Here is a 72,089-nt window from a genome sequence, read left to right on the forward strand (position 1 = left end):
GCAGGGATAAAACAGCCCCTGATTCAAAACAGATATCTCATCATCAGTCAATTTCCTATTGGAAATATTCCATAATATGAACTGGTGGCTGGTTGCCACATTCTCTTCAATGTACGATGGACAAATTTTATTGGTTGTTTCCTCTTGTTCCTCCCTTGACTGGGGAGTGGCTGGAGGATTGCTCCCTTTCCTGACATGTTGGCAGTAGTAGAACAGGAAAAACCTGACTGAATTTATGTTTTCCAGTAGTCTTCTTCCTAACAGCTGGTTGATAATCAGGGTCTATATCAAAATTCTGAACACAGAAAACACCGAATGTCAAAACGTCGAACCCAAACCATCGAATGTTGAAAATAGTGAAGCCCTGGAACATCGAAATCTTACCTAGGGCAAGATTTCGGTGGGCCATTCCGTGGCTTTGCTATTTCCTCCACTGTGGTGCGAGAGTTACGGACCTTAGGGTTAGGGTGCAGATTAAGGTAAGTGGATAGCTAGTAATGTATGTATGGTGTAGTGTAGGGTTGTGTTTTGTTAACTGTATTTGTATGTATTTATTGCTTTGTTTGTGTATAGTTTCGTAGGGTATGTGTGCGATAGTTACAGACCTTAGGGTTAGGGTGCAGGTTAAGGCAAGTGGATAGTTAGTAATGTATGTGTGGTTTAGTGTGGGGTTTGGTTTTGTTAACTGTATGTGTGTGGTTTATTTATTTTGGTGTGCTTATGTTGTGTGCATGTTTCTTGGAACTGCAAATTTTTTCCCTGGGAAAAAATTTGCTATTCTGAGCATTCTATGTTGTCAATATTCGAAATTCCAAGTTCGAACATATGGTGTTCCACATCTTGGATTTTCAAATATATGATATAGACCCAATAATCAGCTTTAGTCTTCCCTTCACACTCAGAGGAGGCATATGCTACAGATGTATTATTCAGTGGTGTAATGTAAACAGAGCCGTCACTCTGCACAATATTCAGTTGTACAGAATTGCCAGTTCTTTCATCAGTCTGACCCAACCTAATACTTAGTGCATTGCTAAAGTCTGAAAGTTATTACTGAGTCTTTCAAATACACCTGCTGTTTAACTGATTTTGTGACAGCATGTGTTAATACAGTGATACATTCCATTTTGGGGACAGATGGTACTGGGTTTGAATACAGCTTTAGCTAATACTTTTAAATACTTTCACATTACAATTGCTGCAAGTTCATGCGAGATGCACACCTTCAAACAATAATGCATTAAAGAGATAAATTGGGTAGATAGGACAGTGGTGAAATAGGGAGCAGTCAGGGGAAGAACAAAGTGAAAACAATACAGGAATATGCAGGAGGGAGGTAGGAAAGAACCATAGCTATCCATTTCTTTAACAATGTAAAGTGAACATATTTGCAAAATATTAACTGAATTTGGACTGCCACCTCCAGAGAGAGAGAGTGACAACAACACAATCATGTTCAATAGCCAATTGGACCGAATTAAGCATTTCAAGAAGACACGTGTGAAATCGAGAGCTATGTATGGGACATTTTTTTTGTGGGACAGGTGCCCATTTTTTTTTTTTTTTGAGAGAAAGAGGAGTGTTGTGGAAGGGATGTAGGTATGCCTGGGTCAGGTAAGTTGGGAAGGTGAGGAAGCAATTACAGACAGGCAAGACAAACAAGACAAGAGACATGGATGGTGATGGACACAAAAGGTTGGGGATACCATGATTGGGTTGAGGATGGGGATATCCCGAATCCATAGTCGTCAAGCTGGGTGACAGAGAGGATCGAGTCCTTACCTACTGGACTGTCATTGCTGTCACTTCACTTTGTCACTGGCAGGAGTTGCTGATGTTTCCTTCTCCTCCTCCTCCTACTGAACAAAATGAGGGAGATTAGCATCTCCAGCTAGCATGCACCAATGGTGCTGCGCACAACACATTCCACCATCACTGGCATCTCAGAGCTGGTGATAACATCACCACTCCATAACTGCTCCCGGAGGGTATCACAGGACCTGCTTCTGGGGCAGGACTACCTGGGAGGGCAGGGAGTGCAGGGGCAGCAGAAGTATTTTGCCACGTTGGCTCCCAGACATGCTGGGCAATGGTGCTGGAGCTGGTGGAGGGGGGCAGGCAAATCCTGTGGGACAGGCCTAACCCCCTACGATTAAAGCATTTTGTAAGCTATGCAAGGATGACTTATATAAAATATTTTTTTAAAAGAATAAGAATAAATATTTTAATCTCATTGAAGTCAGTTTAAACAGTAGAGAGGATATTATTATAAAACAAGCTGACAAATTGGGTAAAACTGTAATAATGAATGTGACTGATTATAAAAAGTAGATGCATATTTTGCTATCAAACAAACATACTTTTAATAAGATTAGTAAAACTGCTGTTCATAATATTGTCTATAGAGTAAAATGCTTTTTATATGATTTACTGATGGTATCTTCTATTGCTCTTGATCTTTATAGTTATTTGTATGAAACTAACCCTATTATTCCAATAATATATTGCTTACCTAAAATACATAAGCATGCAACTATTCCCTCCTATGAGACCTGTAATCTCAGGGAGTAGATGGATTACTACAGCTTTGTCTAAATATCTGGAAACTGAGCTGCATAACTTACTTGTATATAGCAAAAGCTATATTAAAGATACTAACACTTTTCTGACTTCATTACATCAGTGGCTAAATGAACATGAATTAGACAATTTGTTTTCAGTTACTCTTGATATAAAATCTCTTTTTACAGCCATACAGAATGATATTGGCATGCGATATATTAGAGAATATGTATTCGCTCATAGCACCTTCCCTAACACTACAGTTAAGATCATTTGTTCCATGTTGGAAGTCATACTTTGCAATAATGTTTTCAAGTTTAATTATGAATTATACCACCAACTACTGGGAGTAACTATAGAGACCCCAGTTGTGAATAGTTATGCTAATCTAGTGTTATCAAGATGGGAGGAATTACATATTTATGATAGTAATGAAACATTTTTAAATGACAAATTAACTTTTTCCAAACATTTTGTGGCTGATATTTTCCTTATTTGGAAGGGAAATATTGATACATTACATCTACTTGTTGATTTCTTACATAAAACTACTGATTTTCTTTGCTTTGAACTGAAATTCTCAAATGAAAGAATACATTTTCTAGATGTTAAGGTTCATAGGTTCATACAAGGCTATCTGCCCTGGGGCATTTATAAGCCTAGCCCAATTGTGTTTGGCTTACGCCACCCCTTGATTTGAGTATACTGTGCCCTTTTTAAAGTTTAATTTACTGAGCCTCTGTCTAATAGTGACATGGAAGTAACCCCCGGGACAAACCTACGATCCCCCATCCACTCATCAAGATTCTTCTTGAAGAGAGTCAGTGAGGTGCTCTGCCTAACATGAATTGGAATTCTATTCCAGAGCGAAGGGAGCCTCTGGGTTATGAATCTGTCCCTCCAGCATGTTCTATTTATTTCTGTGCTGAGGTTCAAGTCCCTCGAGCACGTGGCTCTGAGGGATTTAGATTTACTGAGGTGGAGCATGTCCATTAATTCTGGGTTGGACATAGCTTTATATGTCAGGCATAGATCGCCTCGAAGTAGGCGGTATGCAACTGAGTAGAGCTGGAGTTTTTTTAACCGAGCAGCATATGGCATCCATTTGAGTCCCTTGATCCTCCTGGTGAGGTACTTTTGGGGTCTTTCTAATTGCTGCAGGTGTCGGGTAAGGTACATCTCAAAGGGGGCATTGTATTCTATGATGGGCCTGATGAGGGATGCATAAAGGGGCACGATTACCTCTCTTGATCTAGATGTGAATCCTTTCATGATGAGGTGAGCTATGTAGAAGGTCTTTCTAACCACTTTGGCAATGTGGTTGTCAAAGGAGAGATTGCTATCAACTTGGGTCCCCAGATCCCTAATTACTTTCTCTGTACTTAATGGGTTACCACCTATGTGGTAATTTGTGGGTACAATGTTATTGCCAAAGGGTATGACTATACACTTTTTGGCATTTAGCTTTAGACCATGGCTCTGGCACCAGTTATCCATCTCTGCGTGACCTTTTTGAAGGATGTTTGTGTCAGCTGGAGAGTCGATTATGGCTCCCAGTTTGCAGTCATCTGCGAACTTGATGAGCCATAGTCCTCCCACGTTGGCCTGTACCTCAGAAAAGTAAATACCGAACAAGAGAGGTACCAGGACAGAACCTTGTGGGACACCACTTGTGACCTGTTTCGAGTCTGACATGGCTCCAGCAACTCTGACTCTGTGGGTTCTGTCTTTGAGTCAGTTTGCAACCCATCTTGTGACATAGGGGTTTATATTTAGGCTGGATAGCTTATCTATGATGCTTGAGTGGGGTATTGTGTCAAATGCCTTTGCGAGGTCCAGATAGGCTGTGTGGACTACCTTCCCTTCATCTATGGCCTTGGTGACTGTTTTGAAGAAGTCAACCAGGTTCAAAAGGCAGGATCTGCCCTTGACGAAGCCAAATTGAGTAGGATCTAGTGTCTGTAGGTCCCCAATGTCTTTGTTTATGAGTTCCATGATGATCCTCTCCATAGCCTTGCAGGCTAGGCTAGTCAGGCTTATGGGGCGATAGTTTCCAGGGTCCGCAGAGGCGCCACCTTTGTGGAGTGGGACCACTGTTGCTGTACGCCATTCTTTGGGCACATATCCTGTAGTGAGGCTGAGACTGTACAGCAGTTTTACTTGAGAGATTAGTTCTTCCTGGAGTTCATGTAGGACGCAACCCGGGACGCCATCTGGTCCCATGGAAGCAGTGTTTTTTGCTTTGGAGAGGACGGCCTTCACCTGAGCATCAGAGATGTTTGGGAGGCTGCACTCTGCCGGGATAGATACTTGCTCTTTTGGGGGGGGTGGAGAAGTTTGCACTGAACCTGTCTGCCAGGATATTGGCGATGTCTATGGGTTCAGTGTATTTTTTGTCATTTAGAATCAACTCAGAACAAGTCTGGGAGTTGCATCCCAGGTTCCTAACATAACTGAAAAAAGCCTTATGATTGTCTTTAGTGTCCTGTGCAATTTTTCTCTCGAAGCTGGCCTTGGAGGATTTTATGAGGGATCGTAATTTTTTGCTAGTACTGATCAGAGATGCCTTCCCTTTTAGGGATTTTGCTCTATCATGTAGTAGCTTCCTCCTTCTATTGTAGAGTTTATTTATGGCTGGGGTCCACCAGACTGGATGCCTGCCTTTGGATGATTGGGTCTTGATTTTGTTTGGGATAGCATGATCCATGCATTCCTGGAGATGTCCGTAGAATGCGTTTATATAGGATTCTGCAATTTGGGCCATAGTTTCCACTGACCCTGGGGCCTTGAAGGATTCCACTTTGGTTTTGAGAAGTGTGAAGTTCACTTTTGAGAAGTTTTTCACTGTGGTTTTCTGGGCTGGGGGTGGGGTCGGGATGTGGATATCCAGTGAAATTAATTTATGATCTGATCTTACCAATGAGGGATATACTTCTGGTATGGAGCATAGAGTCCCCATGTTGGTAATGATCAGGTCTAGTATGTTTTCCCCTCTTGTGGGAGTGGTGACTAGTTGTTCCATAGCATTTGAGTTTATAAATTCCAGGAACCTTTGGGCTAAGGTGCTGGGGCTTGAGTAATGCTCCCAGTCTATGTTTGGGTAGTTGAAGTCACCCAATATGATGGTGTTCGGAGAGATCTTCATGTTCTCCAATGTTTTCCGGAAAGCCGAGGGGGATTCCTGACTTTGAGAGGGTGTTCTGTAGGATGCTATAAACTGAAAAGCAGTCTTGCCCACTGTCAGTTGCACATGGATGGTCTCCGATACCGTTGCAATGCCACTAACCTGGAGGTGTGGATATCCTTGATAAATATGGAAACTCCCCCTCCTTTTGTGGTTCGGTCCGGGTTTTGGGGCCAAAAAGCATGATATGAGGTATAACCTGGTAGTGCTGGGGTGCTCTCTGGAGCCTTGAACCAGGTTTCTGTCACTGCACAGATATCGATGTTCTCCATACTGAGGAGAGCTTCGAGTGCATGCATCTTGAGGTTAAGACTTCTGGTGTTTAGCAGCATTACCATTAGTTTCTTGTTCCTTGTGCTGTCTATGGAGGTGGGTTTGACTTTTGAGCATTGCCTAAAAAAGGCACTATGGGGGTGGCAAGAGCCTTTGCCAATATCCGAAAGCCCAGGGGTGACAGGTGCAAGCCGTCCCTAGCGAAGCAACGTGGCTTGTCGAGCATGTCATCCCAGGCTGACAGACACTGGATCCCCTTTGAATGACACCAACATTTTAGCCAATTGTTAAAATCGATCATTTTGTCTTTATACTGTGGCATCATTCTAGGTGAGGGTAAGATGCTGTACAAGGTCAGGGTCATACCATCCTGGGCTACATGATCAGAGAGCTCCTCTATGTCTCTTTTCATGTAGTCGAGGGAGGTATGTCTCAGGTCATTCACGCCAGCATGTACAATGACTGAGTCATATTCGTATTTGCTTTGGAGTGACCTGAGTGCTTGCGTTATGTGGCGGATTTTAGCACCCGACAGGCAGCTTACTGTGACCTTCTCTTTATTCAGCCTGGTGAGCAGGACGTCAGTGTGTCTGACAATAGAGTCACCTATTACAAGAGTATCAGGTATGTTATTCAGCCTTAAGGGCTGTGACTGCTTGGCACACTGACTTTGTGTGCTATGTGTTGTACGTGTTTTGTTTTGGGGTAGCGTTTGCTTGGATGTCTGCTTTGGAGGTCTCTGTTGCTTAGGTAGATTTTTATTTAGAGCCTCCAAGTATGTTTTTGTGTTTTTATGTGTTTGGTTCGCTGTTGTGGTGGGACTATGTGATACTGGAATTGTGTTGTGTGAGGTTACCTTCTCCTCCTGACTGGTTACACCAGTTTTGAGATGAGAGAGCTCAGCCTCCAGTTTGGCTATATAGTTGCATCTCTCACATATAGTTGAACCTGTTTGGAGGAGGAGAGGGTTGTCCGTTTACATGAGACAGTTGTAACATTGCCTCAAAATTCCCAGATTCACCAGCTGGACTGGAGAGGAAACCATTTTGACTGACCTTTGGACATGCTAGAGTAATATAGGGAACTGAATTAAAATGGACAAATAGGGGACAAGGTAATCGTAGAGAGTATAAGAGTAAGTAGTGCTTATGGTTTATTAGTGCTAACTTGTAAAATTAGTTATTTGGACCAGTGAGTGGCCTTAGAATGAGAATATGGTGTTTAATTTGAGAGATAGAGCAGTTCTAAGGGAAAAAGTGAAGAGCAGACTTTGTGAAGCCAGGAATAGTTTAAACCCAATTAGGCGGTGCTGCCCGATGTTGCGCTATGTGCAAACACGCGCAAAACCGCGCAAAAGAGGGTTGTACGAGAGGGAGATCAAGGAGTTAGGAATTGACCCAAAATGGCCAATAAAACTACAGTTTCAAGGCAGTAACCACTCCCACAGGGGCAGGCAGGCTGCTCAATGTTTATCACTGCCACTGATGAACACAGAGACTTCCCTTTAGCCCAAGCAAACAATGGCCTCCAAGAAACTTACAAACAGTTCAGAACAGCAAATCTGTAACTGTACTTTTTTAAATCTCAGAAATGTAGGAAAAAAGCAAGATTTTTTTGTTTTTTTGTTTTTTTTAAGGAAAGCAGAGGTTCACAAGTATCAACAAGTTAGAACAGTGCAATAAATGACCCCACACTTGAGTGCTAGGCCAGAGACAGATAAAATGCAAGTTTTAGGGAAAAAAAACGATTTTAAAAATAAGTGCAGGCAGGAAATTCAGTAATCAGCTCTAGGTTGTGTTCTAAATACAGTTACCAACACAGAAATCAAGTTTAACAAGCCAGAAAATGCTCAAAAGTAGGTGGCAATGCAGAAAAACTTAAATAATCTGAAGCAAAATACTTAAAATGTCAAAAATGGCTCCTTTCTTCTCTCAGCATTTTCTCCTCTTGGTGGGTGCTTCACCAACAGCCAACAAGTCCGAAAAGATGCCAAAACCACGAAGCAATCGGGTTTTAAGAGCGGGAGATCAAGGAGTTAGGAATTGACCCAAAATGGCCAACAAAACTACAGTTTCAAGGCAGTAACCACTCCCACAGGGGCAGGCAGGCTGCTCAATGTTTATCACTTCCACTGATGAACACAGAGACTTCCCTTTAGCCCAAGCAAACAATGGCCTCCAAGAAACTTGCAAACAGTTCAGAACAGCAAATCTGTAAGTGAACTTTTTTAAATCTCAGAAAAGTAGGAAAAAAGCAAGATTTTTTTTTTTGTTTTTTTTTTTAAGGAAAGCAGAGGTTCACAAGTATCAACAAGTTAGAACAGTGCAGTAAATGACCCCACACTTGAGTGCTAGGCCAGAGACAGATAAAATGCAAGTTTTAGGAATAAAAATGATTTAAAAAATAAGTGCAGGCAGGAAATTCAGTAATCAGCTCTAGGTTGTGTTCTAAATACAGTTACCAACAGAAATCAAGTTTAACAAGCCAGAAAATGCTCAAAAGTAGGCTTCAATGCAGAAAAACTTAACAAATAATCTGAAGCAAAATACTTAAAATGTCAAAAGTGGCTCCTTTCTTCTCTCAGCATTTTCTCCTCTTGGTGGGTGCTTCACCAACAGCCAACAAGTCTGAAAAGATGCCAAAATCACGAGGCGATCGGGTTTTAAGAGAGGGAGATCAAGGAGTTAGGAATTGACCAAAAATGGCCAATAAAACTACAGTTTCAAGGCAGTAACCTCTCCCACAGGGGCAGGCAGGCTGCTCAATGTTTATCACTGCCACTGATGAACACAGAGACTTCCCTTTAGCCCAAGCAAACAATGGCCTCCAAGAAACTTACAAACAGTTCAGAACAGAAATCTGTAACTGACCTTTCTTAAATCTCAGAAAAGTAGGAAAAAAGCAAGATTTTTTGTTTTTTTTGTTTTTTTTTTAAAGGAAAACAGAGGTTCACAAGTATCAACAAGTTAGAACAGTGCAGTAAATGACCCCACACTTTAGTGCTACGCCAGAGACAGATAAAATGCAAGTTTTAGGAAAAAAAACGATTTTAAAAATAAGTGCAGGCAGGAAATTCAGTAATCAGCTCTAGGTTGTGTTATAAATACAGTTACCAACACAGAAATCAAGTTTAACAAGCCAGAAAATGCTCAAAAGTAGGCAGCAATGCAGAAAAACTTAACAAATAATCTGAAGCAAAATACTTAAAATCTCAAAAGTGGCTCCTTTCGTCTCTCAGTGTTTTCTCCCCTTGGTGGGTGCTTCACCAACAGCCAACAAGTCCAAAAAAAAATGATAGAATAACAGTGTTTACATTGACTGGTAAATTAGTGGCAGGTCATTAAGGACTGTGAGGTTAGATAATAATGACAGACATTAGTAGTTTATAACTAATAACCCTCAAAACATTCATACTAATGAATTATCCATTATTCTATCAACGTTCTTACTTTGTCAGAAGGATATTTAACATAGTCCCTATTTGTACTTATTTAAATATGCCTTTGTCCAGATTCTTATTCTGAAAGGTTGAGAGGTATGGTTACCATCTTATTCGTATGCATGTACGTCCATGATAATCGCTTACATGACACTGATATTAGTCCCTACGTCTTCCCCCAATGGTTTACACAATATCCAGTAGATGGGTTTTTCATTTTTGGAAGCTATAGGCGTGTGCTAAACCCACATAGAAAAATTAATCACTCCCATGGGGCGGACCTAATAAATCTGTGGCAACAAACACCTGTGAACCTAGGCCCATTCTTGCATACCCATGATTCCCATACCTGACACCCCTCCACAGTAGTCATAAGACATGTTTAATGTGAGTGATAATAAAGTATGAAGATACTTCTAAGCACTATCCACTCTCCGCGTATTGGGACATATGTCATACATTCTGTCAACCCATGTGTTATTACCCTTGCACAAGCTACTGTTGCATATACAGCTATATTGTAGCTGCGGATGTGACTTCCTTAGCATTGATAATTACTGGCCGTTGCCTGTAGACAACCACTTTTTGGAGTCCTGCAAAGGACACCTATATCCATGTTTAAATAGTAGAACTTGCAGATTTGGCACACTGGCACTTTCTGGGCAATGGTTTGGAAAGCAGCAGTGTATTTACCTTTCTTGCGTGTCTGTATGTCTATCCCTAATAGCTATGACGTAGCCTATTTATGTACATGTGTTATATCTACAAGGACAAATGTTTCTGTGTCTGTTATGTATATATCGATTAATGTAATTGTGTGTGTGTGTGTGTGTGTGTGTGTATATATATATATATATATATATATATATATATGTGTGTGTGTGTGTGTGTGTGTGTGTGTCTGTGTGTGTGTGTGTGTATATATATATATATATATATATATATATATATATATATATATATACACACACATATGTCTGTAGATTCTTTATTTCATATATTTATTTAAAGTCTGTGGATATATATCTATACACAAATATATATATCCATATATAGATATATAAATAAATGTGTAGAAATCAGCATTCATTTGCTATGCTGTGAGCGGATTACACACGCACAGGCACACTTGCATATCCTTATTGTGGGTTACATATGTTTACTAAGTCTTTGTGCTTATGTTGGCTTTCTTAATTGTGATGGTACCAGTACAATATTTATATTGATGGTAGGCTTGAGACAGTAGTTTACAGAAAAAATGTACAAACTACACGATATGTACATGCAAACAGCATGTACCCTAAACATATATATATAAAAGAGTATAGTGAGAAGTTAGTTTATAAGAGCAATTGAATTAAATACAACTATTGATGGTTTCATTACTGAAATGACCACGATGGCTGATGATTTCATGATAAGACTGTACAACTTAAAGCTAATTGAAGATAATATCTCTTATATAATGCAAGAAAGAGATATGATTGGTTAGCCTTATTTGTTTAGGACACAGTCGGAGTTGTTTGATAGATCGAGAAACACACAAGACAGATATGTGAGATATATTACTAAATTTGATAGATGTACCCCACAAATTAAGTCAATTGTTGAAAAGAATTGGCCCATCCTTAAAACAGATAATGGCGTTAAGGAACTGATTGAGAATAGATCACATTTTATATATAAAAAGAAAGAAATTTAAAACAATATCTATGCTATAAAGACTTTAATTATAATTAAAGAGCAGGAAGATCCATTAATAAGAATACACTTCCATGCTATAATTGCAAATTCTGCAAATATATAAACCCTTCTAATGAATTTCTACATCCAAGCTTACAGCATACTTTTGTTTTTAATGGGTTTGCTATGTATACGACATAAAATGTTATTTATTTAGCTAACTGTAAGAAGTGTCAGTGTTTTTATATTGGTAAAACCAACCAAACATTTAAGGACAGAATTTCCTCTCACCTCTCTGAAATACAGAGAACATTTTAATGTAATGCATTATATAAGCATGTTTTAACTAGTGGAGATGTTCATGTATTTAAATTTACCCTGGGATTCATGAAGCTCAGCGCAAGGCTTGCGCCAACCGTGCGGCGTGAGGATGACACAGTAGCGCCAAATGCATAGTAATGAAGGCGCTCTGCCGACACAGCCACGTGCACAGGAAAGGAGCGCGAGTGCATAGGGCATGTCGAAGTGCCACACGGAGGTGTGGAAATGGCAGCTGTCGATGTGCAACCTAAAATGCTTGCATATAGCAGGTTGCAAGATAGTAACCACGTCAGTGTCCCTGGATACTGAAACATATGCAAAGCATGCAAGAAAGTACCTGTGAACACAAAGTGACAAAGCAAACAGAAATGCATGGTAGGGAATAATGGGTCCCTATCCCGCGAACAAATGACATGGAAGACCGTGTGGCCTTAGTCCAACGCAGTGTAGATAGCCATACCAAGTGGAAGTGAAACGCATCATATGTTAGCGATCCAGCAGTAGGTACATCCAGCCCAGTGGTGAGGGTCACCAGCTGACCCATAATATGAGGGAGGGTACACAGCTGGGCAGATGTGTCCATAACAAAATACACGAGAAATGTAGATATCTAGCGACCGTATGTCCGAATTATATCCCACAAGGCATGTAATAGTCACATACAAAAGGTATGTCCGTATTTCACATACCAAATGTGATAGGAAATAGAATAAGCATGTAAACGAAACAGAAGGAGCATGAAAACAGACACAACAACAAGGACATATGTAGGCTGAAAGGAACTGTATTATTCGTACCATCGACTAGGATTACCACCTGTCCTACTTTGCGAGCGTCAGTCCCTCTTTGGGCAGTTGTGTTCTGACAAAAACCTGTAACAATGGCAAATGTCCTGAGATTATAGGACAAAATTATTCCCTATATGTCATGTAATAGTTGCATAAAACAGGTTTTCTGTATCTAAATTACATAAATGTTATGAGAAACAGAATAAGCAACTGAACTGCTACAAGAATAAGCCTTTATATAGGCAAGAAGTCTAAGTTCTATCCTGTGTACTGACTGTGGGTATGTGTCGGTCTGTAAAATGTGATGTGTGTACCAAAATTGTCCCACTTTGGCCAATTGAAAAGGTGGCAACCCTACCGTCGACTGTGGGGAGGTGTTGTCCACTACAGTCGGATATGTGTACGGAATATATCCCATCCTGGACATAGGAAAAGGTGGCATCCTACCAATGAGTACAACAGGCCACCAACATCCGGAAGTCAGCGGTACAAGCCGAACTTGTCAGGGTGTGTCACAGTCGAACAGGTAGTACCCGGGTATACCAAACATGTAATGAAAGAGAAGAATGGGCGTGTACCTATGTGCGTGAGGTATAGCATATGGAAAGCAAACATGGCAGGGTAGTCCACACAACCATACAGGTACGAGACACATGTAGGGTATTCAATGTGTTACTCTGGCCATGTCATGGGCCAACAACCAAAGCACAGATGTATGGGGTGTGAGGAATCTGTGTGTGTGGGGTGGATGGGTAATGGTACAATCCTTCAAGTTGATACTGTGTCGTATGCAGAATAGGTGAACCGGAGGTGTATGAGGGAGCAGCGGGTGAAGCTGAAAGAAACACAAACACATGTATAAACAGCTGCAATACAACCAGACAGGCCATACTGTAGAACACAATCCCACAAATGGATGAATATTGAAATGTGCGATACAAATGTATAGATATGTCACCGGCACATACCCACAGATTGGTCCTGGTGGAACTGGCCAGAACAAATGCAACACACCTGGATGGAACTGGCCATAACAAATGCAACACACCTGGATGCATAATGGACTGCCCAGCATCCCCTCCACATCACAAAACCCGCTCCCGTACCTGAACGTCCACCAAATTGTGCCGTATTTGGCCTACTGGTGTGATGCAGCCACTATGCATATGTAGTAGGTAGTGTCACCCTAGGTGGTTGCAGGATTGCACACGACCTCAGCACATTTTTGTAACTCCAAAACAATGTTCGGTATACCTCTTGTTGTGGCTCGGTACAATTTTTGGATATCCCTCATGAGATACGTAACCTGTGTAAACATTAGAACGGAAAACATGAAGTCCAGTCCTGTAGATGTCTGGATAGAAGTTGGAATGTGCATTAGAGGTGTACGACACTGTCCAGCCCTAAGTGGTCATGCATAACCTACTACCCAGGATCAAACACTTGCCCGTGACGCACGTGTCCCGACACAAATAAGAGGAAATATATTGCACACATTTGCATAGTGGCAAATGGTATAAGGGTGATGAAGGCACTGACGTAAACAGGATAACCCTGATCTACTGTGTGAGGGACACTTAATGTGTGTGTAGGTGTGACTGACCATACCTGTCAACCTCTGAGAGCAAGATATCTGGACAAAGCCGTGAATAAAAGTATATCTGTCATTCTCTGAGAGCAAGATATCTAGACAAAGCCATGAATAAACGTATACCTGTCAACTTCTGAGAGCAAGATATATGGACAAAGCCATGAATAAAAGTGGGACAAAGGCCCAAAAGTATGGACAATTTGTAAAGAAACTGAGAAAGTTGATAGAATAACAGTGTGTACATTGGCATTAATTTCCTGAAGAGTATGAAGTCTGAAACTCAGGTGTCTGTCATTATGTTCTGACTTCAGTCTTTAATGACTAGCTACTGATTTGCCAGAAAACAACAGTGTATTACAGAGGTCCGTACATATTTACAGTAACAAACCTTCACATTTGTTTACTGTACCACTGCATACCTGTAGTTAATTCATGTCCAAAATATTAATCCTCGTATAAATGCATACAGGAAATAGTCAAATGTGAATGGGAACACCCCTCACCATGGATTATGTATTGTAACCACCCCCACCCATATTATGTATTGCCAACACAAAAAGCTACTGACAGGTGCCGAAAGATCTGTGTCCGTAAACACAGGTAAACCTCTATAAAATGGACAAATGCTGTCCATGTGCTTCGTCTGACATTTGAACTCGGTCAGGGCAGTTCCGTTAACCAGGTGGACAAGCCTAAACCCAGAACACCACAGGAACACCCTGACAATCAAAGACTTGTAAGTGCCAGGACTATAAGCCTTGGAGTTCTGTATATCCTTGGAGTGATTAAATATGCAGCTTGGGTCCAGAGCAGTAGGGAATAGGGAATGTGTAATATGTAGTACCGCATTTTTCCCAGCAGGAGAATGGATGCCTGTGTTGTAAGTGAAGCAGTGGGGCGTATGTTAATGTAGCTATGTACTATGGGTATGCATATAAATGAGTCAGAACACCAGTAGTATAGTGGTTACAGCATCCGGCCAACGTTAATGCAGTCCCGGGTCAACTACGACTTCAGCACATATGAGTTAATGAATACATGTGTGCTGTAAAGACATTTAAATATGTAAAGATGAATGTGTGTTTCGCTTATGTCTGGTAACCGGATTACAGATATTGTACTGGTACCATCACAATTAAGAAAGCCAACGTAAGCACAAAGACTTAGTAAACATATGTAACCCACAATAAGGATATGCAAGTGCACCTGTGTGTGTGTAATCTGCTCACAGCATAGCAAATGAATGCTGATTTCTACACATTTATCTATATATGGATATATATATTTGTGTATAGATATATATCCACAGACTTAAACTAAATAAATATATGAAATAAAGAATGTATATATGTGTATACACACACACACACACACACACACACACACACACATATATATATATATATATATATATATATATACACACACACACACACACACAATTACATTAATCGATATATACATAACAAACACAGAAACATTTGTCCTTGTAGATATAACACATGTACATAAATAGGCTATGTCATAGCTATTATGGATAGACATACAGACATGCAAGAAAGGTAAATACAATGCTGCTTTCCAAACCATTGCCCGGATAGTGCCAGTGTGCCAAATCTGCAAGTTCTACTATTTAAACATGGATATAGGTGTTCCTTTGCAGGACTCCAAAAAGTGGTTGTCTACAGGCAGCGGCCAGTAATTATCGATGCTAAGGAAGTCACATCCACAGCTACAGTATAGCTGTACATGCAACAGTAGCTTGTGCAAGGGTAATAACACATGGGTTGACAGAATGTATGACATATGTCCCAATACGCGGAGAGTGGATAGTGCTTAGAAGTACCTTCATACTTTATTATCGCTCACATTAAACATGTCTTATGACTACTGTGGAGGGGTGTCAGGTATGGGAATCATGGGTATGCAAGAATGGGCCTAGGTTCACAGGTGTTGGTTGGCACAGATTTATTAGGTCCACCCCATGGGAGTGATTAATATTCCTATTTGGGTATATCACACGCCTATACCTTCCAAAAGTGAAGAACCCATCTACTGGATATTGTGTAAACCATTGGGGGAAGACGTAGGGACTAATATCAGTGTCATGTAAGCGATTATCACGGACGTACATGCGTACGAATAAGATGGTAACCATACCTCTCAACCTTTCAGAATAAGACATCTGGACAAAGGCATATTTAAATAAGTACAAATAGGGACTATGTTAAATATCCTTCTGACAAAGTTAGAATGTTGATAGAATAATGGATAATTCATTAGTATGAATGTTTTGAGGGTTATTAGTTATAAACTACTAATGCCTGTCATTATTATCTAACCTCACAGTCCTTAATGACCTGCCACTAATTTACCAGATAGGCACAATAATAACAAAGAAGGAACAACATTATAAGTCTAAGTTTGGGACATTTACCCAACATATGTACAGTTGAGAGGTATGAAGGTAACCCTGTCCTAAATAAATGTACAGAACTAGTGATATCAGGTGGACAGATGTGAAGAAAGATGGGATGACAAATGACAAAACATGTATAGGTCAAAAGCATGTACCTCGATAAATGTGAATGAATACTTATGCCCTGTGATAGTCAATGTGGAAGGTTAATAGTGTCCCTCAGGGTGTTATGCAGTGTCCCCGATACAGTGTCCAGTCTCCCACACTCGCATATGAGTTCTGCCACTAACGGACATCGCAAATACCGGCGAACACATAAGGTAGATGATAGCATAATATGTTTTGATTAGCACCTGTTGGCTTTTGTGAGGAACACAACACTCTTGGTGGGTGTGTCCTGCAAAAGGAATGTAATGGCATCTGACCTGTGATTTCTTCTTGTGTGTAGTGGTGTAATACAATGATATATATTGTATCAGAAACAGATACATGTGATAGGAAACAGTATTATCGACTATACTACTACAAGAAAACTCTGGAGGTATAAAAAGCGCTGAAGTAGTCAGTTCAGTATTGACCGCAGGTATGTGTTGACATGTCAAATGTCACAGCTGTATATATAGTACCTATAGGGCTATCACCATTACAAATGATGAAGGTGGGAGCTGCTTTGTAGAAATGTCAGACGTAGCAGGTCAAACCATACCTATAGCCATGCATACTCCACAAATAGACATATTAGCACACAGCAAAGCTTAGGCCAGGGGTCATGGAGCCTTGGCCAGCGTGTATGAGTAGAGGAAGTGTAGAACAAGTCAAGATGTCTGCCAAGTTATTCAGCAACATCCTGTAGGGGCGTGTAAGACAGCCCCTAAACCGAACGTTGCACGGACAATGTTAGGATATGCAAATTACCCCATTTGTAGTTGAAAGCTATGCAAATGATGTAAATGTGCGATACATGTAACAGTAAGCTGTCCGTGCAAGAGTAGAGTTATGTGCAGAAATGTACTCGGATGTTAACTGAGTTACGTTCTGCAAGTAGCTAAATGGAGCAATGACAGCTGCAAATAAAGGATGAATTCAGTTGAAGAAGCATGACAATGGCCAAATATAAGGCCAGTGGCATATTTTTCCATTGCAAATTAATAAAACTCTATTTGTCCTCCCCCGATCTCCGGTGTGTAAGCGTAGCGCAAGCGCAACGCTGCACTTGTAAAACAAGAGAAATATTTAAAATACACATAGACATTGTAATTATCATTAACAGTCAGTTCACCATGCAGGTGAATGGCAAGCTGAAGACAAGATGGCTACTGAGTACTGGTTGCTATGTGTGGAAGTGCTCTGTCAGAGATGTAACCAAGCATTAGTAGGCAATCTGATGCAATTGAGGCTTAGGATAGTAAATCACAATTTGTCATGCCATATGGGCCAAGCCACTACAGTGGAAGAGTAGGTTAAGGAGACTATCAGAGTAGAAGATAGGTGACATCATGAGTGTGTATGTATAAAACACTGTAATCCTATCGGAGCAATGTGTCACATGTTTGCTGTCAGTTACTCATCAGTGGAAGAGGCGTGTTATGATTTATCCTAGGTGCAGTCAGGAAACTGACGGTGCACGCCATGGATATTACTGAAGTTTCATGCAAACCTGCTGACAGTGTGTTCACACCTGTGCATGCCTGTAAGCCCGAGTAAGCATGTGTGCACGTGTGTCAGCCCGTGTGCGCGTGTTGAAGAACGAGTAAGCTAGTGTAAGCATGTTGAAGCCCGTGTAATGTCAAGTAAGCCATGTACGCGTTTGTAAGCATGTATAAATCTGTACTACACACATCACACGCGTACTGCACACTCTGAAACACATGCTGCCAATACTACACACATCAGTCAAATGGCACATGGATGGATAATAAATCATCAGAATCAACAGTGCTGCAAACTATCCTACATTGATGGTCATAGCTGCAATGCATCATGCCTGCTTACATACACCTAGAAGGATATCACACTTTGTGTTAACAACATTTTAACATTAATACAGTGCTATAAAGCCACCCTGAGCATCAGCACCATGTTAGTCTTTTCCTGCATCTATGTTACACATTACAGGTGGTGGCACAGGTGTCATCGTATGAACAGGGTATGGTGTTTCTTTTCCAGAGCCTGTCATTGAGCCATCCAAGCAACATGTAAGTATGTGTGTGAGGGACAACAGTGTTTGCATGGCCCACTGTTGATGCAATGTGTGTGTATATGTGTTAGCCCTAGCTGTGTGTTTCATGTGTGTGTCTGCATGTACACAGTTTCAGCATGTGTCATGCATATACAGGAGGTTGGGAGACAGTCACAGACCGTACCTGCCAGGCTGTACAGATCACCATTACTGGCCATAGACACCCCTGCATGCATTCAACAATATTCCAGTCCTGTACCTGTCAATGTATACACATACATTCTTGGGATCTGTATCACAACCTGTGGATAAACGGGAGACAGTAATGTTAACCTGATTTGCATAGTAGTGTCAGGTAATACATAGTCATATGAGCCATACTCATCCTCCAAAGTAACAACCACTGCTGACTGTTGCTGAGATGTGCACACAACCGTTTAAAGGTGCTGTACTATCATTGTTGTCAATGTCCCTTGTAATACCCAGCAACAGAATAACTGGTCACTACACAACTATAACCCAGGATCACTACAGCACACAGTATGTGCAGTATCACAGAGCCATAGCAGATTTACATACATCAAAGGTGTTCACGTACAGATAATGCAGCACATTCAATAGTGCTAATATCTACATACATATCAATATCTATCTACATTACATATATAGAAATAAAAATACACACACTTGGCACGGTTGTGATAAGAACACAGACCTAACTACCTTATCACACTACAGCATTACGCATCTACAGAACACGCTACCGTGATTACTAGATCACAGCATTCACACAGGCATACGTCCAGCTTGCTGGCATCAGCATCAATGGCAAAGATGCCGTACAGATTCTATGGAGAGTGAATAGTGTAAAAGCAATGTACTGTTGTCATGCAGTGGGAAACTCTCACACACACACACACGTGGCAGAATTGGGATTAGAACACAGACCTAACTACCTTATCACACTACAGCAATACACATTTACAGAACGCGTTACCAAGATTACTGAACACAGCACTCCCAGGGGCATACTTCTAGGTGGGTGACATCATCCGTAAAGGCAAAGACGCTGATAGGGAATGTATGTGTTGTGAGGTGTCTAAAAGCATTACCGTGTCCCCAGGCTGTAGGAAACACACACACACACACACACACACACACACACACACACACACACACACACACACACACACACACACACACTTGGCAGGGCTGGGAGTCGAACATACACCTAACTACCTTATCACACTACAGCAATACACATTTACAGAATGTGCTACCGAGATTACTGAACACACCACTCCCAGAGGCATACTTCTAGGTGGGTGACATAATCCGTAAAGGCAAAGACGCCAGTAGGGAATGTATGTGGTGTGAGGCATCTAAAAGCATTACCGTGTCCCCAGGCTGCAGGAAACACACACACATACACACACACAGACACACACACACACACACACACACACACACACACACACACACACACACTTGGCAGGACTGGGAGTCGAACATACACCTAAGTACCTTATCACACTACAGCATTACACATTTACAGAATGCACTACCAAGATTACTGAACACAGCACTCCCAGAGACATACTTCTAGGTGGGTGACATCTTCGGCAAAGGCAAGGACGCCGATAGGGAATGTATAGAGAGTGAGCAGTCTGAAAGCATATTATTGTCCCAAGGTAGACGTAGACAAACACACGGCAGTGGTGTGATCGGGGCAACTAAATATCTACGAAGCACCACAACAGCACTACATAGATACGGGACGCACCACAGACAGTACACCCTGCAAGACAGTCAGCCAGTGTGTTCAATGTAGGCATCCATCGTGACGTTGAAAATGTACATCTGTTGCCTGGATGTCCACCATCGCTATACAAGATGTCAATGGCCATGCCCATACACTTAGTATCACACGTCCGTTTGGAATGTACTGCGTGTCCATCTACACAACGGCGTACTGGGCATGCTCACACAGCAGTTGTAAAGGGCCGTCTTGCATGCACATGGATTCTAAACACGTAAGGGCGCATTGGAATGTACTGTGTGTCCAACTACACAACGGGGTACTGGGCATGCTCACACACTTAGCAGTTGCAAAGACACTTAGCAGTTGCAAAGGGCCGTCTTGCATGCACACGGATTCTAAACACATAAAGGCGCAGTTTGGAATGTACTGTGTGTCCAACTACACAACGGCTTACTGGGCATGCTCATACACTTAACAGTTGCAAAGGGCCATCTTGTATGCACACGGATACTAAACATGGAAGGGCACAGTATGGTATTACTGTCCCCACGTACATGATGACCACTCACATGTATTGACCAGTACACACTCAGGAGCCATCACAGATGTCTCAGATGCAGATCACAGAGGTACACACTGCAGTCTACAATGTAGCCCTCAGACACCACCATGTCGTTGGACCAGCAATACATCAACACACCACCATGTGACGCATGACCAGTGAACTATATATAGGTGTACAGCAACTGTGCAGACTACACATGTACCGACAGGGTTCCATCATGTGTTATGCATTGCAATGATACCACTGTACATAACCAGGTCAGCTCTACACATAACAGGGGCCCTGGGTCTTACACAGCTGTGACAGATGACTGTCACTGTACACCAACGAACACACATGTTCGGATATGTCATACATGTAATTGCAGTGGATATGTGCATGGGCCACACATACAACACATATGTACATAGCATAGTTTTTGCTGTCCTCCGTGCAGACAAGTGGCTACAGCAATCATACACACGCAAATGGGAGGTGGGTCCATGGCTGTTGAATGCCAACAGTACATGAGGTAGCAATGTTGACAGAGGACACATTCCCTCTGTACTAGTTACCCATGACACCCATCATATCATACAACAGTCCATGTGTTATGTATGTCAACACACATGTCCACCGATTGCATTGCATACAAACATGGCTACATGACAGGCATGTAGGACCAACACACATGTACAAACTGTAGTATGCATGCAGCTGCCATGCATGTGCAGTAGCTGATGTAAGTAACTCATCTGTGCCAAATTACAACATGCAGTTGCAAAGCAGCCCCATCATTGACACCTGTATATGGTGACATACTGACAGTAAAGTAGGATGTACATCAGGTATGGATGGATGTGTGTACGTAAAGTGGTGATCCACCTGTGTAGATGGATGTTCGCCGGGTACGGCTCACAGGTGTGTCACACGCCATCATACCATTACATGTGCAAACAGTACGCTATGTTACTATTACCTGATGGTGAAGACATAATACCTACACAGCGGTCAGGTGTTAACGACTGTACGTCACTCGACACCTGTAACACTTACATCCTCCCGTGTGCATAGAGCCGGACATAGCGTTGGTACACATAATGCGGCCAATACTGCTGCATGTGTGTCAGACGTATCATCATATAGCAGGTGTATCATTCACAGTACTGCCATGTGTGTTTGCATGTGTGACCATATATGCCACATATGGTGGGGAATACATCCCAATTGTGACACACCCCTGTACACTGTTGTAGACATCTGTACATACTGCAGTGTGGAAAGCATGACATAGGCAGGTGTGGTGTGTGTATCACACACATCAGCTATCTGTATGTGTATGACAGTTGTGGTCTCCACAGTGTGTGTGTGTGTGTGTGTGTGTGTGTGTGTGTGTGTATGTGTATGTATGGCTGTCTGGTGCATGTAGTGTGGGTGTATGCTACCATACGGAGCACACAGGATCCCAACCCCTCATGGTGATGCAGTCAACTACCCTGTTGATGCCATCGGTCTTAGCCGTACTGGCTACTTGTACATTGTCCCTTCTCTGTGTCGCATCGTGTGGGTGCACAGTACTGTGAGGGTGATGACCTCATAGGCAAGTGTCCTCACCTCAACACTATGGGGTGTGCATTATAGTATTGTCGACCTCGTGAGTGTGGGCATGTTCCTGTACTGTGACAGGGTAGTACTGCTACACAGTGAGGCCTCATGCTATCAAGTGGCCTCTAACGTTATCATTGTCCAGACCGCTGTGTACAACCCCTGCACCATGTCAACATACCTGTGATGTGACCTGGTATGGATGTCACGTCTCTAGCCACTGTAGCCTATTAAACTGCACACAGGCTGCTGGATCAGTATATGTGTGGACATCTGTGGTATGTTAGACTTTCCAGCTGTCTGGTTGAGGCTACGTATAGCATGCTGAGATTGCCATACGTGCCTGTGAGTTCTCCACAGTTACACATGGGAGACTGCAAACACTGCTACCTGTAGACACATGCAAGTAGACCATAAGGAGGGAACCTGGGCATCATTACCAACATGCTGTTACTGTTGTTACCGAGACACATACTGTGAACATATAACAATGCATGCTACACCTGTACTACATGGTTGTGCACATATAACAATGCATGCTACACCTGTACTACATGGTATGTCTGGTGTGTATCAACAGTACACAACCAATGTAATATACGCATCTCTCACCATTCTTACACAACTAACGTAATATACACTTCCCTCACTAGTCGTACACAACTAATGTAATATACACATCTCAGTATTCTTTTCACCCTGTGCATCAGACCATTTGAGCATGTCCCTGCACCGATGGTGTGGATGACAGGGATGCGGCACAGGCTTCATCATATGCACAGGGTGATAATGTGTGCCAGGGGCATAGGCTACACCAATGGGTGACATCATGTGTGTGGGTAAGGGCCGGTGATATGATTGGACATGCCTGTTCAGTATGCATGTGTTTTTTCTAGTGCCCTACAGATGTGTTTGCTGTGTACGTGTATGTATGCACACAGTTCTGCCTTTAGTGAGGCCTACACAGGGGTATTATTGACAGCTATAGATTGTACAGACCAGGTTGTACAGCTCACTGTGTCTGGGCACGGCCACGTGACCTGTGCCTGCCAGGGGTTGCACGGGCACTACCAAGCAGAGGTATGGATTGGCTACTATCCGACGACACATGTCCACTGGAACTGTGTCCCCGCTGGGAACATCCAGGGCCACGTCCACGTGGCCTGCTGTGTCCTGATGTGGACAGCGCAGCACCAGCTGCACTGTTACTGCTACCGGCACTATGGGAGCGGGCATGTGAGGTGGCACGCTCACGTTGACCTGCACTAGGTGGTGTAGCTGGCCTATGTCCACGTGGCCTATGCCTCACTCCTACCAGATGTTCCAGCACAGACAGCTCATGCTCGGAGATTGCCATGCCACAGTGAAGGATTCCAACCAAGTCACCCAATCGCCTGTCCAGAACATCAGCAATCTGCTGTTGAGCATTTGCCAATGCCTGGATGTTGTCATTTAGGGTACGGATAGCAGCCCACTGCAGCCTCTGCCCTTCTCTGTTCTGCCGTTTAGCACTTGCCTGTGCCACCATTACAGTCTAGAACATGTGTCTGGTGATACCAGTTGCTGCCCTCTGTCCTGTGGGTGCGTGTCTGCCAGAGGTCCTCCTACGAGCAGCACCAGCCACATGCCTGTGTGGCACATCTGCAGACATTACACTGACACCATGGTGTGCAGACACAGCTTCTGTAGCCACCACATATTCCTGTTCCACGCTAACAGATGCTGACTGTCCTTCCTCTATGGCCACTGGTGATGCGGTATGTGTTGGCAGCAGAACTGTGTGCGGGGAAGAGGGGGACATAGCTGGGATGGCAACCATTTGCCCAGATTCAACCCCTGACAACCCTGCCTGTACCTCATGTATATGTTTATCACTGCTAGTATCTGTGGGGACACTAACATCAGATGGACCACAGGAGGTAACGCACCTACATCACCTGTGAATGCAAAGAAAGACTCTAAATTACAATAGACACACACACACACACACACACACACACACACACACACACACACACACACACACACACACACACACACACACACACACACACACACACACACACAGACACACACACACACACACACACACACACACACACACACACACACACACACACACACACACACACACACACCATGCATGTGATTTGACAGACGGCATGCAGCATGCCTGTGATACAGCTGATGGCATGCAGCTCAGACATTAATAGTGTTAGTAAGCATACCCCCTGGGGTGCACAGTACAGCAAGTAGGTGTCATATCAGTAGCCATGCAGTTCACACAATCATGGTAGTATGCATGCATCCCCGTGATACACCATGTGCACCAGAATAGGATAACAGTACACATGGCTGACGTGACCCTGACATGTAATCTGCTGACATGTGCATTAACATGCATACATGTCTGAGACAATCGTGTCCTGACATGTACAGCATCGTAATGGCCATCACATTGCGGTGTTGTCTGTATGCCCTACAGATAGAATGCATGTTTAGCAAATGTGCATGTGCATGGAAAGGTAGTGTGGGACATCTACATTGCTCTACAGTGTGAAGTACAGACAATGTGCCATTGCATGGCATCATGAGGCATCTGTATTGCCATACAGTGCATAATATGTACACATTGCATAGCCATAACTGCATGCATACCCATGACATAACTGTGGATTGTGACCCACGATGCTGAGGTGTGTACACACCAAACCATGCGATGTCATGTGACAGGTCACTGGAGGACCTACAGATGACACCCCTGCACAACAACTACAGAGTCTTAGCTGCCTGGTAACCATGTCCACACATAGCGGACTTGTCAATTCACCATGTCCAACATGACATTGCTGTACCACACACACGAGGTGCACAGCTAACGATGATGTCCTACAGCAGCAAGGGAAATGTACAGTATCTGTGGCCTGATGTGGTGTCAATGTCTGTGGAAACTGTAGACGTGACTACTGTCATGCTATGACACAGGCGTGATGTTCAACACATCTTATATGGCAGACATCAGTGACACCTCCACTGGCTGTGCACAGGCTGTTAGGATGTCCAGTGTACCACATCAACTGTATAATCAGTCAACTAAGGCTATAATTGGACCATGTGTGGACAATGTGAAACAGGGTGTATACACATCACATCTACTGTGTGGCTATGTATCTCTGGCCATCCCCCATGGCCATGTGAGCACGTGTTGGACAAATGTGTGTGATGGCCATCTATCACACATGTCTGTGTTGTCCCATATGACATACACCCATAGATGTCAGATATGTCACCATTCACAGGGCTATACAGAAAACAGGTTGTATGTGGGGTATGGGTTATGGCATAGTGTGACATTATTGCAGCCAATACACTACGTGTCTGGGACATGTCAGATGGCACATCACAATGTGTGCACCCATTGCAGGGACATATAACACAATGGTGACTTCTGCGGGCTGCCCATATCACAGCTCACTGTGTGGTACTGTTTGCGTACTGCACGTTTTGTTCCAATGTATAGTACATATGCCTCCATTGTAGAACACCTCCACTGTTGTATGCACAGCTGACCACACATGTAGTGATGACAAATACTCTGGTTTCATGTCGGTGTATCATTTTGTTTGTATATATGGCACATGGGTGGCCTGTGTGAATGATGGGTGATGCGACCTGTATATCATGAATGGAACGAACATCAAGTGTACAAGTGTTAACTGGTCACATGGCGAATATATCTATGCTTTTACATGCCTGATACTGATGACAGTCTCACCTGCAATGGACTCATGTCTGTGCGGCATGCCAGAGGTACCTGTATAGGGGTGACACAGCAGTATGAACATTATCCATGACTGTATGACAGCCACAGGGTGCACTGTGCATGTTAACACATTCACCTGAACAATAGCATATAGTATGCACATGTGTGCATACACAGGGTAGCATACTGTAGTATGCAGCATGTGTGCCCACATACCATGCATATGTTGTTACATTACATAATGTACAGTGACACATGCACGTAAATGGGATATAGTAGTCATATGTGCAGTTCTGACTTACCAGGAAACTCCAGGCTCATTGGTTGGGAGACACCCACCTCCACGATGGCAGATAGTGTTTGTGGATGCTGTTCTGAGGGTGTCCCCAGACTGGCCAGTAACTCCTCAGTGTGTGTGAGTGGGGGCTGGGTTGGTGGCCCACCACCTGTTCCACCTTGTTCCCTGGCGATTGCAGTGGCATGTTGCTTTGCATGCCATATCAGGTCCGTGCAGTGTCTGCGCACCTGCTGGTAGGTGCGGTTATGGCCACCCACATCGTTCACCCTCCTTCACAGATCCTGCCACAGGTCATCCTGCTGCTGGGCATGCTGTGGCACATGGCTGAACAACACCTCATAGTTCTCATGGAGGTACGGGATGAGGACATAATCCTCCTGGCGTCTGTAGGCTGGAAGGTGTGTACGAGGCATTATCTGTAAGACATAATGATGGTGACAGGTCACAGTTTCAAGGATGTACAGAGATACAGCTGCACATACATTTCTATAACATCTAGTACATCTGCACAGTTATCTTTGCAAATCACCATGACACTGACATGACTGATGTGTTTGTGTCACACACGTCACACCCGTTATACATTGGATATCATCACCATATATGTGTGTCACCTCATTACAGTGTTCATACTCCATGTGAATGCTGTCTTGATGTGGGCATGTCTGTTTGCCTGCACTGGTGTTCTTACCTATCTGCACATGCCTGGATGTGTCCATGGTATTGCTGTTGACCTTGATGCTGTGTATATGTCACATATCAACACAGACACAGCCTTAATGGACTTGAGCAGTGACAATGCACACATACGCATGGAAACCTGTACATGCATGTGTTTTGCCATATACATCTACACAGTACTGTACAGCTGTTCAACATCCTGCAACGGATCGCCTGTGTTGCACATGTGATAGACATGGGACAATGGCTAGTCGGACGTCATTCGTGGGGATGGCTATTAACCATAGCATATATGGGCAAGGTTTCCTAGCTGTAACCGACAGCCATTATGACACCGCGAGGTGCATCAGTGGAACATTACTGATCCAGACAGATGATACTACATCTACCATGCGGCCATCACATCATGTATGACTGGGATGACATGTGCAGCTTTGATGGACAGGGTTGCATGGTATAGCGGGAGTATGTCACATGTATGGCACAGGGATCTGTCCAGCATGTGGTGATCCTAGTATTAGTATGGTGGCTGTTCATGTCGTATGTCTTTCAGATCAGGATATGGACATGTAGCATGTCCATCATCATGGTGCAGCAAATGTCTTTATGCAAGGTAGGCAGCATGCTGCATAGTAGAGGTGAGGATTGTGAAGGCTGGTATCGGCCATCCACGCATGGCCCTTACCCCTTAAAGGTGATATGTGATCCAATATTGGTAACCCCAGTGCTGTATATGCCTGTCTATTGATCTCCGTGCTCATGGATGGCACCCTGTTATGACATAGGTACCTCGTATGACTACCTATGGGGCCTGGAGACGTCACCAAGTCAGGGAGGTGTACTGCACAGCACCATCCCTTACACAGTGTCCATAATGTTGACCACAGCCTAGGTGGTAGTTAATGGGTACAGGGATGTTCACCTAGTGGTGACAATGCTGATATCATCCATCAGACTGTGCACATATGTCACACACCTCACCCACACAGCCCATTCTGTATGTTGTTCACAACACTGACACAGCTATTGCTCATAGGTCATGGCCATTCACATCCTTACATACACGGATGCCTAACATTTGTCTGTGTGGTATGGGCTACAATGAGGGTGGAGTACAGCACACTAACCCTGTTCTACTGTAGCTGGCACTGGTGTGATATGCACATGTCACTCTGGCACCTTTTGTAGTTGTGAGTCTGTCAACAGGCCACTGGTAGAACACTCCTGTGACATACAAAGGTATTTGTAATCAAACATCCATACTGTCTTGTACATCTGTACTGCTAACATCTACAATGATAATGGTTCATGGACATGTACACCATACTCAGCAGGATTATAGTGCGGTGCCACCCATTATGACTGTCGTCACCACTTGTGGGTTGATATTATCCAACACCCTATCTGTATTTTATGTTCATGCTAGGCACTTGTTCAGAACTTGTGAGCATGTCATGAGCTACTGATTACTATAGCACCCATTCCACACCATTTCCCACAGGTACACTGGCTGTCCTAAAATTTCCAGCTTGCTTACGGTACAACAGCTGTTGTACACATGTAACTCACATATCCTGTGAGACATGGTTATATATACAGGCATGCCCAACTGTCACGTACCAGTGCTATTGCCTGTCTATATGATGGATATGTCGTACATGTGGCAATAGAGCAATTGTCTCATGTACACATTAAATGCTCACCTCCCAACATACGGCACTACAGCCTGTGGGGGATGCACTTATGCAGCCCTGCTGGGGGTAATGCTGTCACCAACCCTGACTGCACCTGACAGTCATGTTGGGATGTGTAACATTCGCACCACACCCCACACATCACATAGTCTTACATGATCTCCACCACAGGCCACACATACGAGGACAACTCATGCAGTACCTCTCCATACTCTGTGTAGGCACCAGAGGCAGCCCCCATCATGGAACACAACATTACCAACTTATAGCCCACAGACTCATGTGTGCCCATCACATACAGCCAATAGGGTGTTATAACATACACAACACACCAGTCATAGGTGACTCTGTAGGCGGTCACACTGCAGTTCCACACAGCAGGCTACACAAGGCGATAGCTTACATCTTGCTGTCGGGTAACTGGTTCTGCAACGTAACCTATGCACCCATGCCACACCTCACCAGGTACAATGTGACAGTCATTCTCCATGTTAGTGTGACTGCCCTGAGATTCCACTTCACAGACTACGTGTGCAGGGACATGCAATAGCTCACCAGTCTTGTAGCCCTGAAGGTGTGGGCCAAGCCCTGGGGAGCATTATGCATTCATCCGGACTCGATACCACTGTACAATGACTGACTGTGTCACTTCAACAGTTGCGTATGCTTCTGCTGTCATTCCACAGGCATCTGGTATCTGTCCACTTTGACTGACCTGGTCAAACACAATGCTTTGGCGCAGATGACCTTCACCTGTCAGCCCTGGGAGTACAGATCACATGTGAGGCTCTTGCTGCTTCCATACTGCCTGTCTTGCACAGTTTCCAATAACAGTCACCATCGGAACAGGAACTGGCAAGCAAGATATGGGGTCATGTGACACAATGCTTGCATCTTCCTCTGTGACGCACGCAGGCAAGGCACACCTTATAAAGCATCACTCCAATATCTCTGCAGTGACTGGGTCCTGCCTCTAGACTCTGCAGGGCACACCTGCAATGACAGGTTATAGACAGACCATACCTTTCAGGCACATACCTGGACCGTCACACCCACACCTGAGGTGTTCCCATATCCCACTATGTTGTACACACATCCTGGCTAGTTACTTAGCACAATGCATCAGAGGTGCTCCACGTGCAACTAACTGTGTCCGGAACCACTATACACATTGTAACCAGCTACAGATTCAACAACACACTCCACGGTTACCAGACCTCATTTGTTGGTGTACTGGACAGTAGGGCTCAGACAGCTACTACTGATGTGTGACTGTCAGTACCCCACACTTAACTGGGATAGCCACTCATGTACCGACACATCCGTGAGTCATAACCTCCACTCGGCTGGATCAACCCATACACACCATCTCCAAGACCGACATTATCCTTGACATGAACACTACCAACATGTGACTGGTGTTCTACACCTGGGGTTATCCCCTCATTGGTGGATTCCGAACATATGTTAATCACCCTTGTTAGCCACATCCCGGCACCACACCCTTCAAGGCATACACAGTACATGATTACTACAACACCTACTACAGACGTCTTATGACAGTGGTTGTTGACGTCATGACACCCGTGCAGATGGACAATGCACATACAAACTCTGAAACATACCCCAGTGCACTGCATTAGCATGTACATGACTGCATGGATCATGCTATTCCACACAGAGCCATGATGGTACACACCAGATAACAGACGCCACTCTGGTGGTCAAGTTCCATGGACATAATGTACAACAACAGGTGGAGACTGTTGCACAGTGGTGTACAATCCCATGGGTAGAGTAGCTCACTGGTCAGCCTTGGTAGGGCCACGGGATCCCTCATCACATATTCCAAGACTAGCTACGTAAATATTACTGTGACACATTCCGGGGTGTACCACAAGGCATGATGGTGGTATGTCAGTAGTCAATGGCAATACCCACATCCGCTTTCACATACAACAGTCACTCAGTAACATTACAGACCCAGGTGATGTAGACAACATGCTGGCGGATGGATTCAATGCTAACATTACACTGTCACACTCACTACAGGGCCACAATCCATGCAGGAACATTGCGGTGTCCCTACAGTCACACCAACACAGTACTAACCTGCACTCTATATGTCCTGGGACACTAGCCCCATGTCAACTTCCAAAGTCCCAGGCTGTGATGTCCACAAACCTCTGAACGACATGTCTCCCCACTAGGCCACCATATTCAGTAATAGCCTTGTATCAGACATTGTGACCCCTGAATGGCACACAGCAACAGTTATCACACTCCACACAGGTGGCACCACAATGCACGTGTGGGACTATAGTCCTACACACCTCACTGGACTGTTCTGCATGGCTATGGGGCACATCATCATGGACGTCATTCACAGAGACATTGTTGGGCTCCTGTCCTGTGATGCCACCCGGGTTGGACTTGTTAGGGCCAGAGCATGGCCCCTACACCTGGTGGACTCCTTTCATACAGTTACCAGGGTAGTTGATGATGGTATGGGGGTCCACACATCCTACATTGTCCTCTCATTGCCTTACAGCACCATTCTCCATTCTGGTATTGACAACATACACATCCACCTGCACATCATACCCTATGTCTCAGGATGTTATGCAATGTGGCTCATGGACAGGACACACACAATGAGGGTAGCATACCATAGTACCTACCGCATTTCAGTTACACTTGGCATACCACAGTCCTCAGTCATAGGGCCCCTCATGTTCAGTATATGCTTCCCTGAGGTACAGGCTAGCACAGAGGGACTTTCCCTGCCTAGCTTTACAACCCCCTGCATACAAAGCACCATGATTGATCCACCAGCTGATACTGACTGTATCCATATGGGTGTCACTGTGACAGATACCTGATATGAATATCATGGCCTCAAGCTGCATGAACATCACCTTTGCATTACACCATTCACCCACTGACTATCACATAGGTGGTAGTCCCCTACATACATGTCACATTGTACATGTTCGTAGTACACACGCATGTCACACCCACTCCTGTGGTTACCATATTGCCACTGTGGCATGGATATCCTTCTACATGGCCACACTTATCTGTACTGGGTGTGTAGCTGGCACATAGGCACCCATTGTACCTCTGAACCCGAGACTTCTACACACATTCAAGGGTACACCACCCCGTTTAGGATGTACCTTACACAACAGCTACAGCTTTACATACCACAACATTAACACGCCTTAACGTTTATTGAGCTCTGACAGTTGAAGTATGCGGCTCAACTACGGACACCACGTCTGTACACATTTGCATACTATATACTCAGGGGTGACCTCTGCTGAACAGACAGGGCCCAGGTCCACAACAATATTAATGGATATACTCCACATACACGACATAAGCAAAAGCCACTGTGAGCAACATGCCCATGGATATGTGCACACACGCAACGATGAGTGGGATGTGCTCGAGGGTTACATTCCCAAACCGGACACTCACCATGCTTTGGAACATGAGTCCTATGTACATCACGCAGGGACACTCAGTAGCACTGTTCATGTGATACCTCCCTTGGTGGTTGGGAAACACATGTACGCCAGGTATCACTGCAGTGGCTGTACTGTGCAGAGGTGCAGGTAACACATGGCTCTGCTGTTCACAGGACACTACCCTAGAGAGGTGCCACTGGTGTGAACACTGTAGTTGTGCTTACACATACACTTGCCAGACTGCATAGTACCCCCTATGAACCTGTGAAGCTATTACATGTCCTTTGTGCATGGTTACTTGGTAGCCCTTCCATTTAGATTAGCTATCATGCTATTACAATGTCCCGTACCTACAAGCCATATGTATCCTGTTATTGTACATGCCAATAGACGATACCTTTGGTATGCATGATATGCCTATTATGCTGTGTAGACTATCTGATATATCTACCTACAATACTATACATTACACATATTTTACATAGTATCTCATAATGCAAAGCATACTTGCACAGCGGGACCACCTTAGACATGTCATTGTTGTTATATGCCCATACACATGCCTACTGTGACAGTATAGCAGCATATACTATCCCCTGCTATGGCACGTACTTGTTGGACAAACCCTACCACTGACGGCGGGTTGTATGGAATTGTTCTGTTTAAAGCACTCATGTAGCATCCCTTCTGGTGTCTGTGATGTGTACCTTGTGGCCCACTGCTGGACGCACAGTTTCTACAAGCATTAGTATGCTCAGCAAGACATCACTGCATAAATACCTTTTCCCACTTTATGCATTGCGAATAATTTTAATTAATGCAAACCAGGCTATACATACAGTAAATAATTCATACAAAACATGCTATACATAAACGTACATACCGAGTGTTCTACATACCTTGTTATCGTTCCGGACTTTCATCTCTATCTCTCTCACACTGCTTATCTCTCTCACACTGCTTAAACAGGTATATGGTATGAGCATACGGTTTGAATGTCTGGCAAGTCATCCTTATATACATCAATACCTGTAACATGTGGTTTCCTGCCACCAATTGGTGTTCCTGAGTGACTAATTACTTGCACATCAGCTGTGCAACTACTCCATTCACCAATTACGCTGCAACAGTGGGGTATAATTGAATTCTCCACTTGGGCATTGCAAATTTGCCCTACCTCCGGGGAGACGGTCTGTATTGTGTTTTGTTGTGTGTAATTGCAACTGCTATGTGTAGACACAAGTATACTTTGGATTCATGTTCCCCATGGATTGTGTGTGACAGCTAGAGTATGTGGTTCAACATGTGGGTGTACCTGTCATCCCAACCATCTGATAATGGACTATTGTAAACAAAACCTGTAACATCGCCGTTTGTTCCATTATACAATGGCTACAATTATGCATGGCGCCTTTAATTGTGTCTCTCACAAGGTGTGTTGATGGTTCTGCAGATGTAATTGACTGACTGGATGTTTGTGCTGTTATTACAGTCTGTATTGCTATAGTTTCTAGTGTGGGGGATGTCGGTGCAATGTAGCATATACAGGTTTGTGGGGCTTGCATTTCTACATATTCCATATATATGTGTGTGTGGGCTCCGTCCCTAATTAAAGAGCTATCAGTTAGTAGACTTATGTTATGGGATTTTACATTGGGCCGTTGTTAATTGGATTCTATATAGTATGCAGGTGAGGTTGATACTTCCATACCTCCGGAATTGCAGCGATATGTAAAGGGATATGTCTAAATGACAGCTATCCTGTGTATTTCTGTCCCAGATATTTGCAGTCATTGCGGTTGTGTCGGTAACAGAACTTCTTTGCCATGGGTTGCCACCTTTTAATATGGCCATTGCTGGACACTTGCGGGACACACAGTGGTGTTTACAGGCCGACACATAGCCATGGTCAGTACACAGGATAGCACATACTTTTATCCTCAATACATACCTATTGTTGTGGGACTTTGGCTACTTATCATATTGCATGTAACATTTACGTTTCTTTACTCTCGCTTATCTCTCTACACTGTTAAACAGGTATGGTATGAGCATACGGTTTGAATGTCTGGCAAGTCATCCTTATATACATCAATACCTGTAACATGTGGTTTCCTCCCACAAATTGGTGTTCCTGAGTGACTAATTACTTGCATATCAGCTGTGCAGCTACTCCATTCGCCAATTACGCTGGCAACAGTGGGGTATAATTGAATTCTCCACTTGGGCATTGCCCTTTGCCCTACCGGGAGACCTGTATTGTGTTTGTGTAATTGCAACTGCTATGTGTAGACACAAGTATTTCTTTGGATTCATGTCCCCGTGGATTGTGTGTGACAGCTAGAGTATGGTTCAACATGTGGGTGTACCTGTCATCCCAACCATCTGATAAGGACTATTGCAAACAAAACCTGTAACATCGCTGTTGTTCCATTATACAATGGCTACAATTTGCATGGCGCTTTAATTGTGTCTCACAAGGTATGTTGATGGTTCTGCAGATGTAATTGACTGACTGGATGTTTATTACAGTCTGTATTGCTATAGTTTCTAGTGTGGGGATGTGGTTGGTATATATGTGGGGCTTGCATTTCTACATATTCCATATATGTGTGTGGGCTCCGTCCCTAATTAAAGAGCTATCAGTTAGTAGAAGTATGTTATGGGATTGTACATTGGGCCATTGTTAATTGGTTTCTATATAGTATGCAGGTGAGGTTGATACTTCCATACCTCCGGAATTGCAGCGATATGTAAAGGGATATGTCTAAATGACAGCTATCCTGTGTATTTCTGTCCCAGATATTTGCAGTCATCGCGGTTGTGTTGGTAACAGAACCTCTTTGCCATGGGCTGCCACCTTTCATATGGCCATTGTTGGACACTTGGGACACACAGTGTGTTTACAACACATAGCCATGGTCAGTACACAGGATAGCACATACTTTTATCCTCAATACATACCTATTGTTGTGGACTTTGGCTACTTATCATATTGCATGTAACATTTGTTTCTTACATCTCTATCTCTCTCTACACTGCTTATCTCTCTCTCACAATGCTTAAACAGGTATATGGTATGAAGATATGGTCTGAATGTCTGGCAAGTCATCCTTATATACATCAATACCTGTAACATGTGGTTTCCTGCCACCAATTGGTGCTCCTGAGTGACTAATTACTTGCACATCAGCTGTGCAGCTACTCCATTCACCAATTACGCGGCAACAGTGGGGTATAATTGAATTCTCCACTTGGGCATTGCAAATTTGTTCCAACCTCCGGGGAGACGGTCTGTATTGTGTTTTGTTGGGTGTGTAATTGCAACTGCTATGTGTAGACACAAGTATACTTTGGATTCATGTTCCTGCATGGATTGTGTGTGACAGCTAGAGTATGTGGTTCAACATGTGGGTGTACCTGTCATCCCAACCATCTGATAATGGACTATTGTAAACAAAACCTGTAACATCGCTGGTTGTTCCATTATACAATGGCTAAGCAATTATGCATGGCGCCTTTAATTGTGTCTCTCACAAGGTATGTTGATGGTTCTGCAGATGTAATTGACTGACTGGATGTTTGTGCTGTTATTACAGTCTGTATTGCTATAGTTTCTAGTGTGGGGGATGTCGGTGGCAATGTATGCGTAGCGCATATACAGGTTTGTGCAAGAGGGCTTGCATTTCTACATATTCATATATATATGTGTGTGTGGGCTCCTCATTCCCTAATTAAAGAGCTATCAGTTAGTAGACTTATGTTATGGGATTTTACATTGGGCCGTTGTTAATTGGGATTCTATATAGTATGCATGGTGAGGTTGATACTTCCATACCTCCAGAATTGCAATGATATGTAAAGGATATGTCTAAATGACAGCTATCCTGTGTATTTCTGTCCCAGATATTTGCAGTCATTATGGTTGTGTCGGTAACAGAACTTCTTTGCCATGGGTTGCCACCTTAATATGGCCATTGCTGACAGCACTTGCGGGACACACGAGTGGTGTTTACAGGCCGACACATTAGCCATGGTCAGTACACAGGATAGCACATATACTTATCCTCAATACATACCTATTGTTGTGGGACTTTGGCTACTTATCATATTGCATGTAACATTTCACGTTTCTTACATACAGGCATAACTATTTAATGCAAACGGCTATTACATAATATATGGGATATATTAATGTCCTACAATCTCGGACATTTGCCCTTTGTTATGTTTTATGTCAGGACACACCTTCCCAGGGAGGGGCTGTCCCTCCTAATGTGGGATAGGTGGTAACTGTATGCCTACGGCTAGCTATACCCACACCTACCGTAATGATCTACCTCCGAGTTGGCACTAACAGACACACGATGCAGACACACACACACACACACACACACACACATTACAGTCACACAGAGACACACACGGCACCCTCAACACACACATACACAGACTACGGCACTCACAAACACAGTTAAACACAGTATGTACGTGGACCGCAACAACGGAAGTAGGAACTACATGTCCCTTCATATCATCATACTATTACTCGAGGTTGTACTGTTCCGGTACTGTGTTCTTTTGGTCTTTCAGCCTCGTGGTTACGAGTGTCGGCATGTTACACATTCCATAGTTGGTGGTATCCTATTTATTTGTACCTCCAAGGTGTTATGAATGTCGTTGACCTATCTATATATATTTGCAGATATCGTTGAATCTGTATATATCAACATATATCACTCTATCGCCCTTTCTATCTGTATTATATATATGTATATATGTGTATATATATATATATATATATATATATATATATATATATATATATATAATATATATATGTATATATATATATATATATTTATATATATCTCTTGACAGGAAAGTGACAGGCAAGCTACACCTTTCATTGTGTACTTGGTGTATACTGTTTCCTGGACTCCGCACGTTTGTGTCTGTACCTGTCACATTACACACCTGCTGCAGGTTAGGGTTACCAGCTGTCCCACTTTACGAGGGACAGTCCCTCTTTGGGCAGTTGTGTCCTGCAAAATATTTGTAAACATGGCAAATGTGCTGAGATTTTAGGACATACTTATTTCCTATAGGTTATGTAATAGTTGCATAAAACAGTTATTCTGTATCTGAACCACCTATATGTTATAGAAACAGAATAAGTAAGTAAACATTACAAGACTAAGCATTTATCTAGGCAAAACAGTGCAGTTCTGATGTTCATACTGGCTGGGTGTATGTGTCGGCCTGCAGACATCTGACGTATGTCCCACATTGGTCATTTGTAGTGGTGGCAACCCTACCATAGGTACATCTTGACTAGCAATAGTGTTAGGTGATTCTATACATGATTACGTGTTCTACTCCTGGCAGTGGTCGTTTTACCCATCAGAGCAGGCGCTATTAGTACAGGGGTGAATAATGCTGGTTTCACCTGTTCTGGACATCATTGACCATGATCTGTGCGATATTCGGAGAAGCTTATCCCTGTTTCGTGCATATCCATATAGTCATATTTAAATATCGCTTACCAGCAGTGGGCAACGCATATTCCTGCTAACGTGTGCTAAACATATGATCTGATGTCCTGCATCCGACATGCATTACTCATGCCTTCGGGATTATGTTACATCCCTTGCAGGACGTGGGACAGGGAACATGCACAATGGTCACTGCATTTAACACATGGATATCTGGGATATGTACACGTGTTATGTCGTTTTGTACGTGGAGTATACTACGGCTGTTACTCCATACTGCACTCACATGAGTAACTCAGTTAGTTTACATATTGATGAGTCCAGTTAATGGTGTGTCCATGTGATGTTTACTGGATGTGCTCCGGCATTGGGTATGTATATCACAGTGAGCCACACACGATACTGTGCTACACCTTCAAATGACCATAGGTGGGGCATGCTGGGGTGACGAATACCTGTCATGGGTACAACCCATGCCTTGACACAACATCCATGATATTATAATGTGGAGCCCCTCATTAACACAGCAGGGACTCTGTGATGAGTGTTTGCAGAACAGAGCTTACACACATGTGCTCCCGCGTTTGCCTCTGCTCTACTAAGTGACAGTTGGTTACTCGATGTTGTGGCAACAGCAGACACTGTTTTTCCCGTTTGGTGTATGGCCTCTGACAATTGGCCGTGTACCTACCAATGTACCTGGGAACCTATACACACAGCACCACCATATGCTGATAGGCGCATGTACTGTTCAGGTGTTGACATTTCATGTTCCAATAGCTGTTGTGTGTACAATGTTTGAGGGCTGCCTATGTAGGATTCTCACAGTGGGCCACCTATACATTACAATTTGCAGGTGGTCATGTTTGTGTGCCATCCATTTTACTGTGTGTGCAGGTGGAGAGGTGTGTCAGTCCATAGGGGACTACACTGTCAGAGCATGTGCTATACGTTCCCTCTTTGCCAAGGCATAGGCATATTGGGCACGCCTCCATCTGCCTACTGAGGCTGGCACAGTGTGTTCGTGGTCTGAATCCCTCTGTGCCTGTGATGGCCTTGGCAATTACTGTGGGCTATGAGGGCCTTCACCATTTTGTCCCTGCTGCAGCTGTTTCTGCAGGATCATATTATGTAGCATGGCACATACTATGACAATGTGGGCACACATGCCTGGAGAGTACTGCAAGGCTCCACCAGATGTGTCCAAGCACCAGAACCGTGATTTCAGCATCCCGAACACACACTCTATGATGATTCTGGTTTGTGCGTGTGCCTCATTATGGCGTTTTTGCATGGGTGTGTGTGCGTTTCTGATGGGAGTCATCATCCACGGCTCCAGTGCATAGCCAGCATCCCCCACAATGTGGCCATGTGGGATGTCCCCCCTGACAAATACCTGATACAGCTGTGAGGCATGCCAGATATGGGAGTCATGGTAGCTTCCAGGGCTGCCAGCACACACATCCATGATAATGCCCTGGGCATTGCACACGACCTGGCAGTTGATGGAGTGGAATCCCTTGCGGTTTATGTAGCACCTACCATGCTCACCGCGTGGTGACTTGATTTGTATGTGCGTGCAGTCTATCGCACCCAGTACCTCCGGGTAGTGTGCCACACGGTGGAAGTGACGCATATTGCTGGCCAACTCCTCCTGAGTTCAGGGGAAGTATATATGCTCATTGGCATGTGGTAACATGGCATCCAGGAACTGGTGTAGTACCCTGGATGCTGATGCCTGTGAGATCCCCATTATATCTCCAGTTGGCCTTTGAAAGGTACCTGTGGCTAGTATTCGCAAGCTTACACATACCTTCGTGTCCACTGGGATAGGTTCCCCTCTGTTGTTTCTGGTTCTCAGGCATGGCTGGCACAGCTCCACTATTTGCTGTAAGATGTCCCTGTCCACCCTGTAATGCTCTACTATCTCCAGATCATGTAGCCCCTGGTAGGTTACCCTTGGACTGAACACTCTTCTCCTCCTTCAGGGCCTGTGGTGGTTGTCGGCATCCTCCTCCACAACACCGTCAGTCTCTAACACATGCTGATGAATCACAGCTATGGCAGCTCCCAACATGTACATTTTAAAAGTTCCCTGTGTATTTACACCTATGGTGCAGTGTTTGGGAATACACAGGTGTGTGTAGGGTGCTTTCACACTATATACTATTGTGCTGTGAACACCGATGATGTCATAGGGTGTGTATGTACGATCATAGCTACAGGGTATCTTATGTGTTTTACTACCGGAACTACTATTGTGGTGCCTTTGGTGTTGAATTAAATTTGGCTGCCGTGGATTACCTCTTGACCTTCCCTTTACATTTCTGCACGTTCCACCTACCATTTTCACATGCATCCATCAGCCTGCTTTCATTTGTACTTTCCTAGACCAGGCTTATCTTGTGTAATGTGTGCTATTGCCGGTCTACTGTCGGTTTGCTTTGCTCTGTTATGACAGATCTCCCATCTTTGCAATCCAATGCCTCCCCTCCTTTCTTTGCATTCCAATGCCTCCCCCATCCTGTTTTGCAGGTTTTTGCGAGCAGACTTGTCAGCTGCCATCGACTGGCCGCCGTGAGGTGATTGGTGTTAATTGCTCATTAAACCAAAGAAAAACAAGCTTCAAAGCAGGATCTGACCAACGTAATCCACAGAGTAAATGAGTGCCAAGTGGGTAGTTGCAAGAAAGTTTATTGATATAAAACAAGCGCTTTTGCTCGGCTAGATACTGAGCTTTTTCAAGTTAAAAATGAATTCAAACATTGGAAACAGTGCCATTTTATATATCTTTCCCTATCACATGGTTAGCTAGTTAGCTGTTAGTCTTAAGTCAATTAACAATTAACAATTAGTGAGGAGTACTACTTTAGTGAAGCAACACTCATAATTTAAAAAGGAGAAATGCTCATATGTTTAAAAAGAAATACCGATATTACAAAGCGTTGCACATTTGAAACATAAAATACACTGTTTAAAAATGTACGTGCTAATGCTCATGTATTAACTCTAGTAGCAAGTGTGTATGCATATAAAACCTGTTAAATGAACTGCATTATCAGTTATGTTAAAAACTGTATTCCTGTTGTTCATAATTTTTGTGTTAAATATATTTGGTGAATGTTAAAACAATTTTAAAAATAGTGGAAATAGAAAACATACATCTGTAGAGAAAAAATTGTTGAAAAAAGTATACAAGCATAAAGTTTACTGTAGTTAAAAAGTCATGTTGCAGCAGACACCTACAACAGTGAATGATCTTACTGTGAAGGGTGTGTCTACTTACAAACCTACAAGCGAGCTCTTCTAATTTTGAGAACACTGCTGATGTTAACACTCTCATTTAAACCTGGGCTCTACTTGCTTCTAACCTGAGTTGCCAGAAAAGTTCTCTATATTCTAGACTTGTTTCCCAGTCGCCACCCCTAGCATTGGGAAGTACTTGTTCCAATACCAAGAACTTAAATTTGAAATTCTTGCAAACCAAGGAATGCTTATATAAAGCATTTGATTCCTTTTGTTTAGAAATGTCATGTAAATGCTCATAAATTCTTCTTCTAAAAGGCCTTTCTGTTTTGCCAATATAGAAACTAGTGCAGGTGGTACAGAACCCTAAGTATACCACTCCTTTGCTGCCACAGTTTGTAAAAACTTTAGGTCTAAACAGAAAGTTCCTAGAAACAATGTAAATACTAGGTGTGTCAAAAATAGTGTTACATTGTTTGCAGGCACCACATTTAAAGGTGCCTGCTTTGGGCAATTGAGTGCTCGTTCTGGTATGGTTGTTCCCTTCAAAAATTTCTTTGAGGTTGGTATCCCTCTTTCTAATAAACTTTAGGTGTGGTGGTATAATATTTTTCAATTCATCATGTAGTGAAAGAACTTGCCAATGTCTGTGGAAAATTTCTTCAACTTCAAAGGAGTTGAGACAGTAAGTATAAATGAACCTGCCATAAGTGTGGTCAGGCTCTTTAATGTCAGTGTGATGAACAACCACATCTGCACCTAAAAGAGGGGGATAGAGTGTTTCTCTGCTGCCCATGACCTGTTGGGCTAAAGTAGTTAAAAGTGTTAAGGGGGGTATCCTCTTTCAAGAAATAGAGATTTTAGGAAGTCAATCTCAGCTAAACAATCGTGTGTAGTACTGGACACTCTAGAAACTCTTATGAATTGTCCTTTGACAATTCCCTTTTTCTAATAGAAGGGGTGTCCACTCTGAAAGTGTAAGTATGTATTAGAAAAAGTTGGCTTCCTATACAGTTTAGATTGGAATACATTATTGACCCGATCCTTGTATAAGGTTACATCAAGGTAATGTAGTTCGTCATTACTAATCGTATACGTAAAAGATAAAAAATGGGTGGTTGAGTTTAAATACTTGATGAAATCCAAAAATTCATCATGGGTTACTGCCCAAAAAATGCATATATTGTCTAGGTACCTCTTGTAGTGCACTAAATATTGTACCCAGGTGGTATCAAAAATAAACCTTTGTTCCTATCTATGTAAGACGGTGTTAGCATAAAAGGACGCACAAGGAGTGCCCATAGCTACTCCTTTTTTCTGCTTGTATATTTCACCATTAAAATGTATATAGTTGTTTTCTAAAATTGTTTCCATGTATTCAACTAACAGGTTAGTTATAGTGTTGCCCAGATTGGTTTCAGTACTTAATACTTCATTAAACCACTCTAAGCCCACTGAGTGTGGAATACTTGGGAATAGATCAACTATATCTATAGTGATCAAAAGAAGTTCCGGTTTGTAAAAAGCATGTTTTATTCCTTTGAGAAAATCCCAGGAGTCCTTACAAAAGTGTTCTAATGATGTTCCGAACTGTTTTGTTACCTGGTCAATAAATTTCCCTAAAGGTTCTGTAATGCCTCCTGCCCCAGATACAATTGGTCGAAACTTTAAAGGGTCAAGCCCTTTATGTATCTTGGGGATTCCAAAAATAACAGGGATTCTTGGTTTGTTGGCATACAAGTAGTTGTAAAGCTTTTCATTAATAGCGCCTTGAAGTAGGTGGTCAGTTAACATAAAACTAATCTTCGAATAGGCGATATTAGCCTAATTTCTAGATACTAGCTCGTACTGGTTAGAATCCTGCAACTGCATTTATGTATGATGCTTGACTACATCTGAGCAGTACTTCTTCTGTGGAAAATGAAAGTAAATGTTGTGTTCCTTATACCTAGGTTTGAATCCTGCAGTGTAAAAATAATTTTTCCCATTCCTCACTGTTTGGCACTGCTGCTGCCACCCACAATAGCACAAGTGCATACCACAGTTGTGCACACTCCAGTAAACGTGATGACTGGAGTTGGCAGAAAAGCATCAGTCTCCATTGCTCCAGATTCACTGGTAGATAGACATGGCAGGTGTTAGTTGGGAAGGTGCCAGGTTTGGGACACAGAGGTGGGGTGTCCAAGCATCCAGGATATTTACTGGACTCCTAGTAAAGCACCACATTCACAGGCTTCTACAGGGTGGCTAGTTTGGCTACCAGTACCAGTCTGAGGCTTGGGATAATTTAGCCCAGGCTGTATCCAGTGCCACTGATATCCCACACACTGGAGAGCAATGTAGGCATCATTTTAATGACCTACATATGAGGAAGATGGATACACTCAACTGTTGGATTCAGGAATTTAGGACTGAGGATATCCCACATTTGTGTGAATGAAAAACTTAAGATAATAGAGTTGTATAATTGTATTAATGTATTGTATGTCACATATGATGCTACTAATCTTATCTGTTCTTCCCTCAGCTCAGTCCTTATCTCTCTTTTTTATTTCCTTTATTTTTATTTTATTTTATTTTACTTTTAAAAATAGTTTTTATTGTATTATTATATTATTTTCTTTTATTGTATAAATTATTTTTTATTTTATTTGTATTTTATTTTATTTTTTTATTTTATTTGCATTTCATTTTATATTTTTTATCTTATTTGTATTTTATTTAATTTCTTTTTTTTTTTCTTTTATGTTTTGTCAATATGTGTCCATGTCATCCATGTGTATCACATCACTAAATGCTACACAGCACAGTGAGGTAGACCAGCCCCATTGGATCAGCCTGCCCCCAGTCCACTGGCTGAAGCACCAATTCCAAGCATGTCTAGGAGACAACCTGGCAGCACTGCCTCTGCTGCCTCTGCACTATCTGCACCATCAGGTAGTCCTGCACCAGAAGCTAGTCCAGAGGTACCCTCTGGGAGCAGTAGCGGAGATGAAGAATGTGTCACCATCAGCAAGTTGCCAGGGATGGTACGTATGGTGGTGCACCGCACCATTGGTGCACACCTATGCTGCCTGGAGAGGCTGTTCTTCCTCATTTTGCATACTAGGAGGAGGAGGAGGAGGAAACATCAAGCACTCCAGCCGACTGCAGAGTAAGGTGACAGTGATAGTCCAGTGGGTGAGGACTTGATTCTGACTGCCACCAAGCTTGACAGCCGTGGGCTCAGGTTGTCCTCATCCTCACCCCAATCATGGTATCCTCCAACCTTTTGTGTCTATCACTGTCCATGTTCCTTGTCTTGTTTGTCTTGTGTGTCTGCAATTGTTTCCTAACCTACCCAACTTACTTGACCCAGACATACATACATCCCTTCCCCAACATTCCTCTCTCTCTCAAATAAAAAATAAATGGGCACCTGTCCCACAAAGAAAAAATGATCCCATACATAGCTCTCCATTTTGCACATGTGTTTTCTTGACACACTTGATTCAGTCCAATTGGCTATATAACATGATTATATTGTGGTGACCCCTATGTCTGGAGCTGACAGTCCAAATTCAGTTAATATTCTGCACATTTTTTCAGTTTACACTTTTAAAGAAATGAATGTTTTGGTTCTTTCCTACATCCTTCCTGCACATTCCTGTCCTGCTTTCCATTTGTTCTTCCCCCTGCTTATTCCCTGTTTCACCACTTTCCTATCTACCCCATTTTCACCACTTTAATCTGGTCAAAAATAGAATCACACACAACACACATAAGTTGCTGCAAAAGCAACAGATCCCTTCACTGTTTGGGCTCCAAATTTGCACAGAGGTGTGCATCGCTCACCGACTTGCAGTAATGGTGAGTGGTGGCAAAATGATGCATTTACCTCCATGCAATGCTGCTTGACCCCACTGTGGAATTCCACATATATACTATCAAGAATTCATGTTATTGCATTATCCATGTTTACATAAAAGTATTTAAAAGTAATGGATAGACCTGGATTTGAACCCAGTACCATTTGGGCCCTAAAAGGAAGTATCAGTGCATTAATACATCCTGCTCCAGAGTCAGTTAAGCAGCAAGTGTGTTGCATAGACTTATTGCTAACTGTCAGACTTTAGCAGTGTAGCTAGTGTTTGTAAACTGCTTAGCTACACACACACATATGTATCTCGCATGTGTATACACTTTGGCAATCGCTGCACAATTCTGCTGTTCACCTCACTATGGAGAAGTAAATATTATTAGGTATTACTACTGTTTATTGTCCATATCCTGTCTATAACATGAAACTACATGTGAAACAATTACAAACTGAAGGCACTATATAATAATATGTCACATATTTACAATACAGCCATGTGTTGCCACCTCCTCCAAGAACTGTAACTCTGGTGTCTCAGTTTTCTTTCCACACATATATCACCTACACTACAGAAATTGATATCAAATGTTGTGTGATATGCAATGCACATCGACCTGATAACCTACAGAACTACAGCTATTGACCCATAAGCCTAAAAAAGCTTTATTTGCAAGGCTAGGGAAGGGATCAGAATGGACCTTATCTACAGGGACATAGTTGACTTTCAGCACACTTGGCCCAACTCATTCTGTTATTGTCAAGGGTAGAGCTTGCTTATTGGACCTTATGGACTTCTTTGCTACTGATCCCAAAGATCTGGATGAGGGATAACAAAACACACCACCTCTATTGAGCTATCCAAGGCCTTTGACATTATCTCCTATTCATGTCTCATAGTGAAGATCTCACCTCTGGGAATTAGGCCATACAGTACTAGATGGATAGCCAACTGGATAACTGACAGAACACACACTCCCAAAGTTGAGGATCGCACTTCCATCACTAGCCCAGTTACTAGTGGAATACCACAGGGATCTGTGCTGGTCCTAAAATGTTTGGAAATTACTTCTCTGATGCACAGGCAACAGTAGATGTTCTGTGGTTTAACAAGTGTGCAGAAGACTGTTAATTGGACACACTCATATAGAGTACACCAGTGATGGTAACATATTCCAGAAGGGGCTGACACACACACAAATGATTGGTGCCAAACACAAGGACTGAACCTTAAAGCAAACAATGCCTCATAGTCCCCTTTGACAATGAAGTACCCCTGCCAATTATAATATACATACCACTCCTCTAAGCTCAAACACAGTGCTGTGAGACTTGGGCATACATGTTGATAGCAATCTACACATACATCACTATGTGTCCCTAGTGGTGAGACACACATTCTGCATTGTGCACCTCATACATATGGACATCACATCCAAGACCAGGGAGGTCATAGCTATGTTGTACTTTACTCTTGTCACACTGCTAATTGAATACAATGCTTCCTTCTGTCTGTTCCTCACCAGACACCTGCAGCAATTAGATGAAACACAGGTTTGTGACTGGGAGAATTCAGGGCCTCCAGGCATGACATACATGGAAAGACTGAAAGACCTGACACTGTACTCAGTATCATGTAGGCTGCTGAGAGGTGACCTATGCCTGTCCTAGAGTGCAGTCTCAGACTCTGCCATACTGCAGATGTTGGACATCTGCAAATCAAATGGGACAAAAAATATTTACTTCACGGTTCTCAACCTATCCTGTAACATAAACAGAACATGCTGGGGACACAGATATATCCTCCAGCAATTGACACACCTATGTAATAGGCTCCCACTGAATGTGAAATAGTGCTCCTCAATAACCCTGGTCAAGTGCAACCTTGACAACTGGTTGGGTAATTGTAAAACCATCTCTGGGGCTGGCACCCATGTCCCTCATGGACAGGGCCAGCTGGTGCTACTTACAAAATTGCTCTGCTAAAAATGACCATCTAACTATGCTCAATAGGGTACCTGTGATTTTACACAGTTAAGCTTGTAAACACCATAGAGCCATTAGTCTATTAGCCTCCTATGAGCCTATGAACATATGCAGGCCTCCCAACCTCTTGTCTCCCACATGGCCTGCTGATATTATCTACTATAATTTGACCTGCAGTCTTGTACAATCAGACTTGTGTATGGAACTTGCGTAAAGTACTGTTTTCTGTAGTCTGTGCACTTAGGTAGGGGTCCTGTTCTCTCTGCAGTCAACTTGGTGTGTTTGTGTGTCAGTCTGACAGAAGAGCAGAAATGTGTATCCTACAGTTACTGCTCCAATGCCATGGATTGACAATATTTTGATACTTGCACATGCTTACACATCCTTTTCATGCAGGTCTCTCTACCTCTTGTCTCGCACATGGTCTGTTGATGTCATCTACTATAAGTTGACCTGCACTCTTGCAAAAATCAGACTTGTGCTGTGGAATTTGTGTAAAGTACTGAGTTCTGTAGTCTGTGTACCTAGATAGGTAGGGATTCTATTCTCACTGCAGTCAACTGTGTGTGTGTGTGTGTGTGTGTGTGTGTGTGTGTGTGTGTGTGTGTGTGTGTGTGTGTGTGTGTGAGTGTGTGTGTGTGTGTGTGTGTGTGTGTGTGTGTGTGTGTGTGTGTGTGTGTGTGTGTGTGAGGTCTTGCTTGATATTACAGAGAACCTTTTACACCTGCATGTGGGACACTGTTATTACCATATTCTCCTCAACAGACACTGCTGATGTCAGTAGCTATATCAGAGTTTTGGGTATGCAGTACTTCCACCAGTCAGATGCTGACTTGGAGGCTAGCCAGATGTTGCCTCATCCTATACCACACAGATTATAGTGACATGGCTTTAACTCTAACCACATCCATCATGATGTGGTTTGTAGGCCCTGTATTATCTTGCTGTGAGAGCCCTGTATTCTCTCCAGCTGCTGCATGCGTCTGGTGAATTACTTACAAAAGAGAACAACATACTCTATTACTGTTCTGATAAGGTTTGACTATAGTGTTGTCATAGAATTCTAAGGTCTGATTATGATGACGTGACTTATGATGTGCACAACACAGGCTTTCAATATCAGTGTAGACACTTGGTGGTTGTAGTCCAGAGTTCTTTCTATATGTGTTCCCAGTGCTTGCATCACTGGGTGTGAACATAGTAGGGCTGTTGTCAGTGCTGTGATTAGCATGCAATTCCACTTTTCAGACAGACAGCATAGAAAAATACACATTTCTGCATTTATTTGTAGATTGCGTGCCTTTGTCACCATTCATTTCTCTGTCTTATCTCCTCCTGTGCTGTGTTATTATCATTGGTGGACTCAATGATTGCACCAAGTATGCAAGAATCAGCAAACTTGTTAAACCAAAGGCCATACACTTTAGCCTGAACTGTCAAGAAATAGAGTCCAAATAGTGAAGGGGCAAGCACAGTTCCCTGGAGTCTGCCAAAGGTGACAGCTCTACTGGTGCAGGTTGATTCACCTACTTTCAGTGAGTCAGTTGGTTACCCATCTATTAACATAAAAGTTAATCCTCTGCTGGGAGGGCTTCCCAAAGATACCCGCGTGGGGAGTTGTGTCAAAACCCTAGGCCAGATCACAATAGGCAGTATGCTCCATCTTACTTTCATCCATGCCTATCACATGGTCTCAGGGGTCTGTGACAACATCACTGATTTCCTATGGTGTGACTCAGCATATACACTTTCCTGATACAGTTGAATACATACTTCAGCACACCCTCCACATGGGCTATTTTCCTATACAAGACTGTATATCGACATGCATCCACCTGAGTTGGGAGGGACACCACCTGATGCATGCATGTATAAAGACATCCTTATTCTCCTCACCTGTGAGGTAGTTCAACATGTCATCATGGACCTCTTCTAAATGTACATTAGTCATATTCCAGCTATGTCCAACAGACCTGTGTGAGTTGTTAATGCTACATCATATCTGTTACATCTAATAGATGTCCTCAAAAAAGTCATTGAGGGCATGCATGATGACAACAGTATAATCTTGTGGAACTTGACCAGGTCAAGGCATTCAACACAAATCCACACAGAGGTATTCAAGCAACACTGTCATATGTGGCCATAAACAGCTATATCACCAAACGGGTAGACCAGTGTATCACATATGTGGCATCCACTATATTAAAATGTGTAACATGACCTATATCTCAAGTCCAATGATCAGGTTAATTCATCAGGGCTTTCTGATAGGCCCCTTCCTGTCCATTAGTTAAGTGATGGATATCACAGATGACATACACATGCTGTGTCCAAACAGCTGCCTGAAGGACTACAAATTGTGGGCAATCATTGACTACAACTGTCATATTAGTATAATACAGACAGTATCAACACATAGCAAACACTGCTGCCACAGCTATGACAATACCTGCATTGCCAAGAAACATGGGGAGATTTGTTAATTCAGATAACAAGCACACCACCCAAGTATAATGTGGACATCACACCCTATAATCAGACCAATAGGTATGTGACCCGTGTGCTGGGGTAGATGGTAAGTGGTACATCCACCAGCATGTGGTCACAGTGCTGACTACTCCATTGAATGTAACACAAGTACTGAGTATGTGAAGGACATCCACATCAGAGGCCATAATACCTTTATGGTTCCCAGCCTTCATTACACCAATAATGTGTACAATATGCACCCTTTTTCATGCACCTCCCTACACATCCATATGTCTCTGTTGCCATCATATATGTATTTTTCACTCACTTAACAACAAGCAGACATCTGAAGCATATACAGTAAACAAAGTCTCTAACGTGGATACAGCTACAGTCTATTAATGAAACTAACCCCTGCTGATCACAATTCCATGGTTGTTGGCTTGGCGGGACTAGTGTGCATTTGAATAAAACAAGCTAAAATACATTACTGAGATTGTTATTTTGTATTTGATTGAACTTGGACAGCAGAGAAGAATATAGTCAATAACATGGCTAGAATGAGTAGATACTGAAGTAGATTGTGGATGAAAATGGAATGACCCCATCTGTTGTTTGATCACAGGTAAATGGATATTGATCCACCATAATATATCCCCCACCCAATTCCAGTGTGCCCCACCCATTTAGTTGCTTCCTGCCATTCCCCATGATTTAAAGTCACTTGCTGCCATTGGCTTGCAACCATACTATTTGAGTAATTAGCTGAGTGAGATAGCTCACAGCTAGAGAGATGTGGTATGAATTGTTGTAGAACTGACCACACATGTACATGGCTGCTGCACATGATACATGTGCTGATTAGTGTTGTGATATGTGCCATAAATATAAGCTTGAGATTATATGGTACAAAAGATGCTTATTTTACATATGTGCTCCTTTTTTATTTTGGCAAATACTTCATGTGAAAAGTTATTTAATACATTACATTTTAGGGTGGCAATCATTAACAGGGGTACCTGAGTTTTTTATTATTGCTCTAACTTTCTTCTATCTCTACCTGGCCCATGCCCTTTTAAATGCCTCTATATATGTTTGCTGTCATCCCCTCACTTTAGTAATCCATTGCATTTCTCTTCAGCCTTCTATATAAAATGGTATGTTGGAGATCCATGGAGCAGTTTGCCCCCTACATATGTCTTCTTGCTCAGGATGACTCTTAAAAAATCCTTGAAATGGTCTTATGGTACCCTACCACCAATTTTTCTGGTTTCTAGTGAGAAAAAAATGCATATCCTCAGTTCCCCACTGTTTCTTATATCTTTCTTATGGCAGTCCCCTGGACCCTTTTAGGCAGTCTGATGTTCCTCTGTTTTTGTAAACCTAAATGCAGTGCTCAAGATATGGCACAACCAGAGCTCAGTAGAGGGTATGCATTACTTCTTTGATTTGGGATTCTGCCCCCTAAAGATAAACTATGACATTCATTTTATTTTCACTTCAGACCTTACTCATCTCCTGGTAGTGTAGCTCCTGTGTTATTAACAATCCAGACCCTTTCTCTACTCATCTGCAGTCAGTTCTACTTTTGCAACAGACACTTCATACCAGAGCATCAGCAGTGTTGTTGCCAATATGTAGTACATTATATTTTTCTGCAGTAAACTCTATGTGCCACCTTTCTACACTCTTAGTCATCCTTTCCAGAGCTTTCCTTATGCACCCCCCCATCTTCTATTATTGCACTTACCTTTGTATTGACAGCAATCAGTTTGAACTTGTTCTCTATTCCCCAAAAATATGTCTGAAATTAACACACCGAAGAATACTGTACCCAGAAAGGACCCATGTGGCACTCCACTAGTCACTTCCCTAACTCATGACACTGTCCTTCTCATCAAAACCTTTTGTGACCTACTATAAAACCATACAACATTCCAGTTATCAGTTTTGGACCTACCTCTAGCCTCTCCAGTTTTCTTACCACTTGCTTTTCTGAGAGTGAGTCAGATCACATGGGGATGTCCAGCTAGATCACATTTACCAGTACTCCACTGTCAGCTTCACTAGAAGCCTAGCTGCAAAACTGTATCAAGCTGACAATTCCTTCTGACCATGACCGCATATTGTTTGCCATCCTGGAGGTTGTTGACCACTAAGAATACTTTCCCCTCAAGATTTTTTTTATGACTTTTCCTTGTCATTGCTGTTAAGCTAATATGCCTATTGTTCACTAGATTTTTACTGCTCTCTTTCCCTCCCCCATACTGGGTGCCACATTTCTTACTTTCCAGTCCGCAGGCCACTTCTGCAGTGGTCAGTGATATATTGGTCTACAGGACATTGACCTAATTCCTGAGGACTCTGTTAGGTGGCACACCTGCTCCTTACACTTTGCCATCTCAAAGAATGGTCCGGTCATTCTACACTTTATCCATTTCTAACCTATCTGTAAACTGTTTCCTCAACTCTCTCTGCCTCTGTCTCCCCCCTCTCTCTCTCCCTCTCTCTCTTAGTATGGTAACCTGCTATCTATCAAAATCATCCAGGAAAAACACACGTGGTAGACACTGTCATAAACAGTTCAAGCACTTTCAAAATTGTACAGACACTGTTAAGCAGTGCATGAAAGAGTACAAGAAAAGCTTCAGAAAATTAACACTTTCCCATGTAGTCAATTATAAGGACGACCATTATACAATATCTGAAAGTCTTGCTGATCTACAACCTTTACTTGGTGAGTTGTATGAGATAAACCACAGTTCCTGAATATCCCATCCTAGTCATTGCTCCAAGAATGTTGACAGTGGAGTACAGGGCAAGTCTAAGACTGGTAATTAACCCCAAATTGGCATACTAATGAAGTAAGCACCAACAATACACCTCTAATATGAGCAATTTGCTGAAATCTATTCACCCCCAGATTCACACATATACATATATGATGCCTTGCAATAAGTTCATAAATGTTTACCTAATTATAATATTTGAAGTAGCAGTTTTTATGGCTTGAAAATCTTTTACAGTTCTTCATTTTTCCTCACCTATGTATTTTTATTGATTTTCAATATTAATTATGCATCAATATGAACAATATTATGAATATCAACATTTCTTATATCCCAGCAGCAAATTACAGACATATTTACAATCAGAAATCTTGCTTACTTAATTCCCATCCATTACACAACCCAGAATAGTCACCTTTATAATTTAATAACACAACACTATTAAGTAAATGCCCACTTCCTCTATAGTGATCTTCTCTCTTTTAGACTGCCATCAGTCTCTGGGATCTTGCAAAAGATGTTTGTGTATCAGTTGGGTTTTTATTCCCTTACATCCCACTTCCCCCACTTCATTACTATAATGTCTAATGTGGGAAGACAACCAACAAAATTATATACTACAAACTCTACCCCATGGATTTTTAGTCACCAAAAGAGACAAGATCTTACATCACCAATACTTCTATTTCTCCAAGTCATCTATTTTCTTTATTTAGAATTCATTTGGTGTGATGAGGATGGGGAGAAAACTGAGAAGGCTGAGATTTATATGTGATAATTGGCACCACAACCCAGTGTGAGACTGAAGCAGAGCTTCTCTTATAGTTTTGCTACTGGTCTTATTTATCTAAGTGTGGTTATTCCTAGTGAGTCAGCAGATGTAAAACAGACTTAGCTGAGATAATAATTCATCTTAGGACCAGCAACAGCTGCTAGCCCGCCAGAAGGAAGCCATGCAGCACTCCAGGAAAACAACAACATTCAACAACTATAGTTTGAAACATAGTTTGGTAGTCATGCATTACTAAGAAAGTCAACAACAGAACTTCATCTGAATCAAACCTAGGGTAAACAAACAAATAATCAAACAACTAAGCCAAGGATCAGGAAACAGAAAGTGGCAAAAGCAATATGAAAGATTAATTGTAGCCAGCAAGAAAGTCACTGTATTAATCCAACATTGGAAAGTCCTAACAATTCCAAAACCAAACTGCCAGGGCAATCAGAGGGAGAAACCAGGAGCCATATGATAATTAAAATCCACCAGCAAGTTTATTAAACAGACATTTACATATCCGCATTTTCATCTTTTCGAACAAGACTTAATCAGATGCTACAGTAAACCACAGTTACAATCACTTATATATAGTTAATTAAATCTTTCCATTCTCAAATTAGTGCATATATAGTGCAATATTTTAAAATGGTTATAGAAAAACAATAAACCAAAAAGAGTGACCACCTCACAAAGTAATACGTTTATTCGATAAACTGCAACACTGCAAAGCTTTTGAGTATAAGACTGTTTCTCAATGCAACAGTTTAAAACATCAGTTCATCATTTATATAACAATTTAAAATCACAGCCAGCCTACCAATTGAAACTAATTAATTCAGTAAAAAGTTAACCCTTTAATCAGCAATAAAACCATATGACATAAAAAAATATAAGAACAACATAAAAACTCTCATACAGCATTAACTAATAGAATGTTTTAACTTAAGTATAGGCTTAATACTATTTATTGTATTTAAACCAGGTGGGACATCTGCCCTAAAATTATTTATCCATCTGTATTCCACTACTTCTGTAACAGTAACAATATAGCAATAACCACGCTGGTGTGGGTAATGTTATTACCACGCAGTTTGGTTTGGTCCCGAGGGCGAAGCCCGAGGGACCAAACAAAGCCAACCGCGGGTAAATTTAGCATTACCCACACCCAGAAGTGGGTTATTGCTATTATACGACATTATTTAAGAAAAGAAACTATTACTTTTCTTAAATAATGGCATAGTATAATGCCTGTTTACTGCCCTTCCGCAGATGTCTGGCATCCGCGTAGTTCTGATGTACCGCGCTACCGCAGTACATCAGAGTTGTAAAGCAACGGAGAAAGCAAGATCTCCATTGCTTTTTTAGTGTTCATGTTAAATGAGTTTAACATAGCGAGACAGTTTTAAAATAAGCAACGGACATCTCCGTTTATTTTAACTGTCTCGCTATGTTAAACTCATTTAACATAGCAAACACTAAAAAAGCAACGGAGATCTTGCTTTCTCCGTTGTTTTGAACATGTCTCGCTATGTTAAATGGGTTTAACATATGAGACAGCTTTAAAATAAGCAACGGAGATCTCCGCTTATTTTAAAGCTGTCTCGCTATGTTAAACCCATTTAACATAGCGAGACAGTGTTTTAAAAAATCGAGTTATACTAATTGAAAAAAGTCCGGGCGACCGGACCTTTTTCCATTGGTATAACTCGATTTACAACGGGCACGCTGTATTTAAACCAGGTGGGGGGATCATGGTATAATATCCCTTTTCCTATGATTCAAGTCACTCTTTTGTAGCACTCTAAACTTAAAGAAATGTTCATTTCCAGAACATTGAATGTGCTTATATAAAGCATTTGTGTCTAATTTTCTACATATCTCTGACATATGTGATGTTGTGCTATCCGTAACTTATTATTCATTTTACCCATCTACAAGGCTGAACATTTCTTACAATTAGCAAGGTAAATCACAGTTTCAGTGTGATAAGTAGCAACTATTTGAAAAACAAAATTCTTTTTAGAAACTGGGTGCATAAATTCTACATCAGTGTTTATATATTTACAAAAGCTACAGGTATAGCCGGGAATAGTCTGTTTCTTACTCATTATATTTTGTTTTCATCTATTACACTTAAAATCCTTGTAACACAGCAATTGCTTAATGTTTTTATCCTTTTTAGTTCATTATCTGAGCATAATATAGTCCAATTTTTCTCTATAATATTCTTTATTTGTTGTGTACACCTATTATATTTTGTAATATAGCTGAGAGACCATTTCCTATTAGCCATTACATCTTTATTAGTAATAGGTTGGTTGTTATACAAATATGGGCAAGGCATTCCATCATGTTCAGAGACCACATATTCAGTATTTATGAATTAACTACATCATGTGCTACTTTTAAGAGAAGTCCATTAAAATTTTACAAAAGTTTTGTGGATGACATCTTTCTTCTATGGGAGGGTGATAGTAGATCCTTAGAAACCTTGTGCAAGAATTACATGAAACCACATAATTTCTTGAGTTCGATTTAAAGTTTTCAAAAGAAAATATAAATTTTTTGGATATTACATTATGTATTGTTAATTAGGAACTGCATGCATCGATATATAGAAAAAATGTTCAGACGACTAGATATGTTCATGCTAATAGCATGCACACCTGACATGTTTATAAAGGGGCTGTGAAAAGTCAAATGCTGCATGCTAGCAGGTTAAATACTAGAGAAGAAGGGTTCAGAAATGAATTAGAATATATGGCAAATGACTTTCACGCTAGAGGGTATGATATCACTTTAATTAAGGAGAATATTGAATAACAATGATATAAAACAAATGGTTAAATATTTGGATTTAATTTAATACATCTATTTCAATTTTATACCACAAACACTGATAGATATTTGCTAAACAAAATGCAGTCTTGCACTGAAACAGACTTAGCATTAACAGTAAACATCTCTGCCCTTGAAATTTACATTCATTGAAATGGAATACTTCCAAAAGAGGAGGCAGTACACACGCCGAGGTTAAAAATAACCAGTTTAATAAAATATAAGTGCTTTTGCATTGTTTATTGACTGATGCTGGTACATTGTAATGACAGACGTTTGAGTGGCCTTTTATGGTTGAAATGTTCTGAAATGGGCAGTTTTGTCATTATTGGTTAATGCATTTTGTTTCATTGCTTACAGGAAAAACATTAAAAACTACAAATTTAAAACTCAGTGTAATGAGTGGTGATGTATTGTACAAGGAATATTATTTAATACAATCAGGAAGGTGAACCAAAGAACACATTCACATATGCATGGTCTGAAAAAATGTGTGAAAGGGGCCTATACCCAAAGATAACTTAATCCACCACTGGACAGATACATTTTCTTTAAATGTGGGTTTCAATGCCATTTCAATGAATCAAAAGTTCATTCAAAGGAAATGCCCGTTTTTTTTAAATATTTCACCACTAGAGGTCACTGTTTACTTTTATAAGAACTTCACACAGTAACTTGCTGGCAGTTCAGCTTTAAGCAAAAGGAAAGCTATGTTATCTAAACTGTAGAACATGTTTAAGCAAGGACAAGCTTCACATTTGGCTGATTTATTTATTTATTTATTTATATTTGTTGACCGGGAGTGTCCGACTGGACGTAGGTCCATTTTCAGCGGAGGCCCGGGGAGAAAAGCTCCACAGTTAAAATAAACAGACAGTAGTTACATTGGATTACACAGCGATTAAAATTTACATAGCAATTACTTACAACATATTTACAGATGAAGAACATAGTACATCAGTAGACAACTAGCATCTTTATCTGTGAAGTACATAACAGACATTAACAAATGTTACAAAAAGAAGTTCCTGCTGTATAATATATACTGGCTTATGAGCATCTGAGCTTGCTATAATCAAGGTAGTTAGTGGAGTGGAAAAAAATGTAGTGGTTGGATGGGGAGGGTGATATTAGAGTGGGAGTTGCAAGGGCATAGCCAGCATGTTTTTAGGTGCGCTTTTAGTAAAGTTTTGAAGTGGGTGCATGATGGATGGAGGTAATTGTGGGTGGGAGGGAGTTCCATAATTTGGCTAAGAAGCAAGAGAATAGTGCTTCACCAGCAGAGTTATTGGCTTTAGTGATCTGCAAGTGATTTTTGTTGCTGGATCTTAGTGGTCTGGTGGTGCGATAGGGTTGGAGTAGATTCTGGAGGGATGGGACATTTAGTGGATGATTTACTAGCTTGTGGGCGAGTGAGAGTTGATACCATTGAAGGAGGTGAGGGAGTTCAAGCCAGCCCAGATCAGCAAGTGAGAGACAGTGGTGACTACGGTAGGATGCCCCTGTGGCGAATTTGGCGATTTTGTTGTAGCAGGTCTCTAGCTTGTTTAGATCGCATTGCCTTAGGTTGGTATATATTGGACAGGCATAAAGTAGGGTTGAGATAAGGTGGGGATTTGCTATTGAAATCTTTGCTGCTTTGGTGAGAAGTTGCTTATTTCTGTATAGCGCTCCTAGTTTTTGTGGACTTTTTATGGTCATGGATATGTGAATGTCAAATTTTAGTTTATTGTCTATTTCAACTCCTAGCAATTTGGTGTGTTCAGTTGGGTATATAGTGGTGTTGTCTTGTGCTGTGATGTTAAAGTGAGAGTTGTTTTGAGTATGTTTGGTGGGTTGGAAGATGAGTAGTTTAGTTTTGTTTGGGTTGAGTATTAATTGGGCATCAGATAACCAAGTTTCAACAGAGGAAAAGGCTTTCTGTGTGACGTTTTGCAGTTTGGGTAGGGACTGGGCTGAGAAGATGATGGTTGAGTCATCTGCATATTGTATGAGTGTGCCATATTTGGTGGCAGAGGCTAAATTATTGGTGAAAACAGAGAATAGTAGGGGTCCAAGGATTGATCCTTGGGGAACCCCTATGGAGACAGGTAGTTGGGGAGATATGTCATTCTGCCATACAACGGATTGTTGGCGGCCAGACAGGTAATTCTGAAACCAGTTGGTGACTGATTGTGAGAAGGATAGGCTACTGAGGACAGAAATAAGTTGTTTGTGTGGGACCATGTCAAATGCTTTAGATAGGTCTAGGAAAGTAGCAGAGGAGAGATAGCCATTGTTTTTATGCTGAAGGATAGTGTTAGTAAAGGAGAGTAAGGCAGTGGTGGTGCTATGGTTTGGTTGGAAACCATGCTGAGTATTGGAAAGGAGGTTGTTAGTAAGGAGGTAGTCTGAGACCTGAGAGTGTATGCATCTCTCTAGTATTTTGGAGATTTGAGAGAGAATAGCTATGGGGCGGTAATTGGTTAGTTTTGTGGAGGGTCCGCCTTTGTGGAGGGGAATTATATGTGATACTTTCCACAGTGTGGGAACATAACTTTCTGACAGAGATCGGTTAATCAAGATGGATACTGGGTAGGTCAGAGCATCAGCTGCGATTTGTAGGTATTCACTTGGGAGGTTGTCTGCTGCTAATCTGGTGGGCTTAAGTTTAGTTAAGAGTTTTTTTATGTTGGAGGTAGGTACAGGAGAAAAAGAGAAGGCAGTGGGGAGATTACTAGTTGAAGATGTGGGTTGGAGGGGAGGGGGTTGTGTTGTTTAGCTAGTGATAGTATGGTTTGTGTGAAGTGTGTGTTGAATGAGGTAGCAATATTTTCTGAGGAGTGAGGGATGTTAGGAGGAGGGGTACTGACTTTACCTGGAAGGAGGATGGAGTTTATGGAGGACCAGAATTGTTTGGGGCTGTGTTGGGAGGAGTCTAGGGCAGACTGGTAGTATTGGAATTTGTCCTGTTTTATTAGCTTTTTGACTCTATTGTGCAATTCTAGGAATTTCTGTCTAGCTGAGGGGGTTTTGGTTTTGCGCCAGTGCTCCCAGGCTTTATCCCTGTTTTTCATTTCTGACTTAGTGTTTTTTTGTAGCCATGGGGAGGGTTGTGCTTTGATTCTGGAAAGTCTTATGGGGGCATGGTAATTAAGGATGCTCAGGAAGGTAGTATTAAAAAATTCAACCACGTCATCAAGACCGAGGTACTTTAGAGGATGCCAGTTACATTCTTTGAGGGATGAGATGAATGTGAGTGGGTTAAAGTTTAGTTTTTTACGTATTTGATGGTAGATGGCAGGTTTAGTTTGGTATAGGTATTTTTTGAGTAGGAATGTTGTGGAGTGATCACTGAGGCTATCTGATAAGCAGCCTGTTATATATGACTCGGGGCTCTTACTGACTAGTATCCAGTCCAGGGTAGTGTGCTTGCTGGAGTTTTTATTTATCCTGGTTGGTGACTGGACTAGTTGGGTGAAGCATGAAGGTTTACATGATGGGTTGGATGGTTGCCAGAACAGGATTGCCAGTCAATATTGAAATCACCTAAAATGATAGTTTCTTGGGGGAGATGGTGGGTAGACCAGCTGAGGAGGTTTTCTAGTGGAGGGATGTTTTGGCCAGGTGGGAAGTAGCATCCAATTATGTTGATGGTTTTGTTTTGGGTTATTTTGAGGTGGGTATATATTATTTCTTCATTGCCTATTTGTGGAGCTAATGATTTTAAGATCTGGATGTTTAGATGCTGTTTAAATATTATAGCTGCACCGTCTCCTTTCTTGTTCAGCTGGTCTACTCTTAGTATGCCATAACCTGTAGGGAATATTTGCTCACTGGTAATGTGAGGTTTTAGCCAGGTTTCTGTCAGGAAGACTATATCTGGGGAGTACAAGTCTATGGTGGCATGGAGTTCATGGACTTTGTTGGATATACTTTTAATATTTAGGCTTAATAGAAGGAAGTCACTTGGCTTTCTATTGGCTGTAATATGGGAGAAGTTGTGGTTTCTAGTCTGATTATGAGGACTGGGGTTGGAGATGGTAGGGCCAGGGTCGGGGTGGATATCTCCACTTAGGGCTAGTTTAGATATGCATGAGGTTATTAGTTTTCTCAGTTTTTGAATGTGTTTGTTTATAAGGGAAACTTTATGATTGTGCTCTTTGGATAATAGCTATGGTGGGAGGGTTACTGTGTTAAGTTGTAGGGATGCTTTATGTTTGAGTAATATAGTTGGTAGAATATGTGGGAGGTGCATAGGGATGTTTCATGAGTTGGTGGGAGGGGAGCTGAGTGAGGGTGAGACATGAGTGGTGGTGTGAGTAGTAGTACAGTGGTAGTGGTTAAGTGGGGGAATGATGGAGCTTTGGTAGGATGTAAGATATGCAAGGAGAGTGCATGCAGTGAGCATAGGTAAGGTATGCTTGTACATGTTAGTTGAGGAGGTGTGAAAGTAGTGGGAAGATGGAGGAGGTAGTGTTGGGTTAGCGCTGTGGTTGGCTATTGGAAAGATGGGAGGGGTTTGTGAGTGTAATAAAGGTGGGACCACTGGGAGCGGAAGGGAATAGGGATCAGGGTGGGGAGCGAAGCGGGTAGAGACCCTGTTAGTTGCTCTTATGAGGGGGCTGGAAACAATCAGGTAACAGAGTTAACTGATAAATGAACATATGATAGTGACAAGGGTGGTTGTAGTTTTAAAAATGGTGCCTGCCACAGGTAATATTTATTAACTTTGGGATTGTCTTAAGGTAATAAACAGGGAAGGGGGAGGGGAGAACAAGTGTGTGAGCAGGCAGTTCTTTGTACTGCTGCTAATGAGCCAAAGCAAAGACCAGTTTGTGTTTAAGAAACAATCACAATTGACCAAGGACTGCTCTGAAACTGTAAGTCATTTCTTAACCATTTCTCAGGTGGAAAAACAGGATAACCTTTATCAATTTTTCTTGAAAAAACATGCAGTAAGGTAGAAATTGTCATTACTCCACTGTTTATACCTATGCTTTTTATTTTCAAGGTTTCTGTCATCCAAGGGCACTGATATTAATGTTCTGGTTTTATAACGCAAACCGTTGGTGTTAACAGAAACGTGGAATCATGCTTAATGAACACGAAATGTGTCAGGACACTTTATCAGCCTCTTTTAGAGGCAAACGTAGTAAAACAACCTGTTGTGTTTGTTTTGAATCTATGTTTGAATGCATAACATAACAGTTAATATCATATAATATATTTAGAGATAATGAGAATAATATGAAAATATGCATGATCATGTTTTAGGAGTGTTTCAATAGGTTTTATTTTGTGATAGTGAATTGAAGATGATTGATGAAGTTACCATGTGGTTTTTAGATGCTTTCATTGCTAATATACTTCATAGTGACGTTTTTGGTTCAGGCAGCTGATTGGTGTTTTGGCTATATTTAAAGATGTACCTATGATTTTAACTTTGTATAAATATCTGAAGAAGCATTGTGGAAAACAATGTGAAAGCACTTATATTTTATTAAACTGGTTATTTTTAACCCCAGCGTGTGTACTGCCACCTGTTTTGGAATTACTTGATTTTAACTCTTGAAAAGAGACTGTTTTATCATTGGTTACATGCTTTTTTGACTTTTTATTCATTGAAATGGCATTGAAACCCACATTTAAAGAAAATGTGTCTGTCCAGTGGTGGGTTAGGTTTACCTTTGGGCTGTTTTTAAACCATAGGCCCCTTTTAAACATTTTTTTGGACCATGCATATGTGAATGTGTTCTTTGATTCACCTTCCTGATTGCATTAAATTATATTCCTTGTATAATATGTTACACTGAGTTTTAAATTTGTAGTTTTGAATGTTTTTCATGTAAGCAATGAAACAAATTGCATGAACCAATAATGACAAAACTGCCCATTTCAGAACATTTCAGCCATAAAAGGCCACTCAAACTTCTGTCATTACAATGTACCAGCATCAGTCAATATGCACAATCTCTGCAGAAGTAAAAGGCCTCTGAATAATTCCACATTAAATAGATCTATAACTAATGAAGAAGCTGCTACTAGGAAACAACTTTATATTTCTGTGGTTCATTATACAAATTCATTGTCTGCTGCCCCTTAAGAATAAACTCCCTATATTAAATAAACAATTGGTAAGCTGGTAATATTGCAGAAGGGAATGGATGGCTAACTGACAACAAGTTCATAGTTACAAGGCATCTCATCCAACAGAGGACAAACACCCCACTCCCCCTTAAAGTGCAGCACAGCACACTATCAGCAATCCAGCTATATGGTGGAGTAGAACACATAGCCTTCTACATCAGTATAGTACCTATTGTGCTGCTAACAAAAACAGTGATGGCCATTTGCTAAACAAAACAGCTGCACATTGAAAAAAAGACTTGGCATGAACAGCAAGTAACAGCAAGTAACTTATTTTCCTTTGAAGCTCACAATTCCTTGAAAGTGCACAGAAGCTCACTATTCCTTGAAAAAGCACTGAAGCTCACAATTCCTTGAAAATGGATTGAAGCTCAAAATTCCTTGAAAGTGTACTGAAGCTGACAAATTCTTGAAAATGCACTGAAACTCATAGTCTGGTAGATGGTTTAGAGGATTCAAGATCTTGCCTTCTGTAACAAAGGTACAGGGGTTGAGCCTGGTTAGATTAACTAACCTGTCATCCCTAACTAGGGCGTTACACACACCATTCCAGAAGCAAAGCACCTTACCCTACAGGGTGTGCTTCCTATAGCATTCCATGGAAGAAGCAGGCAACAAAAATGGTCATGTGGTCAAATTTTGCACGTGGACACAGAATACAAGAAGCAAGCAACAGCAGGTACATGTGTCAAAGCAGGCGACAGTAGGTATGTGCAGCTGCACAATGAGATGTAAATGTTGCATGCGGATGGTGTTCTTAAAGATGAATGCTTTTAAAGAAGACGTGCAATTTTTTAAAATTTTAAATTAAAAAAGTAAATGTTGTGGCCAGTGAGTTCCTCCCAGCCAGTGGAGCCCTAGATGACTGCCTATGTTGCTTAGTGGTGCTGGACCTGGCTCTGGATATACCATCACAGTTTTTTTTTTTTTTTTTGCAATTAGCTATTTTTTCATGTCTCTCTTGCAGGATACTACAGCACTAATTAAGAACATCTGTGAAATTAAGGAGTGGTACATATAGATTTCTGTACCATAAAAACAATACCAATTAGCCAGCTTGGCAAAATAAAGATTTACACCCTGAGTAGTCTCTTATAAATGAGTGCTGCTTGTCTTATTTGCCCCCAAATGTCTTGGAGACTCATGAGAATTAGTACAGTAATAGTTAACACTGTAAGATTCCTGCACTCCTATAGTGATATTACAACACTTAAGACATTGTAAGCCTCTTGTACTCATAGGTAGTTAATCTATAAGAGTTAAATTATGACTTATGATGCTGTTATCACAGTCACATTACATAAAATAATAACATTGTGTCTGTTTCCTTCTTGCAGTGTTTTGTTTAGGCAAAGCAATACATCAGTGCTTTTCTACATTGTGTAACATTGCCCAGTAAGTTATTACTGCACTGAGCAGCATCTTGATTGTAGTTTTAAGGTAAAACAAAGGTTTCACTATATTTGGAACTGATACACAAGGAATCTGCAGGTGCCTAACATCACCCCCTCCACTTGTATAATGTATGACTATGAGAATGGTGCTCACCCTCAAAGGTTTGTGAGAAATCCTTCATGTTGGTAGGGAAAGTGGTTGCAAGATGTCCAACATAGCAGAAATGATTCAATAGTTAATTACTTGTCTCCATAGCTTACATCTTCTCATTTTCATTTCTCACAGCTTGACAAACTCAATAATGCCACACCAGAAATATGGACTTTAGCAGACAGTTAACTTTCAGAATAGGCCAAACCTTTTTTTCCTGGGAAATCTCTGTTTTAGTCAAATTCTAACAAGCAAATCATAAAATGATTCCCTTCTTCAATAGTGACTTTATGCCATCTTGCCACTGTTTTTATTCCATTTCAGTCTGAATGTTTAATTTAACTAACTGGTTGCTTCATTACCTAGCATATTTGCCAGAAGCAATATTTCTGGTTTGAATAATTCCCAGATGCCAAGACAAGAGAACTGTTATTTTGTGTTTTATGGGTCTCTCATCAGAACCACCTTCTTAGCACCTCTTGATGCCATACTTGCAGAAAAGATATGTTTTTTCAATGTGTGTTGCAGCAGTATTGCCTTTTACACACATTTAGTTCATCCACTGCACACTAGTCACCATCACCTTTCAACCTTATTGCATCTATTAGAGGCTGAATATTCTTCAGTAACTAATACATGGATGTGTTTTTTAGCTAGATGCTGTGAACTTGAAATGATATGTATATGTTTTACTTTATGCAGATCAGGTTTTTAACTCGCTGCCATAACCTGAGTGTTTCTGCATCAAATTTCTACTGACCCCACTCATGGCCACTGAAAATGTAATTAAGTTAATTTATCTCAGAAAAGTAATTGTTTTGACATTATAAAATAATTTACTGAGAAATATTTATATATTTCACCCCACTTAGAGTCATAGTGGTTAGTTATAAAATATTTTAGCAACAGAAGTGGAATATATATCTACTTTTCAATAAAGAGCCATTTACTGAGTGCAGCCCCCTCTTAGAATAATATTGAAACCATGCATATTTATTTTGACTGGGGCAAAGCATTTTTCCTCCAGGACTTGAATACAAAACCATTTTATCAGCAGATCACACCAATTCAGAGACTGCATTCATACTGATACTGGAACTTTATACCTTAATATACCTCAGGCCCTTTCTGACAGTCAGTGTGACAGCCACAAGAAACCATAAATGCATAAAAATTGCTACAGACATCATGTAGAACCTCATGATCAAGTTTATACTTTTTGATGCCTGTCTCACCTAGTTCTGATATCATTGCATTCTCTGAGACTTCTTTGAAACCTGGCACACCTCATCTTGCTTTCTTGAAACATGACCTCCACTGCTTTTACATCTGTAGGCCATAGAAGTATTCTGACCAAGAGGTTCTTCCACTAATGTCCAGGAAATGACAACCCTATCTAATTTATTTCTTCCCTAATAAGAAACAGAAGGACCTAAAATAAGTTGTAAATATCTAACAAGCAATTATGTGAAGTACAGAGCTGGAGCCATCTGCAACATTACCCCTTTCTCAGCTAAATTAATTGTGAATACAAGGGACATAATTGCCTCTGTTCCTAAATTGCATAGCTTCATCTTGATGGGAAACCTCAGTATGGATTTGTCAAGCAGAGCACAAAAGTGTCTGGACAATTTTTTTTTTCCAGAAATGTGTACTTCAGTAACTAATTTCCTTTTTGACAAGACATAACCTTTGTTCTGGGAATCCCTCTGTTCTAGTCTGGATTGTAAAAGGTAAACCATTAACATTACCCCTCCTATAACTTGGCTTTCATTCTTTCCTAATTCACCATTGTTCTGTTTTGACAATCCTCTCTGCAGAAAACTTCAAATAGCCTAGTTATTCTTCTGCCAGTTCTTCAAAGATGGCATATCATCCTTATTGAATACTCAGGATAACACTGGCCTCCAGTTGTTCTTTAGAGTAACTGTGATAGAACAACTGTTTCTAAGAATTCTATCTCCTCCCTTTACAACACTTTTTTTTTCAATGTTTTGCTTAGGGTCTGCCAGAAATCTACCTCTGGCTGTCCTAGCATATTCACTCTATGTTCAAACTTAGAATCAAGCTCTAGGCTTCTTACAACATGTTTGTAGAGATGTTGGATGGAAAGTTTTCATAAGTCTAAGGAGTGAAGGCAAAAAGTTCTACAGCCATGCCAGGGCTAGCTTCTCCATTGTGTTAGGTGAGCAAGTGTTTGTCACTAAGAAAATTATTCTAATGAGTGTGAATATAGGATCTGAATTGCCTAGATATAGTAAGGCTTTATTAAGTTTAATACTATTGGCTACCTGCTGCGTCTTTCGGTTAGGGGTCGCCACAGCGGAACTCTGGTCTGCTAATGATTAGCAGAAGATTTTTACGTGCCGTGTTGCCGGCCCTGACGCACAACCTTCAACAAAGGTACGCCCCTTCATGCATGTCTCCACACAGAGGACGCTTTAGCTGAGAATCAAATGGACAACGTCTTGCTGTGAGGCGACAACGCTACCGCTGCACCACCACCGCAGTACTTAATACTATTGGCTACCAAAAATGGAAAATAGAAATAAAAACCTAAATAAAACATAATCAAAATATTGAATATTATAAAGGAAATAAAAGAACTAGATGTGAGATTTTTAGAAAAGGGAAGGAGCAAAGTATCTTGAAATAAGTAGAATTTGCAATGATAAAACACAAAGGACAGTGTTCAAGTGGAATAGTCAAATGTATGGGAAAACAGGAACTGAGCAATTAATGTAATGCTGGAGCAAATTAAAATCATTGAAAAGAAAATGTATGTGTACTGTATGAAAACAGTAATGGAAATCTTAAGTGTATCCTTATCACTTTTAAAAGTCATGTTTAATAAAGGGGTTAATAAAAGAAGAACTTGAAGAGGTAACTGTTATAATGGTAATGCTAGTGTTAATATGTTAGGGCAGAAGGGACAGTTATGTTGACAGGGTAGTATTGCTAGATCAGGGTGGAAAGGAAATTTTCCTTTTAGGGACAGTGTGGCTTGAAGATATATATATGAAAGCCAATGTTTTCTGCATTCCCATTTCTGTAAAGAAATATATTTTAAGCATTTGCTGACTGTGAAACAAAACATATAATTTACTTAGATAAACTCAGACAACTCGTGCCTTTAATGTCAGAAAAAATGAGGTTCATCTTTAAAGATTGTATATATAAATGATTCAAACAAAGGGAGCAGAATTAATGTGCTAGCAAGGCATGTCATGGCTACAAATAATCATTATTTTAAATTTAAGCTTTATGGATTGTTATTTTGTGTATGATAACTAGTTATTTAATGACTTGTTACTGGAATATAAATTTATTGTTGAACTTCAGATATTAACAATCCCATGGATAATTATTTCATTTCCTCAAAACCAGTTTTATAAGAAAGGGGGTTGAAACATTAAATAATGATACATTTAGATTTATTTCTTATATAAGCTGACTAAATGTATTTTATTATAGTTATTTGATGCTATCATGATCATGTTATAGAATGTATTTAGATTGTGTATGATGGGCTTTATGTCTTTGGAAAACCTGATTAATCAGAAGTGAAAACACATTTGATGTTATTTAATAAAAATCACTTTGTATATATGGTGTTTGGAACTGTTGTTTTAGATTTCATCTGTATAAGATGACCAGCTCCCTAAACACTAAGTCCAAAGACTTAAATTTTAACCACCATATAAACAAAACCTACTGGTGGGAAAGATTTTTTATTCAACACTGACCTCATCTTTGGAATAAACTGCCATTACATGTTAAGCAGAGTGACTCCTTAGCATCATTTAAAAACAACCTTGATGATTGAATGGACACCTGTCAATACATCCTGGGCCTGTTCTGTTTCACCCATTTAGAAGCAGTAATTACATTGCGAGGGTGAATATTGACAAGGTATATATATATATATATATATATATATATATATATATATATATATACATGGATTTATGACTTACTGCCTTATAATTCCTATGATACTATGATCTTACTTTGCATTAGAAAAGGGAAGAGTATAAATGCCCAAGAAAACTGTACCAAACACCAAAAGCAGACCAGGGCACTGGGAAGCACTAAAACTAATTATAACTGTATAAACTCTTAAAAATAAAAATGGAGAGCAAACAAAGCACTTTATAAACTACATAGGTATGCTATATATAAAAACAGTGTAACACTGCTACCTTGTGATGTAAAACATAAATTACATTTAAAACTGGTTATAAATACATGCAATAAATATACAAGTGTATATAAAAAACATGTCTTGAGATTGAAAGTGTAATATGTGGACATATTTAAAACCTACATATTCTTTTATAACAGCCAGTCTTTGAATATTTTAATCTATTTAGAGCCTTGCTGCCCTTAATTTTAAAACAGGAGGCCAAGGAAATAGTCATTCAATCCAGGAGTTCTATTGACCTCTAATACAAACTGCCAGTATAACTCCCTAAGCTCAATCCTGGTTTCCCACCGGCCCCTTCTTGGATCTTGTTCTATCTTTTTGAGTACAAAAAAGTAAAGGAGGCCTGTAAACACGTTGCAGTATATTTGTACAGACCAGTCCTTATTTCCTTGTTCTGAATGTCATGTAGGTGTTCGTAAATTCTTCTTTTTAATTTTTGTGTCATCTTCCCTACATAGAAGGCATCACATTTTTTACATAATGCCACATAAATCACTCCCATACTCTCACAATTAATAAAACATGTGGACTCCAAAAAGCTGTCCCTTGCTGTCAAATATATTATTTATTTATTACTTATATATGGACACTGGGAACATGCTCCATATTTATATGTGCTAATTCTCCTATTTTTAATGTTAAACCTATTCATATGTTTGTCATTCTCTAAAATTTCCTTAATATTATGACCCTTCCTAAACACAAACTGTAAATGTTCCTTAAATTCTTGCCAACTCTGAAAAATAGATAAACTTCTCCCTATTCTAACTAATAATATTTGTCACCATTAAAGTTTATCACAAATGCCCTCTTATAACCATTAGCTCCATTATCTTTACCCATATTTTCATCAAATATATAGGTATTAATTCTCTCCCTGAGTGACTCTGTCCCTCCATCCCCAATATTGATCTGAGCTTACTCTGTCTTCCTTCTTTTACCTCTTTCATAACTTCTTCTATCAAAATTTTGGATATTTCCTTTCTAAAAACATCTATTTTATCCTTTCATACTCCTCAAAAAAATCCTTATCTTCAGATGTCATTCTGGAACCTCAAATAAACTGTCCCCTTATAATACTCTTTTTTTTGTTTAAAGGGGTGGGTGCTGGTAAAATATAAATATGGATTAGAAAAAGTATTTTTTCTGGATATAGTAGATTTAAACCCTTTGACTTCTTTTACCTTAGGAATCATGGTGTCCAAATAATTAATTCTATATTTTGCAATATGATGAGTAAACCTTAAAAATTCAGTACTATGATTAATATATTCTAAGAACTCATTAATTTTATCTCCCCCCCTGTCCAGAAAATACAAATATCATCCAGGAATTTCTTAAACAAATTCCAACTTTTTGCATACCTGGAATTAAAAATATATTTCTCCTCCCATATAGATAATACTTTATTAGCATAAGTAGGGGTGTAACATGCTCCCATAGTCACCCCACATATCCTTTTAAAAAGATTCTCCTTCAAAAACCAAAAAATTGTTGTTTAAAACAAGTTCCATGAGTTGTAAACATACTTTAAACTTGTTTTGTAATTGTCCCTTTTGTATAAGTGCTGCTTCAAGCCATTCAAGACCAATGTTGTGAGGAATCACACTAAATAAATCTTGAATATCAATAGTGACAAATAACATGTCTTCCTTATAAAGTTCTGTTTTAACATTCTTTAAAAAAATCCCAAGAGTCTTTTAGAATATCAGTTTGTTGAGCCCTAATATTTTAAAGCTTGCAATCTAAGTATTTAGCTAAAGGGTAAGTTTTGGACCCATTTGCAGCTACTATAGGACTAAAAGATGGGTCTATCACGTTCTTATGTACTTTACACATTCTGAAGAATGGTGATATTACTGGTTGATCTATAACTAAGTAATTAAATGTATTTTTGTCTATCATTCCATCTTTACAGAATTCTGTTAATGCAAAATCAATCCTATAATAAGCAATATTCACATACGTGCATAAATACATACATACATACAAATGTTTCAAGCACGGGCATTAAAGCCATTCTAGCTTGCCAATATGCTAAAACCCTTGTTCTCATAATAAATGTCTAGGCTGTTCTTAAAAATATCTAAACTAGTACTTGCTTTAATGTAATTTGGTAGTCTGTTCCAAGCATCAGCTACTCTGTCAGAGAACCAATTAGTACACTTCCCATTCCTATAGAATCTTCTACATAGGTTATCTCATTTTTTTGAGACTCTTATATATGTTTTGTAATCATTTAACAAATCCATAATTTTGGCTACATATAAAGTAGTGTCCATTAACACTACCCCACCGCTCTTGTCAGGCTTCATCACTCTCAAATATTTATTACCTCTTAAGTCCTCCAACAATTTATTTTCCTCTGTTAATAAATTAGAAACCACTAATTTCTCCCTTAGTTCTTTCTCCACATACATTTCAAAATGTTTTAATTGTGGGTGGAGGGGTGAGTTGTTCATACTTCTTTTCCAAAACATTACTTCTTCCCCTGTGTCCTTTTCCTCTCAAAGACTGTAATCATTCTAAGTTTTTCTTTCTTAAAAAAGTTTGAGATCTATTAACACATTACTAATCTCAGTTTTTGTTTACTAGGAATGAATTTAAGGCCTTTAATAAATAACTGAAAAAAGACCATGTTAATGTCCAAATTAGTATAATTAAAAATACTAAAATTATGGTAATTGTATTTAGAACCATCTCTAACTATCTCTTCATCATTGTCACCATTATTTTAAATAATACCTTTTCATTATGTAAGCTATTTATTGTCCTATCTAATATCACCCCCTCTGCAGTAACCTCCCTTGATTTTAATAATAATATTGCATGGGTGTTTTCGTTTTCAATCTCTCTGACCTCCTTCAAGGGAGGTACTCTAAAGGGTCATTCAAATTTCCATGGTTGGGTTTATTCCTAAACCTATCATGACTTTTGTCCTCATCTCACCTCTCGTTTCTTCCCCATCTTCACCATTTTTTTTCTCTATCATTTCTATATGGAGTTTTGGGTTTGGGGTATCTACGATTTTCTTTGTATTCTCAAATTTCCTGATGTAGCATCCTGCATTTTCTTCTAAAAATCCATGCATATTTTTCATCCACTTTTTGATTAATATTATGATATTTCACTTGTTCTTCTTCAATTGTGAACATCAGATCTGTAACAACTATTTTATTCAGTCTATCTATTTTTTCAGAGTCTCTCCATGTCCCTCTCATTCTGTCTAATAATGGGTTTCATAATTTTAAAGCCACAACAATCAAATATTTTCAACAATTCTTGGGGAAAGGTAGAACCATTACACACATTATTGGGATATTTGTAAATTCTTAAGCCCCAGACAATACGGCCAAGATAGAATGAATTATTTGGAAGTCACGATTCATAAGGCAAAATAAGTGAAAGGGTTTAAATCTACTATATCCAGAAAAATACTTTTTCTAATTCGTATTAAATTTTACCAGCACCCACCCCTTCAAACAAAAAAAAAGAATATTATAAGGGAACAGTTTATTTGGGGTTCCAGAATGACATCTGAAGATAAAGATTTTTTTGAGGAGTGTGACAGGATAAAAGAGATGTTTTTAGAAAGGAAACATCCAAAAATGTGATAGAGGAAATTATGAAAGAGGTAAAAGAAGGAAGACAGAGTAACTTCAGACCAATTTTTGGGCTGGAGGGAGAGAGTCACTCAGGAAGAGAATTAATACCTATATCTGATGAAAATATGGGTAAAGATAATGGAGGTAATGGTTATAAGGGGGCATTTGTGATAAACTTTAACAGTGACACATATTATTAAAGAGATTATTAGCAAGATTTGGGAGAAGTTTTCCTACTTTTCAGAGCTGCATAGAATTTTTAAGGAACTCTTACAGTTTGTGTTTAGGAAGCATCATAATATTAAGAACATTTTGGAGAATTACAAACATATAAAGAAGTGCAACATTAAGGATAGGAGAATTGATGCATATAAATGTGGATTATGTTCCCAGTGTCCATATATAAGTAATAAATAAATAATATATTTGACAGCAAGGGATAGATTTTTGGAGTCCACATGTTTTATAAATTGTGAAAGTATGGATGATTTATGTGGCATTATATAAAAAAATGTGACACCTTCTATGTAGGGAAGATGACATGAAAATTTAAAATAAACATTTACGAAGACCCACATGACATTCAGAATACGGAAATAAGGAATGCTCTGCACAAACATTCTACTTCTTGTTTACAAGCCTCTTTAACTTTTTTTTTGTACTCAAAAAGATGGGACAAGATCCTAGAGGGGGCCTGTGGGAAACCAGGATTGAGTTTAGGGAGTTATACTGGCAGTTAGTACTGGAGGCCAATAGAACACCTGGATTGAATGAGTCTATTTCCTTGGCCCCTGTTTAAAATTAAGGGCAGCAAGGCTCTAAATAGATTGAAATGTTCAAAGATAGAGGGTTATAAAAGAATATGTATGTTTTAAATATGTCCA

Source organism: Protopterus annectens, chromosome 9.part0 (genome assembly GCF_019279795.1).
Source record: "Protopterus annectens isolate FY-2018-M chromosome 9.part0, PAN1.0, whole genome shotgun sequence".
Classification (NCBI taxonomy): domain Eukaryota; kingdom Metazoa; phylum Chordata; order Ceratodontiformes; family Protopteridae; genus Protopterus; species Protopterus annectens.